We start from the raw sequence: 68,142 nt of genomic DNA, 5'->3' as shown, positions 1-68,142 counted from the left end.
CGAATCAAGTACTTTTAACTTTGTATCGTACAACGATTTTTTCATACATAATGTTGTGTTCTACCTATGGGCTTAAAGTGCCCGTTGCCTCCTAGACCGAGTTTTAGAATGTTTAAAAGGTGACATTCGTATTATTAGCAATTCAGCACCTCTTTCCTGTGATTCTGACCTTTTTTAAAACGTGCATTTCCAATCGAAGCTGTTCTCTTAATCTCAAAATAATGTATCTATATGACAACTTGAACGTGCCCCAAATAATTAGATTTTGGGGATGATGTCGATTCTTATTGCTTGTTTTTTAGTTTTTCTTTTCATTGTAAAATGTTACTTAATATGGCCTAATTATTATTTTCTTATCCCGAAAAAGGCACTAGGACTTTGTGAAACCCCCACATGTAATTAATTTAAAGTTAAGAATATACCGTTATTTATTCTATGTTCATTCCTACTGTAATATTTATTATGTTTGTTGTCATTCTTATCATGCAGTTGTATATATCAACTGTTTTAAAGTACGTTTGTATGAGTCAATTGAATAAAATTTCAATTTCAATATAGATTTCTGATGAATTTCTTATGAACAAAACTGCATTATTTCTTATAATTGCAGGGGCTATTTATTCTCTCTTAAGAATAATGATGTTTCACTATTTTTTGTAGATTTTTCTTAAATAATCATAATCTTGCCTTTTATGTTTGATTTTGTAATGTTATATTTAACAAGTCGTCTGCATGCACTGGTTTCAGCTATTTTTATGGCGTGATTTTCAGTTAGACATCCATATTTTCAACAGTATTTTAATAAACCGTAAACCAAATATCGTTGAACATCGTTAAATATAAAGGAACTTTCAGTATTTTTAAAATACACGATACTCGATCGGGAGTATGAGTTGAATCAAAGCTAAATTAAAAAAGTCAAAAGGTTAAGCACAAACAGACGCGGTGGAGCATTTTCCAAAATGGGGGGGGGGGGGGGCACCATCAAAATAGGGCACTTTCTGGAAGATAGGGGGCACCTATAAAGGGAAACATCGAAATGTAAATCTACCATATTTAGACATTGGTATGTCTATATACCCCTACATTTGTATGATTGTGATAACATTATCAGGGATGATTTTACTATTTGTTTCTCTCTTAACATGGTCCAATATGCTGTTAAAGAATCATACTTTGCAGTCGGGTGTGATGGTCTGAATATTGAGGAAAAAAAATAAGATTTGTGACGTCACAGGGCGAAAGGTTTTATAATGAGAAAAACAACAACAAATCCTGATGGGTTTTAAGCACAATTTAATCATGGAATTTAATCATAAACTGAAAATACATTTCATATGTAATACATTTATACCCATTATAAATAATAGCAAACCTCTAACCTGAAAAGATGCACTCACTAAAGATGAAAAAGGTACACATGAGAAAGGAAAAGGGGCATCTGTCGAAGGAAAAGGGGCACCTATCAGATTTTATTAAGGGCATTTATCAGAGGTGAAAAGGAGTATTTATGAAAAGGGGAAGAGGCTGTTATTAAAAAGGGGCATTTATCACAAGGAAATAGAGTAACTAATGAAAAGGGGGAACGTGTCAAAATAAAAGACGCACATATCAGAGGTGAAAAGAAGCACTTATTAGAAGGGTAAGGGGAAGTGCTTAAAAAGGAAAATGTCACTTTTCGAACGTAACATTTGCCCCCCCCCCCTCGGAAGCGCCGCCCTGTGAGCACAAAGCTGTAATGTGCATGCCTTTATTTTGCAATCTGATTTATTTTCTTCTTTTGCTCTGTTTTCCTTTTGATGTTTTTCTTTATTTCATTCTTTATGTGTTTGGCCAAATATACCTTTGTTTCACTTTTTCCTGTTTTTTTCTATAGTCTCATTCATGACATTATTATTTGTATATCCTCTATCTTTCTTCCCCTTTCTCTCTCTCTCTCTCTTTCACGCGTAAAAAACTTGGTCTTGGTGGAAGCAGACAAATCCAATAAGGGGGGGGGGGGCGATTATATAAATCGAACAAAGCAGAAAGTCATGAATATTGACAATCGAGATTGGTAACTTCCTTCTTGTCAAGTTGGTCCTGATGTATATAATACATAGGCCAGGGGTTCTCAAAATTAAAGTTGTTATCGATCTTGAAAGTCAAATAGCCCTTTCATTTTATTTCAGAAATAAACTCTAATACATCCCTTGATATTTAAATTGTACTTCCCCTATTGCGTGCTCTTTTTAATGAGCACAAAAGAGCCCTCAGATTAGGCAGCAAATGGCAGAACACACACTTAATACCGGACACAACATTCAATGGGGTGATGCCCAGATCATTGAGTTTGAAACGCACTTCTGGTCAGGAATGGCACAAGAATGCATCTGCATAACAAGGATAAATCCTTCAATGAGTCCAATAGCTTCTATTGGTAAATCAATAATGATAAATCAAAATCGATTTTAGCAACTGTCCACCAAAAAAAAGGATATTCTAATCTCAATTGCATTAACTTCATCACATAGATCACTTGGAGTGAGTTTAAGGGATTCATGCTATACATTGTTACCTTTCTTCGCTCCAGTGATCTCAAGGCAGCAGACAGCAAGAAATGGTGTAAATAATTTGCCTTTTCCGGGATAGTGTGGTACGGTATGTCACTGAAACAGCTCTCGTAGGATTTTTGTGCCACAGTTGATATGTTTTGCATTTTTGGATTGATTGGGGTCCAAGCTATCAGAAATTGATGGGGTTCAAATTTTCCCGAAGACACCAAATTTCCCTATTGCGCGTTATATAAGCCATTTTTGGCGCCCAATATGGACCCCCAGGAAATGAAGGAGGGGTTTGAAAATTTGAGCCCCATCATGTTTGGCCGATTGGGACCCTTTTGAAGCCAAAACAGCAAAAAATATCAACTTTGGCACAAAAATACTACGGGATTACATACCATACCGCATTAGGAGTCTTTAATTTAAAATAAAAAAAGAAATTCAAAATATTCGTTACGAGCGATAAAGATTGTAATCACCTCCGTGAAAGTCACATAGCCCCTTTCATTTCATTTTAGAAATAACCTCTATTTCTCTCTTAAAGACAATTTCATAGAACTTCTGTTTCGTATTGTTGTACTTTTGTCCGCAGACTTCTTAGGCCCACGGCATGTCGAGCCAACTCAGTCGGAAATGTAATATGTAGGCCTAAGTGTAAATTTAAGTTTCATGTTCTTCCTTTTTTTCTTTCTCTCTCCCTCCCTCTCTCTGTCTCTCTCCTTTTCCTCTATCCTCTATCTTTTTCTCTATTACATTATTCTCTCTTTTCTTCTCATAGTCTCTGTGTGTGGCATGTGTTAGGCGTCCGTATGACATCGCATATAAATGCCATGTGGAGATTCCCCTTATAATTACATGTATTGATCTCGATTTAAAAAATATGAAAAAAAAATTCTGTGTGCCCATGCCTTGAGCCATAATGCATGGCCATACAGAGGATTTGTTTATGTTGGGGACTGGGGTAAAATGCAATGAATTATTGATAATTGATTGCATTTTCTTTTTGTTTTCCTTTTTTATTTGTGGGAACTGCACCCTACCCGAGCCCCCAATGCGTACAGTCATGGTTCAGTGGCAAAGCAATAGCCTCGTAAATGTGAGGCCCCAGGATAAAAACCGTGTTGATGTGCCATATTAGTGCTCTTTTGTGGGGCATTAATCCTCATGATTGTCATTTATGACTCAAGGGCGTAAATCCCCTAGTTGGTAAGCATAGTAGCATGCTCATGCCTTAGCAGTCACGCAAAACAAACACTTAAAAATTAATATTCAATAAAATCTGAGAATGTATACTATTATCTAGATCAATTAGGAATAAAACATTGTCAAAATAATTCCATGAATTGCGGTGAAAAAAATATTCCAAGTATATGATCGACTATTGTTGAAATTGACAACACTTAATGAATATAAATGAATAATACGGGTTTTGATTGATTTTGTCAATTTCATATAAAATCGTCAAATTTGTTTAAAAATCGTTCAAAATTGACATCGTTTTAGGCAAAACACCTACTTCCATGTTATTTGAAGACTTGAATTCAACATGTACAAAATGTTAAATATCAAAACTCATTAAATTACCAGTGTCTTGCATTAATTCCTTTCTGTCAAAGTTTGTCCATTCATTGTTAAAGCAGTCTCACCACCGTGCAAAATAGCATAACAGACATTTTGGGCATAAAATGCGAGACTTTAAAAAAAAAATTGAATCTTGTAAGACATGCCAAATTTCTATTCAGACAAGTTGAACCATAATTTATGCAATCACAAAGTCTCTAAAGGCTTTTAAAAGAACACGTTTTGCCTTATATCTTATAAACTTCAAAATGTCTGTTATGCTGTTAAGCTGTTTTGTCATGGGGGGGGGGGGGGGATGAAGTGTGGAAGAACATCAGATAAACAATTGCACTGCTTGTAACATTGTAATACTGTGTACGAAATAGTTCACCACAGAAACATTTTCGTTTTGTCGTGACTTGAACTCAGGAGAACTTTGCATTTGTATATATTATGGTCTTGTCTTTATTGTGTTGCTTGAAGTCTAGCCTTTTATTCCATTGTCACTCATTTCTTTAGTGACACCTGTTGCATTACTAGAGTGCCACACATACTTATTCTGGCAAGCACATTCCACACCCTATGGGTTGGGATGTGCAACCACCAAGGCGCGTACGTAGGGGGAGGGTTGGGGGGTTAAGTAACTTTATGTATGTAAAAAACCCCAAAAAAAAGCCTAAAAAACCCCCCCCCCCCCCTTTAGATTTTTTTTTTTTTTTTTTTTATAAAAAAAAAAAAAAAAAAAAAAATATTCCCACGACCGACCTAAAAAAGTGACCTTACCCCCCCCCCAACTAAGCAAAATGTCAAATTTCCAAATTTCGAGACAAAAAAAAAAGTGACCTCTTACCCCCCCGCTTATTCAGCGGTCGGCTGAGTCGTTGCGATTTTTTTGGAACCAAAAAAAAAAAAAGTGACCTCTTACCCCTCTTACCTCTTACCTTATTCTTTCTACGGGTGCTGTGCAATATTTGAACTACTACTTGTGATATAATATATGTTCTAAGTATCTGTACTCCACTGGCGTACCCCGACGGCTCCAGGGAAAAAACGAAAAAGGGGAAAGAAAAGAAAAGAAAGGAAAGGAAAGAAAAAGAAAAAAGGAAGAAGAAGAGAAAAGGAAGAAAAAGGGAAAAGAAAAGGAAAGGAATAAAAATGGGGGAAAAAAAAAAGACCATGGCCGTACGCACCAGGGGGGGGGGGGCAGTTGACCCCAGATATTTTGAAAACGTACAGTTTTTTTCCTGAAAATGTAGAGTAGGCCTATACCAAATCCTTCAATTCTACTTTTGAAAATGCAAAAGTACCCTCATGACCAGTTCGGTCGCTCGAACTCCCTTCACTCCTTTTGCCTTTGAGATTCTTCGAAAACTTTTAACGCAACTTTCCCCCTCCCCCACCAGAAAAATATTCCGCATACGGCCCTGAAAAATTAAAACAAATGAAAATAGGAAAATATAAGTGATACAACAAATTCGAAACTCTTCGCTGGCGCGAACTGCTTGCTAGCCTATTTTGTATTAAATGTTTTCACTTGCTCGTCCCCCTGAAAAAAGAAAAGGATTAGTATTGCCTAGGAAACAATTGTGCCTGCCCCGACGGGCCCCGACCTGCAACCATGGCAACAATAACACACAATGTATGTACCAAATATTACTAAAAGAGACTAATTCATTTTTCTCGCTCGCTACACTCGCTCGCGAATAAAATGAATAGACATTGCTTTGGAAACAATTGTGCCCACCCTTGACCTGCAACAATATCATTAAAAATGGAAGAGTTTTTTCGCCCTCTCGCCAAAAAGGAATTGAATCGCGTTAAACGCGATTGCGTCCATCCTGACCTGCACCAATAAAAACAAGTTTATTTATTAATTTCTATTAAAAGAGAATTTATTTGTTTTGCTTGCTCGCTATGCTCGCTCGCCAAAATGGAATTGACACCGCTAACGTGCCCGCCCCAACCTGCAACAACCAGTTAATAATTATGTACCAAACGTTATTCAAAGAAGTTTTGGTGTGCTCGTGCTCGCCAAAACGGAATGAACATCACCTTAGACATGATTGTGTAAGCCCTGCCCTGCAACAAAAAAATCTGAAATTTATGAACCAATAATCATTACAAAAATTTTGCTCGCTCGCTACGCTCGCTCGCCAAAATAGAAATAACACCGCTTTTAATAATCACGTCCCTGACATGGAACAATGAACCCAAGTTTATAAACCATATTTTCCCTATAAAAGAGAAGTGATTTTTTTTTGCTCGCTCGCTACGCTTGCTCGCCAAAATAGAAATAACACCGCTTTTGATAATCACGTCCCTGACATGGGACAATGAACCCAAGTTTTATGTACCATATTTTCCCTTTAAAAGAGAAGTGATTTTTTTTTTCGCTCGCTACGCTCGCTAGCTCGTGGAATTATGTGCCCACCACTAACCTGCTACAATATCATTAAAAAGAGAAATGTAGGGGGTTGCCTGCCCGCCAAAATGGGATTGACATTGCCTTAACACGATTGTGCCGCCCCTACCTGCAACAATGAAACAAATTTTATATAGCAATTCATTGAGAGAAAGATGTATTTTCGCTCGCTAGCTAAAATGGGTATAAAATCACCCTAAACACAATATTGTTCCCGCGCCCTGCATGGGACAATTTAACCAAGTTTAAGTGGCAATTATTAAAAAAGAAGTGATTTTTTTTTCTTGCTCGCTACACTCGTTTGCAAAAAAATGAAATTAACGTCGCTAACAAGTAAATGTTCCCACCCCCAACTTGCAACAATACCAGTTTATATACCAAACGCTAGTTAAAGATTTTTTTTTGCTCGCTTGCTCGCCAGAAGTGAAAATTAGCATCGCCTTTTTTTGTTTGTTTCGGTCGCTTGCCCCCCCCCCCCCCCCCCCCCTGACGGAGTACCCCAGGTACGCCACTGCTGTACTCAACAGGTGTTTCTACGAGACAAGGTAGGAAAGAAATCTATTTCTATTTCTTTTATTTAGGTGATTAAATTCCCTAAAGGTTTAGTCACTTCTTCTGACAATATTACAGGAGGTTATGTCCAATCACATTACGCCTACAAACCAAAATAGTTTAGGAAACTGCGGACATTTTAACTGATTCGAATGCATAAAGTGATGAAGTCTATCACACTACAAAATACGAAGAGATAAGATATATGGTTTAAATCCAACAGTTTGTATTAGGTATAACCGTGAACTAAGAAAAATTGTTAGATTTAAAGTATTAGTCTTAATATTCTTCGTCTTTCTGTTGCGTCATTTTATGCCAACAAGTTGATTTAATGAGAAGGTTGAGTTCTGGGAAGCGGTGAAAATAATTTGTGAGCGTTATTGTATTATGCAAGTGTGGAAGAACATCAGCTAACAAAATGTTCCCTAAAAAGCAGGGCTCTTCAAATGCCTTAATATTCTAAATATATGGCATGTAACATCATAAAAATCGGGACGGCTTTTTATGACAAATGTTCTGGTAGTCCCATATACATCTTTCTTTGTACAGTGCTTGTTACTTCACCAAGACTCGGCCTAATTTCTTATCACTTTGATGATTCCAGAACCTTGCAGTACACACCAATACTTATATGCTAGATGATCAACCTTTCCTGATCGATTCAACAACGTTACTTTAACAATGCAATCGCATGACCAGAACTCAACTTTATCTTTAATATCGGACATTAAATGAAATATATATGAGAAATATCGAGAGATAATAAGAATGCCCTATTCTAACCCTCTACACAGTTAAAAATTTAGTGAACATGTTGTTTAAAAGTTTAAACAACTGTTGATTAACGGGTGACCTGATCTAAGAGTTGTTTAAAATGTTAAGCAACTCGAGTTGTTTAAAGTTTAAACACTTAGTTGATCAACATTTTGAACAACTTGTTTAAAATCACAATTTAAACAACTGGTGTTGTTTAAAGACGGTTGTTTAAAACGGAGCTGTTGTTCAGTGGGGGTTGTTTACACCAACTGGGTTGTTTAAAGAAAGTTGTTTAAAAAGGAGCTGTTGTTCAGTGGGGGTTGTTTACACCAACTGGGTTGTTTAAAGAAAGTTGTTTAAAAAGGAGCTGTTGTTAAATAATAATAATAATATTGGATTCTTATATAGCGCACGTATCGACCTTGCAAGGTCCTCAAGGCGCTCCAACATTACCCGGCTATGCTAGGCTGCCATAGGACATTAGTTCCGCGGCGGGACTCGAACCGTGGACCTTGTGATCGACAGTCCGGCGACGTTTCCACTCATCCACGACACGTCTACAGCTTGGTTGGCCATGATTTGAAACAAATCTTTTAGCCAACGCGCACTTTACTGGCACGTGCCACATGACGTCATATGTAAACAACACTGTCTAAAAGCTCTCGTATAGTAAATAAAGCAGTCATTAAATTTTAAACAGCGAATGTTTAACAAAATTACTTTCGTTTCGAGCAACATTGTTTACAATTTGTTCAACTGTTGTTTAAGATAGTGTACAACTGTAAGTGAACATCACTTTTTTAAGCAGCGTTTTTACTGTGTATATCGTACCAAGTCTTCGCGAAAACGGAGAGCTTCTTTATAAAAACCTTAGGTAAGGGTTGCAATACACATTCTTTGCGTAGCATAACAAAGCAATAGAAAAACAATGTGCTAGTACCTGTTCATTTAGGAATATAACCATTATGAAATATAGTCATGTACAGGCAAGAAACGATATAAAATGTATAAAATTGTTATTGATACCAAGTATTTACAATGAGGCACTGCCTTAAAAAAAATATGGTTAAACGCTTCTTGCGTACACACAGACAAATAAAATTAAAAACAAACACTTATCAAAAAACATTTGTACTACAACGGAAATGATTGTACAAAAATACTATTTCAAGAGCTTCGGGACAACTGTGGATGCCGACATGACGAAACGTGTGCATATATGAATCAATTACAGAAATTTTACATGAAAGACTTTTCAAATACATTTCTTAGAGGTATCGTAGTTGAGTGGTTCAAGCACTTGACTTGAAATGCAAAGGTCATGGATTCGATCCCCTATGTGGCACTAATGTGCTTTGGCAAGGCATTAATCTACATTTGACACTACATACCATGAGAGAAAAGAAGACCTGGTAGGATGTCGAAAGCCTTTGTGCTAAATAGTTATTGCTATATGCCCGCACGGTGACCTTAAAGTAGGAATACTCCCCATGGAGTGGAGATGGTGCAAACTGTGCGTGAATGAATCCTACGACCGGGCTAGTATATCTGAAAAGTGCGTGGAGACGGAATTTCATTTTAAGCACTATATAAATCCAGATTATTATTATCTTAGTGGCATGTACACAAATCATAATACGTATAACAAATAAAAGTCCTGCCTGTAGATACCATTAATGACATGGTATTACATTTCACTTATCCTGTTAATAGTTTTCCATTTACCAATGATGTATCGGGGTGAAAATAAAGCAGCCACATCCGTTATTAACTTTATAGATTTCGTTTACAAGTTAAGGCTAGAATAAACTCTTCCGAATACACATTACACGGTTTAAAATCACGTGTAAAATATCATATATAAAACAATGTTATCAGCGTGATCAGTACAGTACTATAACCCAAACCAATCGGTCCTTGTACAATTCATCCCCAACATATTTTAAAGCTCTCCTTCTCTTTCTCTTTCTCTCTCTCTCTCTTTATGTCTCCATATAAATTTAGGTAAAACCTCAACATGAATGCAGCAGAGTTTGCATCTATTTTACCGGAATATACATCTCTAATGCTTGTTCTTGTTTAATAACCAACCCCATTCACAATCGCATTCATATTGGTACCACTTACAATTACGAAAAAAAGTGATATTCTTTTGAGAGACAACCAGGCAGCATTCTTAAATGGAATTATTATGATTACACTCTTATCTTTTGGTGGGATAAGAAATCGTTATATAGCCATATTGAACTTACGTCACAATTAAATATCCCACGGCGGAAGGGGCTATGATTATGATTTTGAATTCCCAAAAGCATGTAAAGTTGGATGGCGAGAAGTTCCTAGAGATATACTAGGCCTATTGGTGAGAATATATCATGGCATCATCATTCAATTGTCATTTTCTTTTTAATGAACAAACAAAAATCAAACGTGTGATACTTTAAAGCTAAGCTTATCTGACGACACTCTCTCAGCTGTTTGAATTGATTGTGTTGGGAAAAGATGACCAAACATACATATGTTACAAATCAAAAATACATGCATCTCAAAGGAGCCATCTTCAACTACTGGCGTTTTTCAAACAGGCCGAACACGTTTGGTAGCAAATATAAAAACCTGATTTGAGTCTGCAATGAACAAAGCTGTTAGGACTGCATAATATGCCTAAAATATGATGAAATGACAATTGGTCGAGTACAGCACTTTTACCAAGAGTATGGCATAGTTCGTTATCATGGTCTACTTCCACTACTGGGTCTTATGTACATATGAAATAGGAGCCTGCAAACTTGCAATTAATTGAAGGACTTGTTATTGCTTTGGGACAATCATAACTTTTTATTAGACAAGGACCTGGTGTTTATAAACCAATGCCGATTTTTTTTGTCTATCAATCGGAAGTTGCTGATTGGAGCTTGTAGTGAGCAAAGCTTGTAGGTGTGCCGTCAAGAGCTTGCGGACCTACCGTCATGATGACAATGCAATCGCTCAAGTATCTGCCCATAACAAGTTCTCTGAAACCCGGTTTACGATCATCAGATGAAGAAACTGATAGAAGTCTCTGAAAGTCATCATCATCCCCATTCAAGACTATGACATACTCGGTCATGGTGTTCTTGAAGTAGTCTTCAATGCGGCTTGGATTCAGCTTGAAATCGCGGCATACACGTCGAGATACTAAAGCGCCACCTACGGTTGTCCCAGGATCTATATCCGCAACTTTGAGGACGTAGAGAACATCCACGTTCCCCAGTGGACTCTCCGGATCCTTTTGCATGGCCCAATCGTAGCCGAGTTTCTCTGCTATCATTTGCCGGTCCTCGTGTAAGCCAGCCTCGATGAAAATACGGCTCGGAAACTCCTTGTCCTTCGTGCGATTGACAACTTCATCTAGCGTTGTTCCTTGGCCAATGTCAATGTTTTGTCGGTTAGTGATGACCCGCGGAATGACGGTCATGTTTCCGGTGACAAACCGGTGTAGGTATTCGTTTTTCAAGTGGTCTTTTATGAGTGCTAAATCGCAAAGAAGACATATGAAAGATAGGAAATAAATGTAACATTATCTACACAAATTATAAATGTCAACATAACAGTATATCTCTAAACCTTAAAGTATACTTTCAGGACGATTTTTTACCTTCAAACGATACATTTTTATTGTGGGCTCTTAAAGATCAACAAAGTATTGTTTCCAGGAATCTATGCAGGTACGTAAGGGAAAACATTAACAATTCATCAAAGAGACAATGGATGACTTAAATCATGTGTTAGACATGTGTCTTTCCATTGAGTGATATGGAAACAAAATGACACATCCATTATGCTAAATATCATGAAACGATGTCCCTCTCACATATGTTACGTCAAAGGCAACGCTATCGCTGACCTTGTCCTGCGTCAACAACATGCTCAACCGTCATTATAAACCTACCTATCCATATGGTATCTGCGATGTCAGTTTGGCCTATTTCATTAAGAGCCTGTGCTAGTTTTATCAGTCCAGCCGCATGGCCCGTGTCACGATCCGTCACACCATAATGGGCTAAGCTGTCCCACGTACCTTCAAGGACAGAGAAGTCTAGGCTGTGAAGTACTAGAAAGGATAAATAAAATAACGAAAAAACATTTCAATCAACTGTAGACGTGCTGTAGTCGAGTGGATACGTCGCTGGACAGTCGATCTCAAGACAGAGAAAGATAATAAGAGGAAGAAGAAAAGAAAATGTGTAAAAAGAAGCAGAAGGGGAACAAGATGCAGAAAAAGATGAAAAATTAGATAAAGAAGAAGACGAAGAACACGAAGAAGAACATGAAGAAGATGAAGAAGAAGAAGAAAAGAGAAGAAAGTAATCGAGAGGAAGAAAAGCGAAAGAAAAGAATAAAGTGAAAGAAATAAGAGAAAGAGAAAAACAGGAGAAGATGGTGGAGAAGAAGATGAAGAAGAAGAAGAAAGAGGAGAAAATGGAGAAGCAGAAAAAGAAGTAGAAGAAAAAGGGGGAGAAGATGAAAAAAGAAGGAAAAGAAGAACGTAAGGAAAAGAAGAAGAGAAGAAGGAAAGTGTGGATATAGTGGTGAAGGGGAAGAAGAAGGGGCAGAAGAAGAAAAAAGAAGTAGAAAAGGAGAAGGTAAAGATTAAGAAGAAAAAAAGAAAAAACTAAGAAGAGGAAGAAGACATGTGAATGAGAAGAAAAGGAAGGAGAAGAAGAAGAAAGGAGAAGAAAAACACAAATAAGAAAGTGAAGAAGATAATAACGAAGAAGAACAAGAAGATCAAAAAGAAGAGGAGAACAAGGAATAGAAAAGAGTAATTTCTTATTTCACCTGGTATTGTAGAAGTTCCCTGTCGCTTGTGAGGTGCACGCTTGACGGGATCTTTTTTAATGGGATCTACATAGATGTATGAACAAATAGGATACAACTGTGGTTGGAATACTAATTCAGATAATCTTTAATATTGCTTTCATCGATCAATAAAAGTTTCATTCATAATGCAGTACACATACAAAATAGTTTGGAATGAGTGCTGTACACCAACAGTTGTGCGACTGAACTCGTCGATTATCAGGACAGCTGGTTTTAGACAGGAGTTTGAAGAAATTTTCATGAAATATTAAAAGAAATAAAGTTTCACGACTATGTTGGACAACATTATATAGGGCAAATATTTACGAATGTTAGTGCTTTATGATATATTTGTTCCTTAAATGCAAAGGCTTAGGTGACAGTGTGGTTGACGCTTGGCGTCCGGAACCAACCTTGCCCCCCCCCCCACCCCCTCTTTGTTCCTATCCTACTTCTAGTTTAGATCACTTATGGTGGTGCCCAAGGAAGTAGATTGGAGCTTATTGACATTATACATTCTTCCCCTGTAGTTCTCGTAACTGCTGATGCTTAATAGCCACCCAAGGACGGGGGTGGGGGAGGGGTAAAGGGGCGCTGAGGAACAATCCCTCACCAAAATACGCATTTCCTCAAATATCAACCATCCCTTTATTGTTCGACTGTGCATTCTTCTTTCTTTGAAGAGTGTAGAGCTGCTGTGTAGTGCAGTGCATGACAATACTACATTCCATGGCTAAATAATCATGACAAATGGGGTATCACTTCAAAGGCCATTAAACACACATTTTAGAGATACTGAACATAGTGATGATTATGCCATTACAAGACATAATCAAGTTTCTAAAGAGGGTTTTAGATGGTAATGATATTTGTTCTGTTAAAGGCATCGTTTAACAATGTTAAATCTGAGATGCATGGCCCTACGTGTTACTATTGTCTGTGATATGATATTGAAGCCTTAACAAGATTGCGCTTCAAAATAATTATTAAGTGCCTCAAAAAATAAAAAAGATCTTTGAGTGACCGGTTTTACCATACTCATTTTCCCCATTAGACTGTAGTGTTATGAAAACCGTTTGGCAAACGCAATATTTGGTTTCGATTTCCAATCATAAATATCTTGATAATCAGACAGGCGATCTGCCTGTAAAAGTCATGGGGTGGTTCCCGACTTACCTAGCGGTTTATAATTATCATTGCAGCATGAGCTTAATCCAGGATTATGTTACAGAATCTGAGACAAAGTTACCCTATCCCTTTAAGAAAGAAACATAAAATGACAGATTTAATGTTTTCCTTATCGGATTTTGAACTCCGTTTGATAGAAACACTCACGTGGTCTAAGATGTACATCATCATTGACGTATGTGTGATCCCCTTCTAAATCCACTGGAGGCGGGGAAGCTTCAAGATCGCTCGGAATCCTTTCATCTACAGGAAAAGAGAACTGTATTTCATGATTCATACAGGTAATACATTCTGGTAATAAACGCTATTCGCAAGAAAGTCCGAAATTTATTTCGAACTTTACATCATGCGGACGTAATCAGGTAATTCTCCTGTGAAATAAATAATACGAGATATGTGTATACAAGGTCAGGTTGCAAGTAGCAGCTGTACTTTACTTTATCATATTTGGACTTTATTATAGAATAACCAACAATATTGGCACAAACATATCGTTGTTTGATGTTTTGCCTGATTTATCAGATATAGTGAAATCTCTGTCTGGTCGGTAACGAAAGGTACTTTGGACTAAATCAGTTACGTATCCAGACCTTTGCACCGGGAGGGACAATGCATATGAGGTTACGCTGATAGGGACTTTTAGATTTGCACGACGATAAAGTGAACTGCTACGTGTGACGTCCATATAAGGCACTATTATGTCCTTTTCAGGCACTGCCAGTGCCTCATAATGACGACACATGTAGCAGTCCACTATGTTGACATGCAAATCTAAAAGTCCCTAATGTCTCCAGAACGAGGGTCCATCCAAAATAAATGCTGAATGTCACTGTTCTACTATCGGCAGAATTTGTATATCTTTAGAAAATGTCTGCGTAACCATTTTTAAAATGGGATATGTAAGAGAAGGCAAATTAGTCCCCAAGTCTCGCCTTCGAATGCGCTGGTATTCTAAATGGTCCATGGGAGTGTTTCACAAAGACTAGGATCGACTTTAAGTTGGACTTAACTATGGCAGTCTGTTCATGTCACTGTTTGCTCTCAACATTTTTGAAGAAAAAAACGTCTTAGATATAACTCCAGTTTACAATTTAAGTAACTTATTTCTTCAATAATAAACTATCAACAACAACAAGTTATGTACATTTGTGACGTCTCTTGAAGGACCAATGGTGATAGCAACTAGCGGCATGAACGGCCTGTCATAGTTAAGTCCAACTTAAAAGTCGATCTTAGTCTTTGTGAAACACTCCCCAGGAGTGGTGATTGCTGCTCAACACATGGGTCACACTTACAGAGTGGTTCCTCTATAGCTGGTACATCTTCTTGTTTACATCCCAGGGGGTTCGCCTGTCCAGTCCGATGTATGACTCTTGCGTAGTCAGGGTCGCCAGCATCCTGTTCTGGGAGAGGGCGCGCTTTATCCTGCAAACCAACGGTGCGTGCGTGCGTACGTTGTCCAAACTTGGACTCTTGGCTGTCCTCAGAGGGTGCCGGTTGAGGGTAATTCACGTATCGTGGCGATGGGGAGGCTTGGGTAGCTGTAGCATCGGCTGGTCCTGGGAGTTTGGCTCTCGAGAATGGATGGTTCTTCATGAGTGCCTTTAAATCACAAGGAGCTGATGCCCGCTGCAGGTAAGTCCTTCTTTGTTCTGAGTTAAGCAAGGAAGAACGGCAAAACAGAAAACAAACAAAGAAAGCAAGACAGATATATAGATATATAGATCGATAGGAGAAGAAGAGGAAGAAGGAAGAGAAGAATAATATTAAGCAGTTAACGAAAAAGAAGTGGAAGAAGAAAAAGCAGCAGAAGAAGACAAAGAAGAAGAAGAAGAAGGAGAATAAGAAGATGAAGAAGATAAAGAAGAAGAAGATAATTAAGAAGGAGAAAAATAAAAGGAGACCCATTACGATACCAGTTGTAGCATTCATTTATTTATTCATGATTTCTTTCACCAGCGTAGTTTCATTCAGTTCTACTCGAAGCCAGTGGACCTGCTTTTCAAGAAAACCCTGCATAATACAATAACAGTATAACAACATAAGTATATACTGCAATAATTACAAATTGTACATACATGTGAAATATCAAATTAAACATAGGTCTAAAAAAAAAATTAAAAAATTAATTCATACAATATTTATTATCAATTATTTAAAATACAAAATAATACTGAATTATTACACTAACAAAACCACGTCTAAAAAACAAAAACAAAACAGAGAAAGAAAACTCCAGAACCACACTAAATAGCATAGAAAAACTAAAATAATTACAGAAGGAATAGAGTGCAGTAGGCCTATTATGTTCATTTATCAGTCTTAAATTTACTTATTCGGAGAATCATGACAATTGTTCATTAATAATTGGTGACTCGGAGGGATCGATCAATACAAACTTGATAAATAAGATTATATTACCTTCTATTGCTAATGGATTAACCTTAGATTAAAGCACATTAAGATTTAATCAATAATTATAATTAGGATACATCTAAATTGGTGGAAATGTAACCAACCTTCCCTTTCGGTTTCTCTCAGCTCTCCTCGCCGGAGTTGGTGGGCTAATAAAGCGGCACCCACCGACCCCAAAATCTCAGCCAAATCGGAAAGGTCATCCATGCAGGGACTGTGCTTTGATTTCCAAACAAAAAGCATATGTTCGAATATCGAGCGGCTATTCTTGCCTTGGATTCGGAGATCACTCATCTCAGGCTCTGTTACACCTAGGAAAATGATGGTTGAAATATTGGTAAATTACTTTTACTGCGACGTTTATACTATTTGTTGTGCTACTGTTCTTTTAACTATTATTACTACTACTACTACTACTACTACTACTACCACCACTACTACTACTACTACTACTACTACTACTACTGCGAATACAACTAGAACTAGAACTACAGCTATAATGTACCACTGCTGCTGCTACTACTAGTAATGTTACTATTACCGTTGTCACTACTATTATTACTACTACTACTACTTATACCACTACTTCTACTGCTGCTGCTAATACTAGTGCTACTCGAACTAATACAACTACTACCATTATCTTCTATATTATTCTATGTTATTGTATTAATTTGATGGTTATGATTAGTAAAGTTAGTAATAGTAGTATTTGTTGTAGTAGTAGTAGTAGTAGTAATAATAATAATAATAATAACTAGAATTTAAATCGTCACGAGGACGATTAAGGTGGTCTGTCTTCAAGTCTTATGATAGATTATAATATTTACTTTATTGAGAAAGGGAGAAGTTATATAGACATGTAAACAATGATCATCATCATGATGATGATAATGATGATCTTGATAGTAATGGTGATGACGATGATGATGATGATGATCATGATGATGTTGATGATTATCATCAACAGACCATGATGACATCAGACTGACAAAAATGAGAGAACATTTAGATAGTATATAGTCACAGCTACAACATACTCAAAAATCAACAAAAATCAAGCCGAAATAACGGCGATATTGCTCGCAAAAGACAAGATTTTGTAGAATCCAGATTTGAGAAAAAGTCATCTCCCATAAGGATTGCACGCAAAAAGTAATGGATCAAGTGATAATAGGGTAATAATAAAGTAAATATGGTTGTTTATTACATTATTTACGATTGTACGTGTTTTAATATTGAAAGGAGATGGTACAGTGAAAGGTCAAAAAGAAAAAAAAGTGAAGAAAACAAATTGTTGGAGACGCCCGGACTCGAACCAGGGACCTCGAGGTCGGAAGTCAAGTGCGTTACGGATATACCAAAACATTTCCCATAGAGATTACACGTAAACGGGAAATGGAATTCTCAAATCCCACTTTGGAAGTGAAATATGAGCATGATCCCGGCATCTGAATGAAAAATAAAGGGCACACTTATGATAGCTTATTGTCTCAGCTACAACATACTCAAAGCTCAGCGTAAATAAAGATAAAACGACGGAGATATTGCTCGCAAAAGACGAGAATGTAGAATCCAGTTTTGAGAAAAAGTCATGTCACATAGAGAATACACGCAAAATGTGAAAAATTGACATGCCACCTTTAATCGCAAAAATACGCCATGATACCTTTGTCAAAATGAAATATTGTGTCGACTGCATTTGTAGAGAATTGTCTAAGCTAGATCATATCAAAATTTGGAAGAAAATTGATCATTGTTTACAGAGATACAGTCAATTTTCCAGAAATATGCTGACGTCATAATATGCAAATTGAAATTTTGAGTTTGGAGGCCATTATGATGACGTCATTAGTTAATAAAGGGTCAAATGAGACATGAAATCATACCTCCAACTCATAATCTATTGAAATATGAAAGAAATTGTGGGTTATCTATCAATTCTGAAGAGTTAAAATGAATTTTGTATAGGCATGTTTTTGCCCATGTATTGTGGATACAGATAGCGCAGGTCGGCGCGTGCGTTCAACTTTGACAGCCGCTAATTGCAGTATTACTGGTCGCAAAAAGGTAAACAAGGTATCAAAATGCTTGGAAAAATGTAATAAATATGATAACAGAAAAAATTTGGCGATTCTATGTTGCAAAATGCCAGGACGCGCGCGCATAATTACGCGCGCGCAAATTTTGAAAATGCTTAAAATGGCCTGAAACGTATGCAAAATTAATTTAGAACGAATTTGACCATTTTAAAATTTTAATGCGCGCGTACGTGTGCGTCGAGGTGCGTGCGCGGAATTTTTTGACATTTTTCGTTGACCTTCGACCTAAAGTTGATGTATACCAAATATGGTTGATTTTTGATGACTTGTTATCGAGATATGATAATGACCTGATTTTTACAAAATGGCGCCTGGATGACGTCACGATGACCCCATGAACTTGAAAAAGTTAATTAGACTTGAAATCATAGGGCTTGATGACTGACAGAAATTCAAAGGAAATTGACCATGTCGATTTCGAGTAAACGTGTGCACAAAAAAGTGTACGGAAGAAATAAAATAAAGAAATAAAGAAAGAATAAAGAAAGAACATTCTAGCGAAATCAATAGGTGATCTGTCATCGACAGACCACCTAATAATAACAATAATAATAATTATTATATACCTCACTTAAGTAATCCAGCAATCTGATTGGTCGAAATTGCATTCATAAACTTTAACTGTTCCCGAAAATTCCCGGTAACCATGGTTAAAAAACAGTTCAAAATCCCAATAACCATGGTTATTGGGAAAATAGTTCAGTCTCCATGGTTACCCCATAGGTTTACATGTTAAAAAATGGTCTGAGCGATAGAGGATACCGTACGTGTGCGAAGCATTGGTCGGTAATTTCAATACAATTGAATCTCGATCGATCTTACCGACAATTTTATCTTGCATTGTTGACATGAAGACGAAAATAAACTTCCAAAAACAAAAAACAACATCTGCCGATAGATCTTGATCTAAGTTCGTGCCAATATGCATTGCAAAAGTAAAAGAAGGGCCCGTTTAATGGAGCAGCCGCGAAGCTTCCACCACGCGAAGCCGTTTTCAATTCATTTTAATGTATATATTAAAGAAAACTACTAACCACGATGACAGAGCGCGCTGGCCGAACGGTTTGATCACCTTTGGTACGCAAGAGTTTGAATCCCATCTTCGATAAAAGTTTTTTTTTTCTTTCTTTTTTTTTTCTTTTTTTTCGGCATATAAAAGTATTAATGACTGCTTTAATATTCGAGATAGATCTTGATCTAAGTTCGTGCCAATATGCATTGCAAAAGTAAAAGAAGGGCCCTTTTAATGGAGCAGCCGCGAAGCTTCCACCACGCGAAACCGTTTTCAATTCATTTTAATGTATATAAAAAAAAAAACTACTACCCATGATGACAGAGCGCGCTGGCCGAACGGTTTGAGGCGCTGACTCTAATATCATCACCTTTGGTACGCAAGAGTTCGAATCCCATCTCCGACAAAAGTTTTTTTTTTTTTTCTTCTTTTTTTTCCTTTTTTTTTCGGCATATAAAAGTATTAATGACTGCTTTAATATTCGAGAAATAGTTGTTTTTATACGCTCTCGGGAAGGTTACAATTGGGCTATTCCCCTCGGCACGCCTCGGGTAATAGCACAATTCTAACCTTCCCTTGGGCGTATAAAAACAACTATTTCTCTCAAAGCAGTCATTAATACTATATTATTATTATTAATAACGTTAATGCTAATAATATTGAAGATAATGGTAATAGTAGTAGCTGAAGTATAGTTATTATCACTTTCATAATTTAACACTCTTATTTGGAAAGAATTGTACCTAATATCGGGTAAATTTTAACGTTCATATAGTGTATTTATGTTCATTAATGTTACAATGTTATTATTATTATCATTATCGTTACCATTATCATTATAACTACTATTACTATTATTCAATTATTGTTATCATAACAATTATTATTTTCTTTATCATTACGAGTATCAATCTCTTTATTTTTATTATCGAGGGTAAATCGAATTTACCAAGTTTTGAATCAACTATAGAGTGAGCATACTAGCATCTAATTATTCAATGATTATTATAATTATCACTTCGAGTCTGCTTCTTGTTATTATTTGCATCATGGGTAAATCGAACTCACCAAGTTTTAAACCAAGTAGAGTGAGCATTTTAGCATCCATTGTTTTACTAGTTATCATTACGGTTATGAGTATGATTCTTGTTATTATCCTCATGGGTAAATTGAACTTACCCAGTTTGAAACCTAGTAGAGTGAGCATATTAGCATCCATTGTTTTACTAGTTATCATTACGATTATGAGTATGATTCTAGTTATTATCCTCATGGGTAAATTAAACTTACCCAGTTTGAAACCTAGTAGTCTAAGAGTGGGCATACTAGCATTCAATTCCTTAATGGTTATTAACATTATCACTATGGGTATGATTCTTGTTATCATTATGAATATGAGTATGATTATTGATACTATTACCATGGGTAAATTGAACTTACCAAGTTTTAAGCCAAGTAGAGTAAGCATCTTAGCATCCAATTGTTTGGCTAGTCGGACGATCTCAAGGTTATTGACTCGTAAAGGTGCCGCATTGGAAGATGCCGAGCTTGCTGTAAGAAAACATTACCCCAAGCATTAATTAATTGCTCATTTATTTCTTAATAGATAATATAAATCGTAATAACACTAAAAGCTTGGTGTTGTATAGCGCTCATGTCTCTCTGATTTCATTCTCCCCTGGTGCTACACAATTATTACCCCAGCTTTAGCATAGCTGCCATTTATGACGCTCTGGTATTTCAAGGAATTCATGCCAGGTACCCATTTACCTCACCTGGGTCGAGCGTGGCAAATGCAGATTAAGGTGTATGATTAGTATTTATTTATTGCAACCAAAAAGTTGAGGTTTGATTTCAAATAAACTTAATGTCTTGCCAAAGGACATTAATGTCGCGATGGTACTCGAACCACGAACCATGTGATCCACATTCTGGTACCGTATCCATCCGAAAATTAAAAAGGATCATGATTTCATTTTTGTGTGCACAATTTCGATTTCAAGAGATTTCGCGCCTCATATACCTAATTATTATTATCATCATTATCATTATTGTTATCATTATTATTATCATTATATTGGAAATTGTACAAACCTTCATCACGAAACAATTGGATGACCCGTCCAAACTCTTCTTCAGAGAATGAAGTTTGAAGATAAATTGCAGACTCCTCGATATCAAAGGAAACATATTTGCATATGATCCGCTTAAGGTCTTCTCTGAAGTGAATCTGTTGTGACATCAGCCGCGTTCGTAGTTCCTTGACGCCATCTTCATCGATAGCAGCCACGGTGACCTTAATACTACTTCCGGGTCCACTCTGAAGCTGCATCCGGATGAGCCGAAGCCCGAGAGCATGTATACAAGCACACAACTTATCGGCGAATTCGCAGGGCATAGAAAGATTTGCCAGTATGAGTGAAGGATGTACCAGCCCCTCTCTCGACTCCATTGAAACATTGAATGATAGCTCTGTAGAAGAAATGGACAGAAATTATGCCAGTGAGTAAGACAGGGAAATAATTATTACCGAAATATAGATAGGCATGGACTAGACATATCTTTTTTCTTTTAAAGCATATTTCCATTTGATTTGATTTGTGAAGTTCGCATATACATAACAACTCAATAGAATAGCACTAAAGACAATATACAAAATATACACTGTCTTGAGAGGTTCTGGTTAAAAATATGCGCAAGAAGTGACTCCAATATTATTTTTTTGCTGAGGGGTCCATAGTTTTAACCAGTACCTCAAAAAGAAGGCATGGTATATTTTTTTTATATCCTGCAACAAAATTAGAAAATTTCAAATTTTAGAAATCACAATTTTTATTAAAAGAGAATTTTTAAAAAAATATAAAAAAAATACAAAAATGTCAACTCCCAAATAGTACTTTTTCAGAGTAACCTTAACATAGTTGAAAATTTCTGGTCATGTGACGAGCTCTCAACCAATCAAAATCCAATAAGTTTTGATGCAGGTCCTTGCAGGATATAATAAAGGATATATAGAGCACAAGAAAATCAACATTAACTTGACAGGACGGCCCATTAGACTGAGCGAGCTTATTAATAATGATGCCCTTTTTACGGAATCAGTATTTAACATGTAATTGTAAATTATTTACAAATTTAGAATATTTCCTGTGATGTTTAATATTAAAAGTATACATTTCTTCTAATTTAATCACCTATCCTTTTTTGTATTCAATTTACCTGATATTATATCACTGTAGTTAAGAGAATATAAGATATGTTAATAGAATAAATGTGTTTAAGATTTGAAATGAAAATAATGATGGATTCTAACAAAATATTTTAAAAAGCTTACCTCTTTCTTTCTGACAACTTCGAAGCTCATACTCGAATTGTCTTGATGAGTCACTGACTTTAATATGATCAGGTGGTACAAAGCAGACTTCTGAGTACATATAAGAGATACGATGAAAACATGGGAGTTCTTTAAATTAGGCTATTTCATAATAATGACAAGGGGCTATACAATAACAATAATGACTGCTTCGTAAAAAAGAAAAGAAATCTTTACAAATTAATCAACTAAAGTCGTATTGTGACAACTATTCCCCGGAAAATTAACCCCGAGGGCAATTTAACCACTCCTGAAAATAATTCCTCTAGGACAATCAGAAACCCGACCCCCAGGACAACCAAGGACAACCACCCCGAGGACAATTACCCCCCCCCCCCCCGTAAATCACCCCACGTTAGTTAAAGGGGAAGTCGAGTCTGATAATCAATTGGTTTAAAATAAAAGCAGAAGTGTTCGAGGGGGGGGGGGGGGGTGGTAATTGTCCTAGCAAGTAATTTTCCGGGAGTTATTGACCTCGGGAGGTGATTGACATCGGGTGGGGAGGGGGGGGGGTGACTGTCCTTGGGGAGTAATTAACAAATTATCTACTGATAAAACTCATAATCGCAAATAAAATGTCTCACTTCAAAACTAAATGTTTCAGCATATTCTTGAAGGACTTTAACTCTTATCGTGCCACAGGGCTAATCCCCACTGTGCCAGGTTGTTTTGGAGATCTGATTAACGCGATGGTTCTAAGAATGGCGAGTGCAAAACACACAGCACAGCCCAATGAGCATGAACAATAACTGCTACTATGAATGCGCCCTTGCACGCACATGGCACTCAATAGGTAGCGTGCATGCAGCCTCATGGCAGGCTATGGGTTAAGGATAATCATTCTCCACTACATTTAGTCGAGAATAGTTAATGTTTTGCATATACAATTTAAAAGAATAAAGCGTCATTTTTTACATCTGGGAAATCAAATAAAAAAAATATTGTTATTCAAATTCACATCATTGTTGAGAAGAGAGCTATGGATGTCGTTGATAGATTGATACGTAAACGGGCAGTCCCAAAACTAGTTTAAAATACTTTCAACAATGGATAACCAAAATGTACATAAATAAGAATAAGTCAAGTATGAAGACATTTGTTGACCCCAAGTATTCGGTGAAAAATACTGAACTGAAAATAACGGTGCTTTGTAGAAAGTCAATATTTGAAAGGGATAGTACATTTTCCTTCGATTCATACTTCTTGACGTTTCTCTTTCTCATTGTTTACTACTCTTTAAATTAATATTCAAAAGACATCCTTTATAGAAACTTCCAAAAGAAAAATCGATTAGACCATATAATGATTGTAGAATGTTTCGTTCTTGCTCGACATGCGAATATATTAACCATCGTATGTCTTGGTGGAGCAACGGGCAAATTGATTCCGTTATTATACATATTATGCATGTTCATGTATATCTAATATCGGTACAAACATAGCACGGTCCAGGGAAATCAGTGTCTTCCCGCGAGGATCGAATCCACGTCCCCCGAATGTCGAGTCAAGTATTAAAACCACTCGACAATGAAACCTGTAAGTGTAGCCCTGAAACAAACTAGGTGTACTGCCTTATCATATATCAAACTGTAGATAAGGTTTAAAGACACATATATAGTAGTGGGCTATCATGTGGAATTCGATACCATTCAACCTTTGGACTTAGTAAAAATGCGCATGGCGAATTTTATTGCAATTCGTAAAATATAAACATTAATGTCTGAACGATACTTTCAAAGAGGCATATGTTTTGCTAACCTGTGTTGATAAGGGAGTACGCCAGGTCGATCTTGTCTATTGCTTTGAACTGATCGGCTACAAACTTCCTGGCGTCTGGTTTGGTGAAGGTAGGATGGATGCCAAGCCAAGTGGCCAGCATATTAAAAATACCATTCTGAATGTTCTGTAGCGTTTGTATGATAAGGAAAATAGAGAGCGGGGAGGAAATGGGAGCGTTAGTGTTTGTGAGACGTAGGGAGGGGTAAAGAGAGCGGAAGGGCCAGTGTTTGAGAGACGTAGAGAGGGGTAAAGTGAGCGGAAGCGTCAGTGTTTGAGAGACGTAGAGAGGGGTAAGAGAGCGGAAGTGTCAGTGTTTGAGAGACGTAGAGAGGGGTAAAGGGAGCGGAATCGTCAGGGTTTGATAGACGTAGGGAGGGGTAAAGAGAGTGGAAGGTTAGTGTTTAAGAGACGTAGAGAGGGGTAAGGGGAGCGGAAGCGTCAGTGTTTGAGAGACGTAGAGAGGAGTAAAGGGAGCGGAATCGTCAGGGTTTGATAGACGTAGGGAGGGTTAAAGAGAGCGGAAGCGTCAGTGTTTGAGAGACGTAGAGAGGGGTAAAGAGAGCGGAAGCGTTAGTGTTTGAGATACGTAGGGAGGGGGTAAAGAGAGCGGAACTTCAGTGTTTGAGAGACGTAGAGAGGGGTAAAGAAAGCGAAAGCGTTAGTGTTTGAGAGACGTAGGGAGGGGTAAAGAGAGCGGAAGGGATAGTGTTTGAGAGACGTAGAGAGGGGTAAAGAGAGCGGAAGCAATGGTGTTTGAGAGACGTAGAGATGGGTCAAGAGAACGGACTCGTCAATGTTTGAGAGACGTAGAGAGCGGTAAAGAGAGCGGAAGCGTTAGTGTTTGAGAGACGTAGGGAGGGATAAAGAGAGCGAAAGCGTCAGTCTTTGAGAGACGTAGAGAGGAGTAAAGGGAGCGGAATCGTCAGGGTTTGAGAGACGTAGAGAGGGGTAAAGAAAGCGAAAGCGTCAGTGTTTGAGAGACGCAGAGAGGGGTAAAGAGAGTGAAAGCGTCAGTGTTTGAGAGACGTAGAGAGAGGTAAAGAGAGCGGAAGCGTTAGTGTTTGAGAGACGTAGGGAGGGGTAAAGAGAGCGAAAGCGTCAGTGTTTGAGAGACGTAGAGAGGGGTAAAGAGAGTGGAAGCGTTAGTGTTTGAGAGACGTAGAGAGGGGTAAAGAGAGCGGAAGCGTCAGTGTTTGAGAGACGTAGAGAGGGGTAAAGAACGCGGAAGCGTCAGTGTTTGAGAGACGTAGAGAGGTGGTTAAGAGAGCGGAAGCGTCAGTGTTTGAGAGACGTAGAGAGGGGTAAAGAGAGCGGGAGCGTCAGTGTTTGAGAGACGAAGAGAGGGGCAAAGAAATCGGAAGCGCCAGTTTTTTAGAGACGTAGAGAGGGGTAAGGAAATAAAAGCGTCAGTGTTTGGAAATTGAAGTAGATGGGGTTGCAGAAAACGGCTGTTGTTGCGAGATGCAAGCATTACATTTAATTGTGTTACTGCTTATTTGTTTATTGATCTATCTTTATATCTTTATCAATAAATAATTTGTTCAAATCCATTTATTGTCTTAGTCCAATATTATACAACAAGATTATAGGTGTGAAACGGCACTACACAGTTGCTTCACCACTTGTGCGAGTTTACAAGGCCCTGGCAATGCATCGTACACGCCTGCCTAAAAATCTGGTATTTCTGTATGAACTCGTAAATGAGCCACTCTAACCAAAACGGGCTAAGAAATGGGGGGGGGGGGGGAAGACATGGAGAATAATTTTTGACGGAGATTCCGGACATGGAAATGATTTTTCCAAGAAATCATCAATAATTCTGGAATCTAGCTTTAAACATTACGACTCAGAACGCTCAGAAAAAACACGCAGTATCGGAGCTGTATTGCGCAACTGTTTATGACGTCGCTGTAGGAGCATCTCCGAAGAAAAGGAGGCATTCATACATGTCTTTAAAAAGGCAATTTATGATATTAATTGGAAGCAGAAAAAAACATTTATCCGAAAAAAATATGCACTTGATAATCCCAGTACGTTTTATTTATGAATTACAATGAGATTGTAAGATCCTTAGTTGTAGGGCAAATCGGACATGCCGGCAATGACGTCAAATGCGTCATCAAGGCCACGTAACCGTATTATATATTTTCGAGGGGCATAGCCCAGCAAGCGTGAGAACTGTGACAAATGGATGGTTATCATCATTTTTTGGTCAATACAGAGATTTTCAGAAGAATCAGAGGCTGGAATATTAATAAGTAGAGGTGTATTCATGTTTTAAATGGCTATGTTAGTTGGGTTAGAGTGGCCCTTTAATGTTTGTTTCAACATATTTCAAGCTTACCCCTTTATGTTCTTCCTTCCACTGCTCTATCTTGTTATACGGGAATCCCAGACGGACTCCAAGGGTTACCCAATCATTGGGACTGACCTTCTCTGCCAACTGGTAAAGTTGGGTTTGGGTTAGCTCCATTGTACCCGCCATCGTTTGGATCATGAATATCTGTTACGACAAAGATTGTATGATAATAAGGAGTTTTCGCAAGCTCAACGCGGACGGAGAATCTGCGATTCATGTGCAAAATCGAGAAGCTACTATGGGTGCGTTCAAGCAATTTTTCGAAGCTAGAATCACAAACATGAATCACAAATCAAAACGCCGTTACAAAACAAGGTCACTACGGAAAGCGTTCAAGCGATTTTCCATTAACGCTGATTCTAGCTCATTTCGAGCCCAGCCACTGCGCATCACACTGCGCAGTTTGGCCCAGGAAGTATAGGTCAACTTCGGCGCGCGCTTTCTGGAATTGTTTAAGGTCAAGGGTGTCGATTTGTATCCGTGGTTGGGGGGATGATAGGTGCCAAAATACTTTCGGCAATGGATCAAAGCAATCAAGAGGTAGAAGCGTGTGGCAAGTTGCACCCCCCCCCCCCAAGCGCGTAGCCAGGATTTCATTCTAGGGGGCGGTAGTGAGCACGCGAACCGCGGTCCCTAGGGGGTTGCGTGCAGGGAGGGGGAGTCCCCCCCCCCCCCGCGAAGCGCGGAAGCTCTGATGTTTCATTAGATGATTAAAGAAAGAAGACGATCACCATTCTCGACTCTTAATCCTTGTTTGAATCAAGTTCCCCTTCCTCCGCGCGTAGCGCGGAAGCTCTGACGTTTCATTAGATTATTAAAGACAGAAGACGATTCGATGTACCATTCTCAACTCTTAATCCTTGCTTGAATCAAAGTTCCCCTTCCTCCGCGCATAGCGCGAAAGCTCTGACGTTACATCAGATTATTATAGAAAGAAGACGATTCGATGTACCATTTTCGACTCTTAATTCTTAATGTTTGAATCAAGTTCCCCTTCCCCTTCTGACGTTTCAATTGATTATTTAAGAAAGAAGACGATCCTATGTACCATTCTCGTTTCTTAATCTTTGTCTGAATTCATTTTCGCCCATTCCTACGCGAAGCGCGGAAGTTTTCACATTAGAGAAAGAAGACGATTTGTTGTATCGTGTCCTTCATGAATTCAGTTTCTCCCCTATCGCGCGAAGCGCGGAAGCTTTGACGTTTCACTAAATTATAAGAGAAAGAAGTCGATTCGTTGGACCGTTCTCGACTCTTAATCCTTGTTTGAATCGAGTTCCCCTTCCTCCGCACGTAGCGCGGAAGCTCTGACGTTTCATCAGATTATTAAAGAAAGAAGACGATTCGATGTACCATTCTCGACTCTTAATCCTTAATGTTTGAATCAAATTTCCCCCCCCCCCTTCCCCGCGCGTAGCGCGGAAGCTCTGATGTTTCATTAGATGATTAAAGAAAGAAGACGATCCTATGTACCATTCTCGACTCTTAATCCGTGTCTGAATTCATTTTCGCCCATTCTTGCGCGAAGCGCGGAAGCTTTCACATTAGTGAAAGAAGACGATTTGTTGTATCGTGTCCTTCATGAACTCAGTTTTCCCCCTACCTAAGCTTTAACGTTTCAATAAATTCTTACTCTTAATCCTTGTCTGTATTCATTTTCGCCCATTCCGCGTTTAGCGCGGAAGCTTTCACGTTTCATTAAATTATTCGTAAAAGAAGACGCTTCGTTGTATCGTGTACTTTGACGTTTCATTTGATTATTACGCTTAATCCACGTCTGAATTCAGTTTCCCCACTGAAAATAATTTGTGTGACAAATAAGTTGTGACATAATAATATTTCTCCAAAAATGAAAAATCTTTTAGGAAATATCAGGAAATAAAATGAGCGAAAAAAACAAAAAATAAAGATACAATGACGTGAATTTTAAAAAAGGTGAACGGAAACAACATAACAACTAGAGAACTATTTTATAAGTCATACTCATGTCCGAAAATCTTTCTCCTTGTCTCTGATCTCATCACGAAATCGTCACAGAGTTCATCTATGTTTACACTGTCCAGGATTGTCTGATGTGCATTGCAGATTGCTATTTTTGCGCTTCGCGCTTAACATTTAGCTCGTTGCTTTTTGACGCTGCGTCTTTGCATTTGGCGCACTGCAATTCTATGATGCTGTTGATTGAACAAATTGAAAAAATTCATCAATTCCTGATGAAACCGTAATAACTATGAGCGAGAATTCAATTTATTCTTGTCTCATATACGGTTGTCTTATTTACTTCGTATAAAAAGAGATAGCAAAATGTGCATATTGATGGTCATCTTGCGAGTAATAACCATTAACTACTCTCATCGGGCTCTCATCCTTAATTTTTCTCTTCATTTTTTTTTTTTTTTTATGGTGAATTATTGGGGGGGGGGGGGGGTGATTGTACAGGCCATCCCCCCACCTGAAATATTGGGGGGGGGGTATATCCCCCCCCCCCATCCCCCCGGGATCGACACCCATGTTTAAGGCCGACTGTCGACTGCTGTTTTGAGCATAAATCGCAATAATAAAACAAAGAATGAGAAGGTGATAGAAGGAAGAACATAAGGAAAGACAGAAAGAGAAAGTCGATAGAATGATTAAAACAAAGAATAACATAAGAGAACGTGAATGTGATATAAGGAAGGAACAATGAATAACATAAGGAATGACAGAAAGAGAAACTGGTAGAATGATTAAAACAAAGAATTACATACGAAAAGGTGATAGAATTATAAAAAACAAATAATAACATAAGAAAAGGTGATAGAAGGTAAAACAAAGAATAACATAGAAGGAAAAAACAAAGAATAGAAGGAAGAAACAAAGAATAACAAAAGAGAAAGTGATATAATTATAAAAACAAATAATAACATAAGAAAAGGTGATAGAAGGTAAAACAAAGAATAACATATAAGGACGAAACAAAGAATAACATAAGGAAAGACAGAAAGAGAAAATGATAGAAGGAAAACAAGGAATACCATAACGGAACAGGCCACGATAAAGAGCATGGTATAGTGAACGCAAATTGCATGAAAAGCAGGCGCGAGGTTTTTGCCCAAAATGGGACAGGCCACGAAAATGACGCCATGGAATCATAATTGAAAACTCCGTTCGTTCAATCGAATTTTAGCGACCGTCATTCTGCAGAATCATGATACAAAACGCATCTTTTTCAGCGTTTCATGTTTGTGTTTTTAAACACGTTTATTTTTACGACCGACGAAAAAATCGCTTGAACGGAACGTGTTTTAAACTAAACGGGTGGTATTCCGGTAGCGCGTACTAAGTTAGTCCACACTTTTATGGAGTGCCAGTTGCCAACTCATTTACCCTGTACAGATTATATTAATCCTTCAATGAAAAATGTCAAAAAAAATAATTTTGCAATGAAATGGGAAGAAAAAGATAATATGAGTATGAACTGAATTTCAACAATGTCTTTGATAGATTATCTTTGTCATGAATATTGAAGGAGGAAGACGAAACCTAGCATTCCATAGAAGTGTGAACTAAAATTCTTGTTAAGTCTGGACTTAGTCCTGGCTTAACTTATGAAAATACCACCCAATGTCTGTAAATATCGTGATTCTAGGGTGAAAAAGTGTCGATTAAGCGCACCCATACCGCTGAGGTATTGATATCCAGAGCGGTTTTTGGCCAAATCTACGGACGTTCTCAATGACGACCCAAGTGAGTCAATAGCCAATCAGCGGGCTTGCACCAAATTGTACCAGAAACATAAACAAATCTAGTATAATTATAGAAATATCGGATCAATAGACACAATTAAGCGGTTTTGGTATAGACAAACATTCTGAGGTGATACTGTTGCATTGTAAACTTCAGGGAAACGAAAGAGTCGACAGTTTAGCTAATCAAGCTACTATCAGAGAACATATAGATGTAACTGTAACATGGAATAGATTTGGATTAACTAATTACATAATCAGTGGGAAACAATAGAAGAGAATGATTCCTATTTCAGATCCATCCGTATACATATCGAGACTTATCTGGATTTTGTTAAAATGATGAAGATTATTGAATCAATCGAGTTATAACTATATTTGCCAAGGTGATGTAAAGAGCAAATTGTATTAAATTTGTTTTACATTATTATATACAGGCGTATACGACAATGTTTATTTTGTATTTATATTGTTTCATGCTCGCCTTCTCTCTCTCTCTCTCTCTCACACTCTCTTTTTTTTCTCTCTCTCTCTTTCTTTTTCTCTCTCTCTATCTCTCTCTCTCTCTCTCGTAGAGGAAGGAAGACACATGTATAGTTTAGCACTGCACAGTTATCCTTTAGTAATACTCGCACCCTGTTTACGGTCGACACCTAAATCATTGCCCATACCATCGATAAAATGGTCACAACCAACGAAAGGAAGCTGTGAAACTCAGTGGCAATCATTGGAGGAGCAATATTGATGACAAATGAAACACTTAAATGACTGAATCAATATTTGAGCCAGAGAAAAACAAACGGTGCAATCTAGTTATAATTCATGATTATGATGTACTAAAAGGAACAGTATAGCCAGGCGGAAATAATCTTTTTAGCCGGATTGGAAAGCCTCAAAGGTATTTCAAAAGTTATGAATTTGGTTCAAATTAAGATATTGGAAGCATATGCGATCCTGTAATATTCACAGGTCGTTGTTGCGGTTGAAATCGAGTCTAAAGTTATGAAATTGTAAATGATATACTCTTTATGTTGTATAGCTCCCTCTCAAGATCAAGATATTGATTAAGCTATCAAACAATGTCTCTTGACTAAAATTAACCGATTAGCTATTCCCGTTTGGAAATTATTCTGAGATTTTCATGGTCGCAGCTACCTTTGCACGGCCGTAGACGCTATTTGAAATACATCAACATTTATCGGGAGCACCAGTACATTATTATATCCAATTTTTCTCGAAAGCAGAAGTGTTTTAGGGGCTAAATCTTCTAGTGCCTATAATACATCCACAGGGAAATCCAAATATATCAAAATTGTAAAGAATCACTATCCACCCAATTTTCAAATTTTTCAAAAAATGTGTATTACCTTTAAAACCCAACAACAATGGCAACAACAAATTGTATAATATAACGAGACACTTGGTCAAAAAATATTTCTCAATCATAGGGAAAATGATCTTTGTTTATCGCGTTCGTTTTATCCCATGTATTTGGATTCTTTGTCTAAATATCATGTGAGGTCAAATTCTACATGATAATTATGATAAGGGAGGAATGTTTGTAGTCAAGATTATAGCTTTCGTTTTGTTGATCTTTCATGACCTTTCATGAATATAAGGAAGGGGGCACCCCCTCATAATCCAATCTAATTACCTTATCTTCAATAACACTAATACTATGGGCCCGCTATTCAATATCATTATTATAACAATCATTAATTTGGCAACGACAAGATCAAGAGTCAGTGAGTACTAAAACAACAGTACGATTTGAGGTGAGTCAAATAAATGCCGGAAAAAATATAATGATGAACTGTAAATAACTATAACCCTTCTTCTTTTTCAATCCATGTAATGTTACACATATAAATAGCAAAGAATAGCAGGAGACCTTTTGCACCATACTCCCTCTCATTTCTCAATTTGTAATAACCCGAGTATAAATTAAATATAAATGAAGGAAGCAGCCCCTATTTGTGCCCCTAAAGCTATTTCAACTCCCGCTCTATAAAACGCAAGTACCTGAGTGACATGTGAATGTTAACTTGTAGATATGTGTATGTTAGTGTTTGGTGTTCCATTTTCTAATTTTTGATCATGTCTCTATCTATCTGAGTATCTTCTCCCTGTTCGGAGGTTGATTGCAACATCTCTCCATTTCACTCTATCTTCTGCCATTCTGGTGCACTCTTGCAGTTTTAGTCCACTCCAGTTCTTGACATTCTCTTCCAAGTTGATTCTGGGTCTCCCTCTAGGTCTACTCCCTTCCACCCTTCCTTCCAATACATCCTTTAAGAGGCTTTGGTGCCTTTTAACGTGGCCAATGTTTTTGATTTTCTCTCCTTTACTAATCCTACTAGTGCAATTTGTTTACGTCCTGCCATGTGCAATATCTCTTTGTTGGTTTTCATTCGTTTCCAGGATATTTTCATCATTCTTCCGTAGATCCACATTTAAAAAGATGCTATTATATTTTTCATGGGCTTGTTTATTGTCCACGTTTCTGCTTCATACAATAGGACAGACCATACATAACAGTTTACTAGTCTCAACCTAAGCGCAAATTTCACCTTTCTATTTGTGATCACGTAATTGCTGTCTATCTTTAATAGGCTGGTGTATACCAACACATTTCTTTACATACATCGTCTCTAGGTAGGTTATAAATAATAGGTTATAACCTCCTTATTTTTCTTGTAATGTTACCATACTGCTTCTGTTTAGAAAATAAAAATAGGCTGATAATTATTATTATATTCCACATACTAAGAATCTTGCTCTACGATTGGTCAAAAGTAAATCACGTGTTGAAAGATAGTTCGCCCATTATTGATGGGAGAAGCAAAAAGATAGTACTACTATTTACAGAGTGCAACGCACTTTCACTGAAGATTATCCAAAAGCGCACTAAAACAGGCGTAATTAAGCGCGCATTACCAATGAGCGCAATTAAAGCAAACACATGCGCGCACCGTACCCTCACGGGGTTGGGTTAAACTTTTCGGTGTGAATTTTGGCCCGGTGTCTTTCATGTAGATGCATACACGTCCTTTTCTTTTTGTAGTTAATTGTTTTAGATGTGGAATATAAAGCAAATAATCACCTTTTGGTTTCAGGCGATGGCAAACTATCACTTCCTCGTCGATCAAAATGTATACGCTATCTTTCCTCAGCTTTGCTTCGGAAAGATAGCTACATCCAGATCGCCTCGGAAGTGATAGTTTGTCCCATCACCTTCACCAACGGTAGTTATTATAGTATTAATGACTGCTTTGAGAGAAATAGTTGTTTTTATACGCTCAAGGGAAGGTTAGAATTGTGCTATTACCCGAGGCGTGCCGAGGGGAATAGCCCAATTGTAACCTTCCCGAGAGCGTATAAAAACAACTATTTCTCGAATATTAAAGCAGTCATTAATACTTTTATATGCCGAAAAAAAAAAAAAAAAAAACTTTTGTCGAAGATGAGATTCGATCTCTTGCGAACAAAAGGTGATACTTTTAAAACCAGCGCCTTAATCCGCTCGGCCAGCGCGCTCTGTCACCATATAAAGTAGTTTTCTTTAATATATACATTAAAATGAATTAAAAACGGCTTCGCGTGGTCGATGCTTCGCCGCTGCTCCATTAAACGGGCCCTTCTTTTACTTTTGCAATGCATATTGGCACGAACTTAGATCAAGATCTATCGGCAGATGTTGTTTTTTTGTTTTTGGAAGTTTATTTTCGTCTTCATGTCAACAATGCAAGATAAAATTGTCGGTAAGATCGATCGAGATTCAATTGTATTGAAATTACCGACCAATTCTTCGCACACGTACGGTATCCTCGATCGCTCAGACCATTTTTTAACATGTAAACCTATGGGGTAACCATGGAGACTGACCTATTTTCCCAATAACCATGGTTATTGGGATTTTGAACTGTTTTTTAACCATGGTTACCGGGAATTTTCGGGAACAGTTAAAGTTTATGAATGCAATTTCGACCAATCAGATGGCTGGATTTCTTAAGTGAGGTATATAATTGCTTATAGTCACTCATGAGGAAGTCATCAGGTGAAATGTAATGATACGTTAGTTTTATGGCATAATAAACGTTGTGGTTGATTGCAAAATATGAATGAATACAATATCGTCACGGATGAATTTCGTATTCTTAAGATTTGATGTATTAGTCTTATTAAAGGTATAGACCAGTTTTGGAAACGCCCCCCTTTCAAAAAAATTAATGGAAGCTCTTATTACCAATCATGTGAAAGAATATGCCGAAAACCACCTACTAATTGATATATTTGGTAAACTATTATATCTATCCGGACTGGATAGATATCGTGTAGTCCCATATACATCTTTCTGTGTACAGTTCCCGTTACTTTACCTAGACTGGGCCAAATTTCTGATAATTTTGATGATTCCAGAACCTTGCAGTACCCACCAATACTTAAATGCTAGATGATTAACCTTTTCTGATCGATTCCAAAACGTTTCTATCACAATACAATCGCATGACCAAAACTGGTCTATAACTTTAATGTGAGATGTCAGTGTTTTTCTCTTTAATAGGGATTTTCCCTTTTTATACAAACAAGTCAAAAAGTAAAGTTTGCACCGACGCTGTGCAAATAAAGCAGTGTTTACTCTTTTGAGCTCTGATAAATAGATGTTTTTTTTGTATAGTTTGACATTGGGGTCAAAGATTCAATGAGTTGTAATTCATACTCGTCATGACATTCAATTGTTGAAGAATCTGTATCAAAACAATCGGGAAAAGTCGACTGAGTGATGTAATGTGATGTGATGTGATATGATATGATATGATATGATGTGACATGATGTGATGTGATGTGATGTGATGTGATGTGATGTGATGTGACATGATGTAATGTGATGTGATGTGACATGATGTGATGTGATGTGATGTGATGTGATGTGACATGATGTGATGTGATGTGACATGATGTGATATGATGTGACATGATGTGATGTGATGTGATATGATGTGATGTGATGTGATGTGATGTGATATAATGTGATGTGATGTGATGTGATGTGACATGTGATGTGATGTGATGTGACATGTGATGTGATGTGATGTGACATGTGATATGATATGATATGATGTGACATGATGTGATGTGATGTGATGTGACATGATGTGATGTGATGTGATGTGATATGATGTGATGTGATGTGATGTGATATGATGTGATGTAATGTGATGTGATGTGATGTGATGTGATGTGACATGTGACATGATGTGATGTGATGTGACATGATGTGATGTGATGTGATGTGACATGATGTGATGTGATGTGATGTGATATGATGTGATGTGATGTGATGTGATGTGATGTGATATAATGTGATGTGATGGGATGTGATGTGATGTGATGTGACATGATGTGATGTGACATGATGTGATATGATGTGATGTGATGTGATGTGATGTGATGTAATGTAATGTAATGTGATGTGATGTGATGTGACATGTGATGTGATGTGATGTGATGTGACATGATGTGATGTGATGTGATGTGATGTGATGTGATTTGACATGATGTGACATGATGTGATGTGATGTGACTTAATGTGAAGTGGTATCTGTTGTGAGGTTCTGGCGCATGCACAGAACACCTTCACTTTGTAGAACTATACACAAACACACAAAGTCAGCCGGCACGAGATTTTGGTCAAAACTTTAGATATTTCTGGTCATAAATATTCCGAATTCGGAATTCGAAGACAAATATTTTTCAAGTTATATTTTAATATGATATTCCTTCAAAGTGACATGCAAACGTTGATGAGAGGTACTAACATTATTTTATCATGTAAAACTTAAACTGTTGTTTAAGTACGTTCGTTTCATCCGTTAATGGGACACTACAAGTCAAGGGGAATATTAACTTAATATTAAGTTGCTTTGAATTTGTCACATTGTGCAAAGTAAGCAAAAATTAAAGAATCCATTGATGCACTCTGCAACAGGGACGGTGGAGCGACTTCAAAACAGGAGTGGGGGCAACAAAAAAGGGGCACTTTCTGGAAAAAGGGCACCTACAAAAGGAAATCTCAAAAGCGAAAAATATTTAGACATTGGTATATACATGTACCCCTTCATGTTGATTATATTATATGGGATGCTTTCAATATTTGTTTCTTTTTATACATCATACAAGACATTGCTTGAGCATCATACTTTGCAGTTGCATGGGTACTGTAACGGACTCAATATCCATTTGCGAGCGAGGAAACATTTGAAGATTTGTGACTCGGAGGTCGCAGTGCGAAAAATTACATCTTGTAAAGAGGAAAAAACAATTCTGATGGGGTTATAAGTACATTCTCATAACGGAAGACTGAAAAGACATTTGATAAGTAACATAATTATTTTGTTTATAAATGCGAGTGAGCGTAGCGAGCGATCTTTGGGGGAAATTGCCCTTAGTCATTTTAAATTAGGAGCACGTTTAATGATGAGAAGAAAAGAGGACACTTATCGAAGGGATAAGACACATTTTAGAAAGAGGAAAGGAGCACGTGTCAAAGTACAAAGAGTAAATATCAGAGGTGAAGTAGGCACTTCATATACCTGAAAAGAGGTACTCACCAGGTGTGAAAAAACGCACTTATGAGAATGGTAAATGGCCATTTGTCGACGCAAACGGGGCACCCTTCAGTTTTTGATAGGGGCATTTATGAAAAGGGGACAGGTTCCTTATCGCACCTGAAAAAGGGCTCTGACAAGATATGAAAATGGAAACTTATGAGAACGAAAAAGGGGCATCTTTAATAAGGGGGATGAAGAAAAGAAAAAAAAATTTGAGGGGGTGTTCACGAGAAGGGGAAAGTGGCTGTTATTAAAAAGAAAAAAGAGCACATGTTGAAATAAACGGGGCGCTTATCAGAAATGAAAAGGGGTAGTTATTAAAAGGCGTAGGGGCACTTGTGGAAGAATGAAATGGACACACTTCATAGGTGAAAAGGGCATTCATGAGAATGGGAAGGAGCTCCTTCTTATGGGGGCACTTATCATAAGAAATAGGGCACTTATTAGAAAGGAAAAGGGGCACATGTGAAAATTAAATGTACGCTTATTGAAGTTATCAAAAGTGCAAGGGGCACTTCTTACAAAGGAAAGGCGGCACTTGGCAACGTAAAAGGGGCACCTCTCAAATTTAAATAGGTAATTATCAGAGGTTAATGGGGCACTTATCAAAAGTGAAAAGGGGCACTTCTCGTACCTGAAAAGGGAGACTAACTAGATATTAAAAAGGGTACTTTTGGGAAAGGAAAATGGACACATATTGCAAAGGAAAATGGGAACTTGTCGAAGGAAATGTCAAAATAAAAGAGGCACTTATCATAGGTAAAGGTAATAGGGACACTTTCTAATTAAAACGGGAATTTTTTCTATGTAAAAAGGGGCACTTCTGACGAAGTTATAGGGGCACTCTTCATATGTAAAAAAAGGGTCCCTGTTCCGGATTAAAAAAGTGTGGGGGGGGGGCACTGAGACCCCTAACGCCCTTAAACCATTTGTGGTCTCAGTACATGAATTGCAGTCAACATTTGTTTTAATTTCCGGATAAACTTATTTCTGACACACCACGCACAAAACGTCATAAAAAAAAAAAAAAAAAAAAAACATAATCTTGTCATGAGGGGGAAGCACGAAAAATATTGCAAGAAAGTTTGGATGCAATAGATTAATTACTATTCATTTGATAAATCTACCTATACCAATCATTATTACGTGAACAATACCTTCTACACTGACCACCCCTCCCATGCGCGCCCCCTTCCACCCCTAACTGTTCTTAAATAGAAACTAACAGCTGTCATACGTAGCCTATTTTATATCATTAAATGTCTTCGTGTCAAATCAAATCAACCTTGGTTTAAATTTGGGAGATACATTTACATATATATTAAGTCTTGAACATGTTTAGGTGGCGATTAAATATAGTTTCTCATATATACTACGAAATTATATTTTATATTTAGCTATCATGCAGGCCCATTTTGAAAAGAAAAATCCTAGCAAGACATTATTTACTGCCGTTTTATTAAGTCTTAAAGGGGACACATTTGCTAGTAATACTCACATAGTTGTTCAATTGTAAAAAAATCAACTCAGTAGTATTATATCTCAGCCACACTTCCGGCAGTTCGAGTCGTTGATGGAGAAACGCCCATAATTCTCGAAAACCACTTATTCTGCAGAGGCGACACAATGTGCAACATGTGAATTCCAAACGTGTAGTGTATAATCCAACCGGAAAGGTCCAAGTTGTAATATTCCCCTTTTCTCAGGGTTTTTTCCCTAAATGACAACATAAGTTCAAATCGCGGGGGACTTCATGCAGTTGACTAGTAGCCGCCGAAGTACGTGTGACTGCCGTGCACCCGAATTCCAGACCGATAAACAGTCCGCTCTACGACAGATAGCAGACACAGAATTATACACTTGTTATACCAGTGATTATACCAGTGCTATCCTTGGCTGTACTATGAACTCTGGTTAATACACAACTCGTGACATAAATAGCAGCGCACCAGACTGTGGACTATTGTATTGGCCTATTGTACTTTACCATATTCTATTGATCTAGTGGAGTTTGTTTAAATGCCCCATTCACAACGAAGAGCCCGACGCTAGAAGGTTGCTTACAAAACACAATTCATGGGGCGCGACGGCTCACTGGTAGAGCAGTGGACTTGTAACCGGGAGCAGTGGCGGAACCAGGGCGGGCGGGGGGGGGGGGGGGGACAGGTAAAAACACGTTAATTTTACCTTTATTTGGAGACGGGCCCCTCCCTTGTTGCCACAAAGGGTGGGGGGGGGGGGGGAGGGGTGCGATTTTAAAATGTTTGTTTTGGGGAAACAAAAATTAGTGCTTACTACCTCCCCCCCCCCCCCCCCCCCACCCCCGCTTATTCACCGGCTAGCTGTTTCACCACTAAATTTTTCTCACGAATTGGGCCTCCTGTTTGGCCCCCTCCCCTGCCGGCGGCTGGATCAGCCCCTGACCGGGAGGTCCCGGGTTCGAAGCTAATTCGATGCACCAAGTCACCAGGAGAGGACTAAAAGCTGCCGGTCGCCTGGTTGATGGTATTTTAGTTGTCATTAAAACAAATATAGTTCCACCCCTCCATCATAAGACAATCAACGTTTTTGCAGTAAAGCAGTCAGCTTTAAAATGCTCATCATCATGTCAGGTCGAGTAAAAGGAGGAAAGGAACTCAGAAAGGGTGGTGCCAAAAGTACAATTGTTCGTCATCCCAACAAATGATGTTCTCACTTACTAGGACGCTACGTTCAGTATGATGGAAATCAACAAAGAAGCATTGTGGCACGTGTCAAGACTGTAGAAACCATGTATGGTATTCTCGAAAGCGGACTAACTTTAGTCCATGGTTTAATCCACCGAGTAAGTATGGAATGTCAAGTGTTCATATGTGTATGTTTTTGAATAATTTTAATGAATGAATGAATAGTGGTTATTTTACATGACTGCTAAGAATAGAAAGCATAAATGCTTGTAAGTAAGCAACCAGGCGGCCGACGGCTATAGGTCCTCTCCGAGGGACCTGTTAATGAGGATTAATGCCTTAACAAAGGGCACTGGCGCATCGCCTTGCATGGTTTTGAACCCGCGTCACCAGATTACGAGACCACTGCTTTACCGACTGAGCTATCGTGCCTCCCATTTAATCTGTCACTAAATTAAAATAAAAAGTAATTACATACCTGTAATTAATGAAATAACAAAATAACTATGATATAATTATGTTATTATCATAATTTAGGGTCATATCAAATTGTTCAAAAATATATTCATATGTACACTTTGCATTCCATACTTAGTCGGTGGATTAAACCATGGACTAAAGTTAGTCCGCTTTCGAGAATACCACCCCTTGTGTTCTAGAGGCACCCAACTCGAGGGGGTAGATGTTTCCATCTATCAAGGGGCAGGGGCAAAATCGTTCACCCCCCCTCTCCTCCCATGCCCTCTAGGAAAATAACGATTAACAATTACAAAATAAATATTAACCGAGTTTGAACATTAAACAAATGTACTTTTCTCATGTGCTTGCTACGCTACGCTCCCTTGCATGTAAGTAGAAACAGCGAAACATTGTTTCAAGAGACTGTACTCTAGATACTTAGCCAATGATCAAGCCATATAAGGTGTGGGTATCGGCTTTCCTCTATTAGACAATAGGGACTTTTAGATTTGCACGTCGACAGAGTCGACTGCTACGTGTAACAAAAGGACGTCACACGTAGCAGTCCATTATGTCGACGTGCAAATCTAAAAGTCCCTATTTACATGAGGAAGAGGGCAGACTCGCTTAACCTCCGCCAAGGCTCGCAAGGGGATAATTGCCTTTGAATAATTTTACAGTATAATAGTATGCTTTTTCGTGCTCCGAAATACAGTTTAAACCTACCCGAATCTTTTGTTCTTCTTCACACAGTAGCTACACCCTCCTGTACAGGGTATGTCAATAGAAGGAGTGTTTCTCATCATGTGTAAAAACGCTGACTACCATAGAGAGGGATGGTGAGAAGGTGCTTCCCTCTATTGAAGGGATCGAGCACGTACATAATTATGTAGTCCAGAATCTGCTTGGTTCTTTGTATTCCCTACACACTTGATTCAAGCGAACCCGCCGAAGATGGCGTTATCAACAAACTCATATTTATGCTCATCAACCCGGCCTTTTTGGCCAGACGTCCTAATTTAATGTTCACGCCATCATCGGCTGGTAGTAAGTAGGGGAGGTAGCGTTGGTGTGGTGGAGATCAACATTTAATAGGCCAGATTCTGGACTAGTACGTATGTGATTAAGTCAATTGTATGTAGCTAGAGCGTTTTTCCCGAAAGCTGCAAAAGAGAAAGGTGAGAATGAAATAGTGAGAAAGAAAGAGAGAAAAGGAATGAGGAATGGCACGAACGCGCTGGGTCTTTATAACCTTCGAGCCAGGACGGGATTGCAAACGCTTTAGGAGCGCGTTCGAACGCACTTTTAATTCTCCTCAAAAATCTTCTTATTCCTCAAGTCAAAATCGCTGTTGACTTGTTCAGTCTCCTTTTTCTTCCTGTCATTCTCCTGCGCTCCTCATCGATTGTCGAATTGACCTCGGCTTTGACACCTTTGAAACGTGTAGCTACTCTACATTAGACTTGTTCAGACGGAGGCAATTTAGTTACCCTGGGGTAAAGTCGTGTTAACGCCTTATTATTGCAGTTCTGGGGCGGTATTTTGAACCCTGCGTTATCTCTAATATTGTTGTATCTTCGGAGATAAGATAAAGTTGGTATTCTGAACATTGTTGTAACTTTTGTGTTATCTTTTGTTGTATCTTTTCTCTCATCTCATTGGCCGCGCCTGCGCTCATAGTTTGGTGCGCTTGTAATTGTGCGTATTGTTAATAAAGTGGCGTTTAATCCTCATTTGCATATGCGCACGAGAGATAATACGTCGAGATAATTGGTATTCTGAAAGTTGTTGTATCTTTTATCTTATCTTATCTTGCATCGTATTTACAACAATATTTACAACAGGTAGGGGGTTGTTGTATCTTTCGTAGTGATATAATGGCGGCAATATTTCTTGCCCAGAACCAACTCCGTGCCAATAGACGAGTTAGAAAAAGATTGTGTGTTGCCCGGAAACATCCCAGATGAGAATTTTAAAAGAAATTACATGCTAGGATATGACGATTTTAATGCTCTCATCTTAACCAATATAGTGAAAGCGTGATTTGTCTTTATGAACCACATGCCACAGCGCATTATGATGACGCACGTAATAAGCGCTCAAATAACTAATTACGCCCATGTTTAGTATGCGCTAGGCGCATCTTCAGATATGGCATAAAGTATTCCTATTGGTTGACCTACTTATCATGCTTATATAAAACAAATTTTGATTGGTAGGGTCCATACAAATGGGCGTGTCAACAGTGGTCAAAGATAAGATAGAGGCGGTCCTTCAAGAGATAACACAGGGATAAAACAATGTTCAGAATACCAACTTACAACAATATTAGCGCTGTGTTATCTCTGGAAGATACAACAAAAGATAACACAAAACTTACAACAATGTTCAGAATACCACCCCAGCTCAGCAGAGACGCTTTGGAAGGCGCGTCCTGACATGGACATGTATAAATGGACATTGTTGTTTTTAATATCATTATTATTATTATTATTATTATTATTATTATTATTATTATTATTATTATTATTATTATTATTATTATGTTTATTATCATTATTATTATTACCTCTTAAAGATACTTTGTCCCTTTTGCAGCTAGCCTCAAATTCTGTAGAACTTTGCAGGAATTATGAATATATCATGTATGTCCTATCTGTGAAATTTAAACGTTAGTAGTGTTCTTATATTCAAATTATGCAAGGAAACCCGTTTACTCTCTAGACTTCACTGTCAGACACTATTGTCAGTATTGAGTGACTGACTGGCTTTTTCTTCTTCTTTGGTAATAACATACATAAAATGAGCTGTAAAGGATGTGTCTACATCACTAACCAACTTCTTGTAATGGCCAAAATTAAACTGATTGAATCTTTGCGCCGGATAAAACGTACGACCATGCGGTACAATGGTCTGAAAATCAAGACTTTTACTTATTGGCTCTATAGCTCCTAAGTCGAATTGACAACTAATAGTCGTTATTTCCCCACTTAAAGACATTTTCAAGCCCCATTTTTTCTAAATTAGTATTATCTTTCAAATGCCATTGGAATTTAACCTTTTCATTTGTTTGGCCTGCAAAAGGGACATAGTACATGAATACTCTTAACTGATCCATTCCTTTTTTCTATTTTTTTAAATAAATCTTTTTATCACTCCTCATCAATTAATCTATTCCGTCTTCTCAAGACCTCTCCTACCCCTGTCTGCTTTCTCTTCTCCGTCTCATATTTGTGTCTGTCATGTATGCGATCTCGTTTTCGGCCCCTACGTTGAACAGGTATGTACCCCTATCTCTCTCTTCCTATCTCTCTCTCTCTCTCTCAATTCCAAATACTAACATTGACGCACTTAAAATGTTCAGTTATTTTAAGAAGATTTTACAAATTGATAGACGTATTTCATTATTCATCATCTGTATTAATATGCAAAATCTAATCAACATGAATATACATAAACATTACATAAGAGAAGTTAAACGCAAAGACGTATAAGAAAGAAAACATTTACTCAACTAATAAAGCAAAATTTGTATAAATAGCTAAATGACCATGTCAACATATTTTAATTAATTGCTTATTTATGGTCTCACATTTACATTTTCAACGTTGACATATGATGTTAAATGGAGTATTTATATTAGATATTTATCATTACATCTTGCAGAGCTATGCATGGAAATACTATATTTATATCGAATGCAAGGGAATTGATGAGGATAATTCATCAAGGAATCATTGACGGCTTCATATCTAGTTCAGATCGGGTAAATTTGCCATTTTCAGGCAGTTCAAGCCAGTCCGTAGTCACTTTGTACCCGTTATTAACTAGTTCTAACTCGTTCCGAATACGACCAAACACAGAGACAGTTCAGCTCGTCCTCATCTCGTTCTTATAGTGCGTTCGAACAATCTAATTATCAATCAATCTATCAATCGTTCTATAAGCAGGGAGGAAGTAACACGTCAAATAAATAGGCTGAAAAACGGTAAGGCACATGGTGATGATTTAGTTCTAAATTAATTTTTGAAGTGTAGCACAAAGTCTGTTTTATCAGTAATCGTTAGGTTATTTAACATTGTATTTGAAAGTGGAATTGTACAATATTAATGGACAATAGGGTTAATTCACCCTCTTTATAAGAAGAAAGGAAATCCTAATGATCCGAACAACTATAGAGGAATAACATGGCATAGTTGTCTTGGCAAGCTGTTTACAGCAGTCTTGAATGAGCGACTTACGTCTGATCTCGAAGATAATGAATTGCTAGGTGATGAACAGGCTGGTTTTCGAAATGGTCATTCAACGCTTGATCACATTTTTGTTCTCCATTCAGTGATCGATTGTCTCTCTTCAAAAGAGAGTGTTTATTGTGCATTTATTGACTACAAGAAGGCATTTGATTTGGTTGAAAGGAGTTCTCTTTCGAACAAATTACTTACGAATAATGTTGATGGTAACTTTTTCAATGTAATTAAGCATATGTATGCTCAGGCTTAAGTCATGTGTAATTTCTGGTACAGAAAAGTCTTCTTTTGATTGTAACATTGGTGTGCGACAAGGAGAAAATGTATCTCCTATGCTATTTGCTCTTTTTTGACATTACTTCAAACAATTCATTTGCGAAAAGTTTGGAGGAATAAATATTCTTCCTGACAAGATTGATGCAGCTGCGTATCAAAATGGTATAGATGATTATCTCAGGCTTTTTACATTACTGTATGCAGACGATAGAATAGTTCTTGCAAAAACTTAACGTGATCAGCTTGCTCTTGATGCAGTATCTGATAACTGTAAACAATGGTTTCTTCAAGTTAACACAGCTAAAACCAAAGATGTTGTATTTTCTCGTGGTAAAGTTCGAAAAATGTCTATATTTAAATTTGATGATTATATTGTAGAAGTTGTTGATGAATATGTCTATCTTGGAACTACTTTTAACTATAACAACAAATTTCGTAAAGCACAAATTAAGCAACTTAATCAAGCTAGACGAGCAATATAGTCTATTATCTAAAACTTACCAACTGCACTTACCTATTGATATCCTCTTGGAATTATTTGATCAACTTGTGTTGCCTATTCTGCTCTATGGAAGTGAGATATGGGGATTTGAAGTGCTACATGATCTTGAAATTTTCCACATGAAATTTTGTAAGCAAGCCCTTTCTGTCAACAAAACAACTGCAAATTTTATGTTACTTGGTGAATTGGGGAGGCTTAAACTTGAGAAATATATCGAAAGCAGAATGATAAACTTCTGGTGTAGAATTGTACATAGTGGACAAGATAAATTTTCTGGTAAGGTGTATATTATCTTAAAATTACTCTTTGAGAAGAATATATATCAGGCACCTTGGTTAGAAAAAATCAAGCTGGACAATATGGGGATGTCTAATATATGGGAAATTTGTGAAAATACTAGCTGCGAGTGGGTCAAACAAACTCTGGGACGTCGATTGAAAGATTCTTATGCTCAGTATTGGTCTGCTTGTAAGTACGATAATTCGCACTGTGTTAACTATCGAATCTTCAAACATTCTTTATGTTTAGAAAGATACTTAATCGATCTCGTTAAAAGAGATCGAACTATATTAAGTCGTTTTCGCTGTGGCAATCATTACCTGCCGATTGTAGCTGGTAGATATTCAAATACTCCAAGGAAAATGGGGCTATGTAGGCTATGCAATTTGCAATCGCTTGGGGATGAGTTTCATTTCTTGTTTGTATGCCCTACCTTTCGTTCAGACATAAAATTGTTCATCGATAAATATTTTATTGAAAGACCAAATACACTGAAAACGGATCAGCCTTTTAACTCCAATAATGTACAATCACGTTTAAACTGAGTAAAGTTCTGTCGAAAAATAATGTTTCGTTTTCATTAATTTAAAGAGAAGGTTGAGTTCTGGGAAGAGGTGAAAAATAATTTGTGAGCATTACTCACTCTTATTATGCAAGTGTGGAAGAACATCAGATAATACATGATCCCTTAAAAGCATGGCTCTTCAAATGCCTTCATATTCTAAATATGCATGTAACATCGTAAAAATAGGGGGCCGGCTTTTTACGCCATGTGTTCGTGTAGTCCCATATACATCTTTCTGTGTACAGTGTTTGTAACTTTACCAAGACTTGGCCAAATTTCTTATCATTTTGATGATTCCAGAACCTTGCAATACACACAAATTCTTATATGGTAGATAATCAACCTTTTCTTGTCGGTTCCACACCGTTTCTTTCACAATGCAATCGCATGACCAGAACTCAACTTCATCTTTAAGTATGTGCAAAAAATATGTTATGAGTTCAGTATTAACTTTATGTTTCTCTTTTTTGTCTTATATTAATTTATTAAATTGATATCAAGAATATTTTCAGTAATTCATTAATTCAAATATCAATATACTGGTGCCAGTAAATTTCTTTTTCAATTGCTTCCATTAATTTCGTCATTAGTTATCGTTTTAATTAATATAATCGTTTTGTTTTTTATTACTATTATTATCATCATCAATATTGTTAGCATCATTATCATTGTAATTGGTCTCACTATTGTTGATAGTGTTATTTTGTATTGATTAACATTAAAAATATTTGTATTGTATAATTTACAGTGTTAAATTGACAAATTTAAACTGCTTGTAAACTTCTCCAATACCCCAATGTGGGTGACATGAGAATAAAGTGTCATTGTCATTGTCATTGCCATTGCCATTGTGGAAGCACGTCCTGGTTCAAGGGTTATAAAACCCTAGCGCGTTCTTGTCATTGCTTATTTCCGTTCAACTTCAACGATTCAAGCTGTGCAAATCAAGACATTCAAGTGAGGCCCCATCACATCAAACTAGTTCTCACTACGTTCTGTAAAATGTTGCCAAACGTGCTCAAACTGTGCGCGAACGGAGTGAACGTAGAAGCAACTGTTTACGATCTGTTTAAGAACTCTATGGACGGGCTCGGACTGGCTTGGACGGGAAGGGTGCTCTAAAACTTTGAGCCTGTTCAAAGTTGTCCCCGTCCTGCAATAAGACGGAATGACAACGTACTTTAATCGAGATGGACGTACTACGAACGGAATGGCCGTACTTCGGTCCTACTAGAAATGTGTTACGAACTAGTTACAACGGTTTGGACGTATTGGGAACGAGGTAAAACGAGTTAAGAACTTGTTTAAATTCATTACGGACCCGCTTCGAATGCTTGGAAATGGCAAATTTACCCGATCTGAATTTGATGTGAACTGACTTTGAACAGGGTACAGACGAGATGGACGTATTGAGGCCTGTTCGTGAACGATCTAGGATCGTCTTATAGACATTATTTACACATTCTATCCCGACCATTACCCGTTTTTACGATTTTCTAGGACGGTTCCGCAACGTAGTGAGAACTTGTTTGGTGCGATTGGGCTTAGCTGCTGCTAATTGATGCTCGACCACAGCACGTTGTAACACGTTCCAAGTAGGATCGAAGTACGGCAATTCCGTTCATAGTACGGCAATCAGTCCGTTTGTAGTACGTCCTCCTCGTTTTAAGTACGTCGTCACTCCGTCTAATTGAAGGACGGGGTCAATCTTGAACAGGCTCAAAGGTCTAGAGCACTCTCCCGTATAGCCAGTCTGAGTCCGTCCATGAAGTTCTTAAACAGATCGTAACCAGTTGCTACTACGTTCAACTCCGTTCGCACACAGTTTGAGCCCGTTTGGCAACATTTTTTCAGAATGTATTGAGAACTAGTTCAGTGTGATGGTGACATTAACAGCCTGATTGTCGGCTTACTCAGATATGGCACGTTTTTTTTTAATTTTCTAAATGAATGGCAGCTGCGCGCAACGAATGACTTGCACGTATTCACTGAATTCTTTGTTAATAGAAACATAGAATTGGGAAGCGTATTACACTATACGTCACATGAAACGAATACAAACATTTCTAAATGAGTCTTAAGTCAAAATAAATGTAGACTTACATGTATGCACTCATGAGTTATTCTGACATTTTAGTCCCGTTTATACGAACAATAGTTTTCCGACATTCAAAATAGAATAATGCAGGATAATGGACACACATCCAATACTAAAAAACCCTACATGATGTCAACACATACATTTACAATATAGCATATTCTTAAAATGCGCAGACTCTTGCACAAGAATGCAAATCCGGAGAGGTCAACACTTTACTATAGAAATGCATCAAGATATATCGTACCCTGAAAGGATATGCATTTTCAAGAGGTGGATATGGTATAGAACAAAGATCATTTACATTGACGACTTCTCTTAAAATTGTGCAGCCCCATTCTCACTGTCACATCCAATTCACGCTGAAAATTATGAATCATATTTCAGTAGTATATCATATGCAATATATATATATATATATACATGGACATTCAACTTCAATATGTGCAGACTAATGTACCAAAATATAATCTCAGTATGATATTATAAGAAATATATACATGTATAAACATTGGACATTGAACATTATGATGTACAGACTTATGCACAAAGATCCAATCTCAGTATGATACTATATGAAATGTATATGCAATGGACATTTATCACTAAAATGGGCAGACTTATGCACAGACCCGGGAAATACCCCAAATTCAATCTCAGTATGATTTCATATAAACTATATATATGCCTTGGACATTTACCATTATGATGCGCAGACTTATGCACCAAAATTAAAAATCATCATTGAGATATGATATTATACAACATTTAATTACACTAGACATTCAACATGTGCAGACCTAGGGACAAAATTCCAATATCAGTATGTTATCATATTTCAAATATACATTAGACATTCATCATTATGATGTGCAGAGTTATGCACAAAAATCCAGTCTCAGTATGGTACAATATGAAATATATATGCATTGGACATTCAAGATTATTATCTGCAAACTTATGCACACAAATCTAAACTCAGTATGATATCATATACAAATATACATTGGACTTTCAACATTACGATGTGCAGATTTATGCACAATAATCTCAACTCAAAATTGAGATTTGACGTTATAGGAGATGTGAATACATTAGACATTCAACATGTGCAGACTTATGCACAAAAATCCATCGTCAGTATATCATGTTATATACATTGTAAATTCACAATTTAATTGTAATGTGCAGACCTATGCATAAAAACCATATCTCATTATGATATCATTAGAAATATACATAGGCTAGAACTTAACCATTATGATGTGCCGACTTATGCACAAAAATCAATCCTTATGATATCCTATAGAGTACAATAGACTTCCAACAATATTTTGTGCAGAGACTTAACCACACAAATCGAAATATGAGGGCATACTAGATTTAGATAAACTGACATTTGCATACTTATGCACAAAAAACTAGAAATTAAGGGGGGGGGGGGAGGGCGGTAAGAGCCCATATTTTTTTTTTGTCCTAGAAATTGTAAAAATATGCCGATCGATATTTCGTTCAGTAGGGTGGGGGCGGGTAAGGTCACTTTTTTTCTCACCCTTCAGCACACACACAAACAAAACATAATTGAGGAGGGGGGTTAACCCCTGCATGGTAGCTTTAAACATTACAAGTGCAATTTATTCTTTCTTTTGAATCTGCATCAGCCCCTTAAGTTTATATATATATGATTACAACGATCACAACATGGAATTCATGCATTAATTCGTCCCTATTTTCACGAAGTGACGGTAGTGAGGAAAATCGTCACGCAAAGTGAATGCAATTTTTTTCACTACCGTCACTTCGTGAAAACAGCGACGAATTGTTTGTCATCAAGTCATGCACTCACATGAGGGCATGATACGGGGTTCGACGTATATGTAACCATTTCGTTAAACAATATGAATTTTATATTTTGGAATCATTTGGGCATTTGATTAGCTGATGGTCACTGGTTATTTAATATATTCAGGACTATGGTTATATCGTCCTTGTTTTCACGAAGTGACGGTAGTGAGGAAAATCGAAACGCAAAAAGAATGCAATTTTTTTTCACTACCGTCACTTCGTGAAAATAGCGACGATATAATGGTCACTAGTTATCAAATGCGTTCATTTTTTTTTTATTAAGGAATGCACTTAAATTCGGATTTGATACGTAGGTCGACATATGTAACCAATTTGTTAAACAATTTGCGTTATATAATTTGGAGTAACTTAGTCCAATGATTATCAGATTGTCAGTGATAATAGTAATAATAATAGCTCACTTTAATAATGGGTCTAATACTTTGTTTCCACTCCCTGGGGAGCATTCCGGCCAGTCGACATTTTACAAGCGCCACTTGCTTATTTAACCACATTAACTTTCGCATTATACCGGGTACCCATTTAACATCTTGGGTGGAATGTGGCAAATATAGATTAACGTCTTGGCAAAGAACATTAGTGCCGCGGCGGGACTCGAGCCCCGTACCCTGCGATCTTCAGTCGGTTGACTTATTTACTAGACCACAACACTTCTACAGTAGATATTTAATGCATTAATGCCTATGTGTTTATGATGGTCAGTAGTTATTAAATGTATATGGGTTTCCTAACACTTCATTGATAACCTTCGATGTACCCTGTTACCCTTTTTCAAATTTCTTAAATATTGTGAAGTTGTAAGCTTTTCATTTAGTGAAAGCTACCATGGATTCCTTAACCTGAGATCACGCCATATGTTGCATCCATATACCACCTACACCAACTTTATAACAAATCCTCTGCAGCTCGGTGAAGTGTCCGCCTGTCCTGTTTTTCCATAAAGAAAGACACTCCCTCATCGCTAGCATATAGTCCCTACCATGCTTATTCAGAATACTCGATGCCATGTTATACGTAATACCGAGCTCGTTGGACAGGGCATAGTATTTATTGTCAGGGACGTGGGCTGCAAGAGTATTCAGTCTCCCATCTGACTCAGTATCACTATGAGGATTAAACAATAAGGACATATTATGGAACGTATGTATAAACTTAATCTAAATTTGAGCTTAGTCGTTTTGTCACAATTTCCATGAGCAACTCTTCACTAATTTAAGTATAATTATTCTAATGATTTCCTTTGTTAAATGAATGATTGAGAGAGCATTTAGCTGTTATTTATTTCTTCCAATATGTACAATTAAAAAACCAACAAGTTAACAGTATGTCATGCATAATTTCATGTTTACATCAAGATAACAGAGTAATACATACATATGAGGTGCTAAGGTATGGAATCTATTACCCAATAACTTTCAAAATGCTCAGTCTCTAGACAATTTCAAATTATTGTACAAACAAAAATCGAATCCATTGAAATTACCTCAATCTCTAATCTGAAACATTACATTTGCATACTCTTATATGACTATTTTCTGTTGAAATTATTATAAGTAGCATTCACTTATATTTAGAATCATTGTTATTAAGACCTTGAAATATTATACTACCATATTTTGTATTACTATGATGTATTGCGTATTTTACTTTGTTATACTTTGTACTTTTTATATGATGTTTTTAATACCAGGTCCGAGATGCAAAACAGATTTACTTCTGATATTGTGTACCTGTTAAAATATGTCTGAATAAATAAATAAATAAATAATGAGCTAGTAATACAAATGTATGAAAGAAAGGGTGTCCCGAAAAAAAAGCCTCAATGGCTTGTGAGGAGGGGATCACTAGAGTTAAAAAAAAAAAAAACAAAAAAAAAAAACACAACAACAACAAAAACGAATAGTCGTATACAAATGAATCATGCTAAGGACAGCCAAAGGGGTGTGGCCGTTGCGACGCCACATTCCAGCACTCTACAAATCCGACTGGCATGATAATTGACATTATTCAATTTGATAATTTAGAGAGAAGGAATCTTTTTATTCGTTTGTTAAAAAGTGCATTGAATTATGTGTGTTGAATGTCAGGTGGCAAGGAATTCCAGATAATGGGGCCAAGGTAACGAACTGATTTTGAAAGTATGTTAGTTTGCTTTGTTCCCACTATCACGCTTGGCGCTACGATTGCAATCGTGGTCTTAACCGTGGAGTAATCGTGGTGATACTATCATATATTATCAGATCTTGAGGTAAGTCGTGGCAATCGTTGGAAATTTTTGGACAGTTAACACATTTTTTACGATCAAGACGATTAATTGTCAGGCGTTATCATCGCATCGGATCGTAACAAAGCGCAACATATCGCATCGAATCGTGCTGCCTAATCGTGGTGATCGGGATCAACCTTGGAGAAGACAAATACCATGCTCTGTTGAGATGTGTTGCGATCTGCCACGATCTGTGACGCTCTGTCGGGTACCATTGCTCACGACTTGACACGAATGACTCACGAGCAGATAGTTGATACGAGTAGATGCGAGTACATACGAGAAGTCACGCTTTTTCAAGGACGTTCACGATCTGTTACTGTTCTAGCGCCCATATATTTATATAAAACCACTCTCTCTCTCTCTTTCCTCTTTCTCTCTCAACCATGTAATTTGTTTCTCATTCACTATCATTCACTTTATAGTCCTTAATCATATTAACTGTTTTTCATTCACTCCATCAGCTTCTTCAACCTCACACTTTCTTCTTCTTCTTGGTAATCCTCCTTCTCTCCCTATCTCTCTCTTTCCTTCCTTCTGTCTGTCTGTCTCTCTCTCCCTATCAATTATGGAAAGGTAATGTAAACATGTATACCATTAATATGCAGACTTGAAATAGAAACTTATGCTCATACAATCAGAACATGATAGATACCAACTGTATTGATTTCGATAACATAATAAATAGATATACAGGGCGTCCCACACAAGAAACGTCGTATATGAAAAATCATTGTGAAGCGAAAAGGGCGTCCATACACACACACACACCCACACACACTATCGCGCGCGGTCACGTTAAAGGACAAGTCCACTCGAAAAATAACTCACTTTCAATAAAAGCAGAAAAAATTAGACAAACCAATCAAAAAAGGTTTGAGCAAAATCGGAAAACTAATAAGAAAGTTATGAATTTTTGAAAAAGTATGTAAAACTATGGAACAATGAGAATCACAACACAAATTGCCAAGATCGTTATCAGTTTGTGACGTCATGTCCTCACAACTTATCAATTGCTTTATATAGTTTAATCCCACTAATTTCCCTTTTTATCCCCCAAAACTTGATTTCCCCATGCCTTTGCCCAAGTTATATGATTTGTATCATATTGCGTGCATGACATTTCCCAGAATTGTGTATGAATTTTGAAGAATTGATACTATTTTCTGAATATTGTATTTCATAATTATTGATTTTTATATAAATAGTTTATCAAAATTCAATTTTTCATGATTTAACTGGACACAAATTACTCTTCATTTGTGCATCCACACAAAAACATATTACTCACAATCTAACTTGGATGCTGGTGTGAAGAAATAAGATTCTTAGGGTGAAAATAGGAAATTTATATTATCAATAAAAAGAAAATAATTAGTGGATAGTGAGGACCATACGTCACAGACTCATGAGTGAGTTGCCAAATTGTTTGAGATTTTCAAAGTTTTTCATGTCATTACAAATTCATAACTTTCTTATTAGTTATCCGATTTTGCTCAAACTTTTTTAGATTGGTTTGTCTGATTTTTCTGGTTCTATTGAAAATAAGTTATTTTTGGAGTGGACTTGGGCTGTAAGCCCCGCCTAGTTATACCGCTCTAGTTCGACCATACGTCCACACACAACACATCAAGTTCTAGTTCGAAACGATGCACGGACCTGCGTTTCGTTATTCGAATTTTATACGACGTAAAAGCGTACACACACATAATCTGATCGTATGGCTAGAATTTGTATTGCCCATTAAAGTCAGTACAGATATTCTTTAAGTACCATAATCTTTTCGCGATTATATGATCAGTGTGAAGATAATGCATCTATGTTTCTAAAACCAACTTTAAACTCTGAGATCATCGATATTGTAGCATTTTTGAAACCATCTAAATCTAGTGGTTCTGATGATATTTAACCTATAATTATAGAAGAGTGCATTCACGTTTTTATTGATCCCTTATGTAAAATCATTAATATGTCTTTATCTCAGGGAGTTGTTCCTGTTAAGCTCAAGGTATCTAAAGTGGTATCAGTGTATACAAAATCTTACCGTAAAAATATAATTAATTATAAGCCAATAGCATTGTTACCGCTTAGATGAGTTTCTATCTAAAAAGAGTATCTTGATTCCTCAGCAGTGTGGTTTTCGTCAGCACTTTTTCCACACAAATGGGTGATTTTAATTTATAAGTTATGTCATAAAAGCTATTGATGGAGACATTGTCTGGGGATATTCTTAGATCTATCTAAAGCTTTTGATACCATTGACCATGGTATCCTCCTCATGGAACTTGAGCATTATGGAATACGTGGTGTAGCATTGTCTTGGTTCCAAAGCTATTTGTTTAACATGACTCAATTTGTTGTGGTGGATGGTATTAATTCCCAACTTGCTTCTATTAGATATGCTGTACCTCAGGGTTCTGGTCTTGGTCCCCTGTTGTTTTTAATTTCATACTCATTTTTGCTGATGATACCAGTTTACTGCTGGTCGATAAGAAGGCTGAAGATTTATTACTAATTAAAATCAAGAGATTCAGAAACTGTTTGCATGGTATTGTTGTAATGAGTTATTGTTGATTGTTCAAAATTCCAAATGTGCTATTTTTCGCTCAAAGGGTAAAAAGCTTCAGATGGGAATAATTTTCTTAGTGTTGGAGGCCATGATGTTGCGCTTAGTGAAAATGTTCATTTTAGAATAAAATTTATTTAACTGAAAGAGTGCTAATAACATTACATGTATATAATAGTATTATTCTTCATTATTTGACATATTGTAATGTCGCTTGGGGAAACAATTTTAAGTAATTTATTGATGAGTTGAGAGTTGAGAGTATTGCAGAAGAAGGCAATGAGGCTTATTACTAATTCTAATTATAGACATCCAAGTTCCGACTAAGAATGCTACCACTAAGTGGACTTGCGTCGTTAAATTGCGTATTGTTTATGTTTAAACTTCAGTCTATGCCTCATGAATGAACGTTACAAGATTTATTCTGTCAAAACTCACAAATTAATAATTATAATACACGTCAAAGGGGTCTTATTCATCAGCCTTTTGCATGATCGAATATCACTCTGACCTCCCAGGTCGAAATTCCATTAGGATCCGATCCTATTGGACCATCAGAAACCATTAGAGCTATTGGTGTCTAATGGTTTCAATAGGGAAAGTGAAATGATGGACCCACAGAAACCATTAGAAAATATCTATTGGACCAACACAAACCCACAGAAAGAAATGCTGATGGACCAACAGAAAGCTTCTATTGGACCAGCATCCACCCATGTCTTCTATGGGTTTCTGTTGGTCCATTAGATATTTTCTTCTATGATGGGTTTCTGTTGGTCCATTAGATATTTTCTATGGGTTCCTGTTGGTCCATTAGAGATCTTTCTATGGGTTTCTAATGGTCCCATATTCTGAATTCCCTATTAAAACCAATAGTCCAATGGCTTCTATTGGTAAATCAATAATGATAAATCAAAATCGATTTTAGCAATTGTCCACCAAAAAAAGTATATTCTAATCTCAATTGCATTAACTTCATCACATAGATCACTTGAAGTGAGTTTGAGAATATCCTTTATTTTAACTGAAGGCTTGTACTATTCTATATAAAAAAATACATGAATTGTTTCTTGGTTAGTAATCATTATAATCAATATATCTATTGCTAAAACGTGAATGAAATTGTAACATGATTAAACAAATAATCTATTGGTCATTAGTTGCCGAAAGAAAATAAAAATCACAAAATTGATGTACATTGTCATAAGTTGCTTAACAAATTATGATAAATGTCATTTTCTGTGAACACGTATAAAGTAATCATGAATATGCATGAGATAGATTTAGCTGTTGGTTTCTATTGGTTTCTATTGGACCTATTGGTTTCTATTGGTCCCATTGGGTTCTATTGGTCTCATTGGTTTTCTATTGGTCCTATTGGTCCTATTGGTTCTATTGGTTTCTATTGGTCCTATCGGTCCTATTGGTCCTATTGGTTCTATTGGTATTGGTCTTATTATAAATTTACAATTATTATTATTATTATTATTATTGGTTTCTATTGGTCCTATTGGTTTCTATTTCTATTGGTGTCTATGGGTGTTATTGGTTTCTATTGGTTTCTGATGGTTTGAATGGTCTCTATTGGATTCAATTCTATGGGTCCAACAGAAACCAATAGACTCCAACAGAAACCATTAGAGACCAATAGAATTTGTCTAATGGTCTCTATTGGTCTCTATGGGATTTTCGACCTGGGCTCTTTCCATATCTCTTGCATCAAAGAATCAAACAGTTTGCCTGATGATATAACACGATTAGTACCACTCTTTCTAGGTTTTGAAGGTTATCTAAAATGTACCTATTTGGAAGACTGACATAACTTTGTATCTTAATAATTTCTCATTCTCAAATGTTAATAGACCACTTAGGACCTACTCATCATTGTGGTTGGTGTGTGTGTGTGTGTGCGCGCGCGTGTGTAAGTATGTTTGTGCTCTATATTATGTAGCTTAGTTTTGTCCATCCCTTGTTTATACATTACATTGTTTGTATTCACCTTGGCATATTGCTAATGCATGTATTGTGTTGACTATATGGCCCCGCTCACAAGCTTTGCTTCTACAGTGGTCCTAGAACCATTCATTTTATGATGCAATCAAGTTAATATATGTTGATTAATGTACTATTACCAGTTTTTTTTATGTAAAAGATTATATCCTGTTTTGTGTTGTTTTGAATAAAATAAACTTGATCTTGAACTTGAATAAAGCTGTTACAATTTTTGCAGCGTATAAGCTACATTGAGTTTCGGAAAACGGTTCCGTTTTTTGTGATGCACTGTATAGTGCCATACTTTTACTTTAAGGTCAGAAAATAGCTTTTGTTCAGATAGTTGCTATTTACATATCTTTTAAAAATGTATTACGTTATACAAGTAAATTTTTTTTTGTGTGTGTTCTTGCACTGACATAGACAAATAATGAGTTAGCAGTAATTACCTTTTAATGAATGTACATAGCTCTAAAACGTTGACTTTGAATAGTCAGTAAGAATGAAAACAAAACAATTATGCATCTTTAATATCAATTTCCTAAGTTTTTCAAATATAAGAATATCAAGCCTGCGTATTATAAAGAGTTGTGATTGATCTTAAGTTTAATCAATACACAATCAGCCATAGACTTACGCTTAATATTAAATTTACGATCAATCAAAAGACTTTATAATACATGGCCCTGGACTACACCTTGTGGTGAGTTGAAGAAGGCCTTTAGGAGTTCCATTCTGATACTTTGCATCTCCTGTAGCTGAGATGCGAGATGCAGGAGGTTGATTTACATCAAGTCAACATGGTCTCTCCATACTCCCGGGATGACATTGTGGTTTTCAGCCTCATGGTCCGCCTCTTGTGCTGCAATGCATTGATGCCTCCGCCTCAGTAGAATTACTGCCGCCTCAACCATATCCTTCACACTGTTCGGATTCTGCTCTAAAGTCCTGAGGAGACACCTGACTCTATTGGCTAGGATCCCAAAAGCATTGTCCAACACTGTCCTCCACCTTGAGAGTCTGTAGTTGAAAATCCTCTCCTCCCTGATCACTCCTCTTCTACCGTATGGCTTCATGAGGTAGTTCTTAAGTGCGAAGGAGTCATCACCCAGATAAAGAAGGGCAAGTTTTGTAGGTCATCAGGGATTGCAGTCAGAGGGCAGGGTGGGGGTCCTAGGGCTTCCTCTTCCTGGCCGTTGCATAGCTTAGAGTCACCAAAAATCTGAGCGCCTGACATGTGTCCTTTTCCACCGAGGTCGATCCACACAAACTTGTAATCTGCATCCACCAGAGACAGGAGTGGTATCGAAAAAAGGCCCTTAACATTTAATAAAGGCTTCATGGTAGCAATGTGTTTGCCATCCAGGGCTCCAATGGCATCGGGGATGTCTCATCTCTGTTTATACCGGTTATCTACGGCTGTCCAGGCTTCAGGGGTTACATGTAGGCTAACAATCTCATCTTTGTCCGCTTGCACAATCGCCTGGCACACTTTTGGAACCATCTCCGAGATGCTGGAAACTCCACACCTGAAGGAATACGAAATGGACCGATAGATGTGGCAGTGGCAAAGTGCCTCAGTGTCACTGCTAGTTTCAGTTCAGGTAAGAGGGGTTGCCTGAAACTGGTGCGTTCCCTCTCGATTGCTGGGGCCACCCTCTGCAAACAAAAAATATTCGAAGAGCTGTGGTGTTAACCTTGTGTAGTTTTGGAACGCTACTGGATCTTCCAGCCTCAATTGGGCGTCTAGGAGGCTCTAGAACTGGCCGTTGTCTCCTCTTCTCTGTGAGCCATGGTCGCACCCAGAACTGACTGACTACAGTTCTCCTGGTCCTTTGTGGTTGGGGCTGAGGCTGGTCTGGCTGCTGCTCGTCTTCTTCTTATATAAACTTACAGTAAAAATGCAAATGTCACGCTATCATCATCCTCAACCCCTGCCATCATCAATGGTTGTGGGTTGTAGTGTTCACTCTGTAGAAGTTTAAGAAACAATGAAGTCCATGGTCAGTCGGCCTGTATATATATATCCGTCGGGGTCCGATCGTAGCTCAGATCGTGATTACTCGTGAGAGACATCGTGACCATAATCGTACAACAGACCGCATCGGTTAGTGATGAACGGTTCGGAAGGTATCCGAACGTATCTGCACGTACCCGAACGTCCAGAATCGGGAACCGCGATCGTGATGATCGTGTCATATCGGGACCCAATCGAGGACTCAATCAGGTCAATCCTATCGGAACGTTTATGATCATATCTAAACGGGAGATCAGACCGTGCCACCTAAAATTGACCAATCGTGACCCTATCGCATCCAAGCGCACCAAATCGTACCAGAACGTATTGACTCGCATCACCTCGTTTTACAACCTGACATTTAAGAGAAGTTCCACGATCAGCTACAAATGGCGAATCGTGGGGTTCGTAACGGATCGCACGACAGTGGGAACCTTACCTGGCACTTAGATCGTGAGTTGTCATTGAAGACTTCGTCAATCTATATTCAAATTTATTTTAAAATTTTTGTTCAATATCCCTCCGTGAGCTCTCAAGGCCTTTGGAATATTTATCCTCCAGGTATGTAGGATTTAAAATGCTACCTCGCTAAACTTTTGGTATAATTAATTAATTAATTTATACATTGAGTGTTATTAAAATCATATGTTTTCAATCATTTGTTATATTAGTATTATCATTATTATTTGTATTAATTTATTTATTTATTTAGTCAATTATATTATTATTATTATCATTATTATTATTATTATTATTATTATTATTATCATAATTTTTTTTTTTTTTTAATTATTTATTTATTTATTTTTTTATTATTATTTATTTATTTATTATTATTATTATTATTATTATTATTAATATTATTATTATTTTTTTTTTGGGGGGGGGGGCAAACCTAATCTAAATGCCAACTTTTACATGTTTGTTTTCTTTTTTCCCCGTTATTGATCTGAGTTCTCAACAATGTCAAATATAGGTCTGGAAATGGACCATGTAATTTATTCAATTCTTGAAATCTTATTCTATTATGTTTATAAATTTTGATCTTCGCTGGCTTATAGTTGATATCTAAGAATATTTTACCAAATAAATACTAATCCCTAAGTTTTGGCCTATATCCCGTTAATGAGATCTTGATGAAGACTGATCAAATGCCATTATTGTATAGCCATTTAGCGATTAAGAAGGAATTCTAACCTGGCGCTACCAGTTGAAACTTCATCGGCTGCTGCTGCTGCATCTTGACAAGGAATTGAGACTGATGTAGATGGCGATGGTCTCGGGGATGTGGGAACTCTGTCTCCTAGTGATGTCTCGGTTACTCCTGATTGTAAGAGTGAGTAATTAGTTTCATTCCGTTAAAAAAATGTATTCATTATGTTCATGTTATTATTTGTGTAATCATGTTGAATTATGAATTGAATTACTATTCAACCACACAAATAATCATTTGCCATTGATTAAATCATGTTACCTCCTTTTATTATTATTATTTCTTGTTTTTGCTATCAGATAAAGAACAGCATACAATTCGTATTGGTGAGATAAAGTTTGAATTTCAAAATTTTGTATTGAATGATGTAAGCTAATTTCTTACATCTCAATTAAACTTCCGTCTGAAAATTGGAGTGGAAATAGCAAACAAAAAAAGCTAGAGATTAATCAAATATACCAAACACACAGTATGTGTGTTTTTATCTTAAAGAGGAAATTCCCAGTTTTCTTTTAAAGTTCCTGTTTGCCCATTGCACTCTCATAATGTCCGTCCGTGACAAAGAGTTTACCATCTCTGACAAAAGTTGGAGCTTGGTTTAAAATTCGATCGATGTGACAAAAAACAAAATCAACTTTCGTCATTAATATTTGCATTTGTTAGAAAAGCCGGAGTCAAGATTCCAGTTTCTCTCTCATCCATCAGTGGCAATGAACACCTTTTTCTATTTTAGGAGGTAACCCTGATAAACAAATGTTATACATTTCAACATCTCGTGTGATAATCTGTATTTATAACGATTTACTTCAATGCATTGGTTATCAAATAAAAATAAATAATTAGCACGATTAATGTAGTAACGGTTGCGGCTCATAGTCAAAGTGAAGCAAACAGCCTCTTTTTTTTTCTTTCTTTTTTTTTTTTTACTATAATCGAACAAACCAAATAAGCTAAACTATTTTTAAAACCCACCACGAGAAGCAAGAAAATGTGTTCTGAGCTTTGTGTACACGGAAACACGTTGTTTGTAAAAAAAAAAAATATATATATATATATATATATATATAAAAGAAAAGAATATTTCTTCAACCCTTGGTTTATTTCTACTCCAGTCGGACATGCTTTATATTTTCTTGTATTTATCACACATGTTCTTTTCTGGGTTTTCTTCCATGTTTATCTTTTTGAAAGGAGGAATACAGAAAAATGAGACCTCATGCCACTGATCATCTGGTCCAAATATTGCATGATTTTCACAAACAGGTAATTTTTATAAATGTTAGACCAAGCATCCGGTATTTTATGATCTTTTGGTAAGGGTCAGGGGTAATATTTCCTATAGTCAGAAAAGGAGATTTGATGGACCTATTTAAAAAAAAAAAATGATGTGCCCTGATGCGAAAAAAGGTGGTCAATTAAAATTCCATCAACAAGATTATGGTCATTTTGGTCACCTTTTGGCCAGAAATGACGATTTCATTTTCATTTTCGAAATCAATTGATCAGTGGATATTGGCATCCCTATTTTATATACAAAAAATGTGCGCTCATATAAGAACAACCGGTCTCATTGAATTCATTTACATAGTTCGGGCTGCTCTAGTAGTTTTTAGCTACTTTGAACCAAATTTTACTCGAATTTTGCAACAAACTAGACATTTCGGCAAGCAGGGAGAAATTCGTTTGGCTGTAATATCGAACAGACTATATGACTTGGATGATTGATCGCCTGATTAAAGGTAAAACTTTCCAAAAATTTCAATTTTTTTCTACCCCACTCTAAACATTCTAGTAAGGTTTGGTCACTCTTTGGCCAAAAAATAAAGTGGTTGAAATATTGTAAATTGATTTTAAGTGACCGACTGTCTTTAAAAATCTGCAAAATATTTTACATACAAGTTCGGTTACAAATCACATCTATCTATACTATGATACTATTTTGGAATTGATGTTGAATCATGTACATTCATTCAATGAAATTAATTCTTCTGATCTTGCCGATATGCATACACGTCAAAACCTACTAATCTATTGAATATAACTGAACATCTGGCCTGATCGGGGACAAAAATCTATACAAATTGTGTTTGAGGGATCAATTTGACTGCTTTTAATTCTTATCATGCCACAGGGCTAATCCCCATTGTGCCAAGCCCCAGATCCCTCAGTGCCAAGTTTATATTGAGATAATCTGATTAACGCAATGGTTCTATGAATAGCGCGTGTGCAAGACACACAGCACATTACAATGAGCATGAACAATAACTGCTACTACAAAAGTGTGCACGCACGCACATGGCACCATAGCAATAGCTTGCTCGCATGTGCAAAGCACTTTAACGAAAGCGTGCATGCAGCCTCATGGCAGGTTAAAGGTATCATGACACGTTTGTTTTACATTGAATAGGCCTATCAAAACCCATTTGCTGATAATAGCGATTAGGAAAATTACCCCTGCTCAAAATTAATATAGTTTTGGAAATTTTGACCCAAAAGTGGCCGAAAATGACCAAAGTATCGTGAGTAGGGTCGGCAATCTCGCACGGAAACACGTTTCCACGAAAGTTTATGTTATCCGACTACCAGATGGAATGAATGAAGACGCTTTTGCAAGGTTGGACTGAGTACTGTCCTGTGTCATGCCAAAGACGGTCGTGGGAATGGGGGACGTTATTTCATCAAATTCTTTCAAATCACATTCTATTCTATTTCCACTTTCGTCGAGTAAGATGGAGTTTGTTACCAAACAACATTTATCTATACACATCTGAACTGTAGTCGAAATGGACTTTGATGATGGCAGCGCGAAATCGTTAAATGAAAATATTGTCCCAAAACGAAAACAATCGAAACAATTGTCGTTTATACTTTTTGGTCTATGTTAGGTTATAGCAGACAATTATCTAAGAAAATAATCGAACGGATAGTGTTATTTTCAGTTTTGGATAATCCCATCAACGCGAGTTCGATTTAAAATTATTAGCGATTGGAAAATAATTATAACCTGGATTAGAAGTGGAAACCTCACCGGCTGCTGCTAATGCATTTTGAAGAGGAATGACGACCGTTGAGGATTTAGATGGTCTTTTTCCTGGTGATGTATCGGTCGTTCCTAATTCTAAGAATGGGAAATGTTGTACTTAGACATACGCAATTTATACACAGGTATAATCACAATTAAAAATCCTTGTTGCCTCAAATGTACTATTCGCATTTCGGTTATCAGAAAGCAATCAACATGTAACTCCCTAATACTTGAATGAGTTGAATATACAAAATCTGTACGCCTGAAGCGTTGAAGTTGAACGTGATTGAGGAATGGTAACAACGCACTGGGTTTAGCCCCCATCACACGAAACTAGTTTTCACTACGTTTTCGAAAATGTTGCCAAACGGGCTCAAACTGTGTGCGAACGGAGTTGAACGTAATAGCAACTGTTAACGATCTGTTAAGGCCTTCATAGACGGGCTCGGACTGAACTACGTCCAACTTGTCTGTACCCCGTCCACAGTTAGTTCGTATCAAGTTCAGATCGGGTAAATTTGACATTTCCGAGCAGTCCAAACCATTCTTACTAGTTTGCAACTTGTTCTTACTAGTTTATAACCCATCAACCCCGTTCAGAGAGAGTTCAACTTGTCCTCATCTCGTTCTTAGTGCGTTCGAACGCGCTCCTATGGTGCGTGTGCAATCTCGTCCTGGTTCGAGGACTATAAAAACCCAGCGCGTTCTTGCGAATTGATGCTCGACCACATCACATTGTAACACGTTCCTAGTGGGATCGACGTAAGGCAATGCCGTTCACTCCGTCTACTCGCAAGACGGGGAAAATTTTGAACAGGCTCAAAGTTCTAGAGCATCCTTTTCGTCCAAGCCAGTCTGAGCCCTCCCATTAGTATATTAATAGATCTTAACAAGTTGCTAATACGTTCACTCCGTTTGCACATAGTTTGAACCCGTTTGGCAACATTTTCCAGAACGTCGTAAGAACTAGTTTGGTGTGATGGGGGCTTCGCTTGAATGTCTTGATCTGCAAGGCTTGAAGAGTTGAATTTGAACGGGAATGAGGAATCGCGAGAACGCGATGGGTTTTTATAACTCCCAAGTCAGGACGGGATTGCACACGCTATATAAGCGCGTTCGAACGCACTAAGAATGGGATGTGGACGAGTTGAACTATCTTTGAACGGGGCGGTTGGGTTTAAAACTAGTTATACCAAGGGGCAAACTAGTAAGAATGTATTGGACTGCTCGGAAATGTCAAATTTACCCGATCTGAACTTGATACGAACTAACTGTGGACGGGGTACAGACAGGTTGGACGTATAGGGAACGAGATAGAACTAGTTAATGAAAGGTTTAAACTGACTACGGACTGTATTGGACTGCCTATAAATTTACCCGATCTGAAATGGATATGAACTGACGGCTGTCGTTGGGGTTCAGGCGAGATTTGCGTATTGAAGACTATTTAGAACTAGGATCGTATTGAACATCATTTACACAATCTGCCCCGACCTTACCCGACCGCATCCCATTTTGTTGGTGTGTGTATGTGTGTGTGTGTGGAGGGGGGGGGGGGGTAAGTTCCTCTTCGATCATGCCATTTACGATAACGGGTGTCTCTACTCATGTTTTTCTTTTCTCGTCTCTTGTACCTGTGTTCTAATCGTTTAATGTTCACAGTTAACACGAACTCACCTATTTTACTCGCAATGACATATTGATTAGCTATAGTCCTAACATGATTTTTATTGGGCAGAGAACAGGGTATTGAATTTGCCCTTGAGTTGGTTTCTTGAAACTTGTTGTGATCATGTTAATTTTGCTGACATGGAATGAGAAAGCGAAGGGCTAACATTATGTTCTTTTCAAGTTCTTTTAGCAATTAAGATCATTTTATGTTTTCTACTTCAATAACTTCCTGAAACTATATATATATATATATATATATATATAGTTTCTTTAATGTATGGCTGTGTGTGTGTGTGTGTGTGTGTGCATAGGTGTGAGTGTACAACAGTCCTTTGCATAAAACCACAGTCGTTTCTTAAAACACAATCAATCTTAAGTATGAACTGTTTAAAAACGTTATTTGTACTTGGGATGATATACAATTTATAATTATTTTATTCATTAAGTAGTTTGATTGTAAAAATTGTATTAATTTCTCAAAGGCAGGAACAGGAGCAGGATTGTGTAAACATTCCCATTCACAATCATCACTTGTAATACGAAGATTCAATACATGAATAAGCTCTTTATTTAATTAACTCATAGCCTGCCATAATGCTGCATGCACGCTATCGTTATAGTGCTCTGTACATGCGAGCGAGCCATTGCTTCGCTGCCTTGTGCATGCTAGCACGCATGTTGACGATCAGCCATGCACAAAGAAGACGCAAGACTTGATGCATGGCTGATTGTTAACGAAACGGAGTTAAGTCTTTTGTCAAATCTGTTTGTTGCTACGGCAGGCAGCCAGTGAAACCGAACTCGTTTAATCAAATTATGGAAATTCAAGCATTACTTTAAACAAACAAAACTATGTTATTCCTGGCTCATCTTTCCTGATTGAGGTGTCACATGAAAGGATAGAAATTGAACTTTCTAAAAATGTTATTTTCTCTTTGAAATTCAGATACCGCCCGCCAAATGACTTTTGGTTTCTTCTCTTCAAATTGTCTTTAATCACTCATGAGTGAAATATGCATCATATGAGTTGCATCAAAAGAAAGAAGAGGATCTAAGCTTTACAAATATGTTTCATTTATTAATTATAAATACGATTAAGTTACGATAAAACATCGATAATTCTCGGTTTTGTTTTTTCTGGGACGCACTGTATATTCATCTTGTGAAATGCGATATCGGTGTTTGTTGCAGGAGTATATTTTCAAGGTAGTCCATATAGAAATTGTGCATGAAGGTCTCAAAATCCTATAAATCGGGGTTTTGCTCCCTCGGTATACATACAAATGAAGGTTGCAAATGTGTGAGTTCAGACGGAGGTTAATACTTACCTTTGCTAAATGCTCTGAGGATATCACCGACATATATTGGGCAACCGTCATCACAAGAAGCAATCTCATCCTGGTCTTTTAGGATATCTCTAATGGGGATCACTTCCGTATCGCCGTATTCAGAACAATTTGGACACCGTATTCCCACAGAATATTCTATCCGTCTTGCCCAGCGCTTTTTGAGATCCTCCAGAGTTTCATGCAGATAGTCAATAATCTTAATAAATGAAATAAAATGCATTTACTAGCAGCATGATAAAACAATATACCCAGTGACGTAGGAAGTTACCTAAGACCTAAGAGCCCCCCCCCCCCCCCCCCAACCCACCCAGCCGATCACCCTCTCAATAACGTTGCACACTGGATTTTAGAGACATTTTGTGATTTCAATTTCGATGTTTGTGTTACAATTAACTTAAATAATAGTGAAGATCCAGGACTTGTTCTAATTTATGATTATAATAGTTGATATCTATGATATAGCACAGCACGAATATCCGGGTACTAGCCAAATTGCTTTGGGCGGAGACGTGGGTGATTCGTAACTTCCCATGGGTAAATTGGAGTTACATTTTTCATGTATAAATCCAGAGTGTATCTGCATCTGACATTGTTTACTGATTTCCATGTACTTTGTATTGCATTACAATGAATTATAATGTTCATGCACATTGTACCAGGGTCTTGATCAAATTACACGAATGTCGCCAAAGAGATTCATTGACCGAAGGATGGTTGCACTTGAAACAAGGACACATTTACTAGTCATAACAGAGTCGCGGTGGGGGAGACGATAAGATCGATCTTCATCGATGCTTGTTTAATCCTAAAAAGGCTGGGTCATTTTGGTGCTCTCTCAGCCAAGACAACCTCGGCTATGGAGTGACGATCAATTCTGAAACTTTGCTTAGAGATGGTATATCCCAGAAAGGAAAAGCCCGTGAAGTTTCTGATTTATTTAGTCTCAACAGAGAGGTGAAAGAATGGAGTGGTAACTCTTGTAATTTATTCAAACGCGTTCGTGAGTTATAAAGCGTAACAATGGGATGTGTAACATTCCACTTGGCTTTGAAGTTCCATGCTCCGAACCGCGCTTCCAATGCGGCGAATTTCGGAGGCCATGCACAAGTTTCACATTTATTACAAAATATCAAATTACCGGCAAAATTTCAGTGTAAATTATAAACTTCATATGGGGAATGTAATGGGAATAGGGCATCAAACAATTTTTCCAATTTAGTACTCCGCCCTTACTATAATTTGTGTGCCAGAGTTGGTAAAAGAAAAATGAGATCCTGACAAAAATCCAATATTGTAGGAAAACGCGCTAATTTGTGCGTGTTTTAATGCCCCGTTATTTAATCCATGATATACAATCTTCGATAAAGTTTGCTAATGCGTGTTGTCGCATGCTTTCTGTATTTTTGCAGTTGGAAAAGGATGAAATTACACAAGATTGTGCTCGCTTGTTGAAAGGGACAGCGAACAGTTGCTGTGATACCATTTCTGGTGTAGGAATTCTAAATCCTGAAATTTCATGCGCGCTTTATCTCACTACCTGGTCAACAGTTGCAGATTAGCGCATAACTTTTCGGCGGCTTGGAGCATGAGGTCAAGGGAGAGCGGCTTGATTCCAGTCCTTCTCTATCACGTCCCTGGTCTTAAACAGCTTTTGAACAATTGCTAATTGACCAATAGCCACTTTTCCCACATCCACGAATTGATAATCCGGCATTGTGTGCAATAATTATGGGGAATTTGTCATTTTAGCTGCAATTGTTGACGCTGCGCGGTAACTGTTGGTTGAAATTGTATACATTCAGTATACAAAAGATGCGTAAAACTCTAGTCATTACGATCAGGAAAGCTC

General features: G+C 37.3%; 2 protein-coding genes across 2 annotated transcripts; both read right to left on the bottom strand.

Annotated features, from left to right (window-relative positions):
• Window positions 1–8,829: 8,829 nt before the first annotated feature.
• Window positions 8,830–15,594, bottom strand: LOC115927316. Its single transcript, XM_030993075.1, has 5 exons — window positions 15,156–15,594; window positions 14,008–14,103; window positions 12,652–12,717; window positions 11,762–11,923; window positions 8,830–11,343 (listed from the first exon to the last, which is right to left on the bottom strand). Exons 1-5 carry the CDS (start codon window positions 15,454–15,456, stop codon window positions 10,721–10,723), a joined length of 1,248 nt encoding a protein of 415 aa, XP_030848935.1. The 5' UTR covers window positions 15,457–15,594; the 3' UTR covers window positions 8,830–10,720.
• A 732-nt stretch (window positions 15,595–16,326) lies between these two features.
• On the bottom strand, window positions 16,327–58,094 carry LOC115927654. Its single transcript, XM_030993785.1, has 7 exons — window positions 57,834–58,094; window positions 26,886–27,044; window positions 24,521–24,665; window positions 22,724–22,813; window positions 21,484–21,861; window positions 20,830–20,940; window positions 16,327–16,586 (listed from the first exon to the last, which is right to left on the bottom strand). Exons 1-7 carry the CDS (start codon window positions 58,092–58,094, stop codon window positions 16,327–16,329), a joined length of 1,404 nt encoding a protein of 467 aa, XP_030849645.1.
• Window positions 58,095–68,142: the final 10,048 nt, after the last annotated feature.

The sequence above is a fragment of the Strongylocentrotus purpuratus genome, unplaced genomic scaffold, assembly GCF_000002235.5.
Source record: "Strongylocentrotus purpuratus isolate Spur 01 unplaced genomic scaffold, Spur_5.0 spur5_scaffold_20, whole genome shotgun sequence".
Taxonomy (NCBI): Eukaryota; Metazoa; Echinodermata; class Echinoidea; order Camarodonta; family Strongylocentrotidae; genus Strongylocentrotus; species Strongylocentrotus purpuratus.
The sequence above is the reverse complement of the archived record's forward strand: the minus strand, read 5'-3'. Positions and strand labels throughout refer to the sequence as shown.

Coding starts and splice junctions, on each gene's coding strand:
- LOC115927316 (XM_030993075.1), bottom strand. CDS start 15,456: ATGAAGAACCATCCATTCTCGAGAGCCAAACTCCCAGGACCAGCCGAT. Junction 12,718..14,007: donor TGATGTACATCTTAGACCAC/GTGAGTGTTTCT, acceptor ACATCTATGTAG/ATCCCATTAAAAAAGATCCC. Junction 11,344..11,761: donor CGCAGATACCATATGGATAG/GTAGGTTTATAA, acceptor TTTGCGATTTAG/CACTCATAAAAGACCACTTG.
- LOC115927654 (XM_030993785.1), bottom strand. CDS start 58,094: ATGAAGCCATACGGTAGAAGAGGAGTGATCAGGGAGGAGAGGATTTTC. Junction 27,045..57,833: donor ACCACAATGTCATCCCGGGA/GTATGGAGAGAC, acceptor TTGTCGTAACAG/ATATTCATGATCCAAACGAT. Junction 24,666..26,885: donor GGAAGGAAGAACATAAAGGG/GTAAGCTTGAAA, acceptor CAAACGCTACAG/AACATTCAGAATGGTATTTT.